Genomic DNA, 54,829 nt, shown 5'->3' on the forward strand with positions numbered 1-54,829 from the left:
GAAGACAAAGGCTTCAAATTTGGACCACATGCATAGTTTTGTGTTCCGAAATGAAATTTGACCTTGATTTTGACCTAGTGACCTACTTTCACATTTTTCAAGCTGCAGCCTTCAAATTTGGACCATATGTATAGTTTTGTGTACTGAAATGAACTTTGACTTTGAGATTGACCTAGTGACCTACTTTCACATTTCTTAAGCTACAGCCTTCAAATTTGGACCACATGCATAGTTTTGTGTTCTGAATTGAAATTTTACCTTGATTTTTACCTAGTACCTACTTTCACATTTCTCAAGCTACAGCCTTCAAATCTGAAGCACCTGCATAGTTTTGTGTACCGAAATGAACTTTTACCTTGAAATTGATCTAGTGACCTACTTTCACATTTATCAAGCTACAGCTTCCAAATTTGGACCTCATGCATGGACCACATGCACAGTTTTGTGTACAAAAATGAACTTTGACCTTAATTTTGACCTTGAGCTAGTTTTGAAATTTGGAACATTCAAAAATGGCTCAATGGTGGGCGCCAAGATCACTCTGTGATCTCTTGTCTAAAAAAATCTTCTTGAAAACCACTGTGCAGAATTACACCAAACTTAACAGGATTGATCCTTGGGTGGTCCCCTTTCAAAATTATTCAAAGAATTGAATTCCATGCAGAACTCAGGTTGCAACTTTAAAAATCTTCTTGTCCGTAACCGCAAGGCGTAGAGCCTTGATATTTGGCTTGTGACATAACTTTTGGTCCTCTATCAAGATTGAACAAATTGTGCCCCTGGGGTGAAAAGAGGCCCCGTCCCGGGGGTCACAAGTTTTACATAGACATATAGGAAAAAACTAAAAACATCTTGTCTAAAACCACAAGACCTAGGCCTTTGATATTTTGTATGTAGCATTGCCTTGTGGTCCTCTACCAAAATTGTTCAAATTATGCCCCTGGAGTAAAAAGAGGCCCTGCCCGGGGGTGGGTGGGGGCGCAGGGGAGTAGGTCTCAAGTTTTATTTAGACTTATATAGAAAAAAAACTTTAAAAATCTTCTTGCCTGGAACTGCAAGGCCTAGGCTTTTGATATTTGTTATGTTGCCCTTCCTGGTGTTTCTCTACCAAAATTGTTCAAATTATGTCCCTGGGGTGAAAAGAGGCCCTGCCCTGGGGGTACCAAGTTTAACATACTTATATAGGGAAAAAAATAAAGATCTTCTTGTCTGAAAGTCTAAGGCCTAGGCCTTTGATATTTGGTATGTAGCATTGCCTGGTGGATCTCTAACAAGTTTGTTCAAATTATGCCCCTGGGGTGAAAAGAGGCCCCGCCCTGGGGGTCACTTGTTATAATTATGAGTTATATAGGAAAAAATACTTAAAAATTATCAGATCATTTTTCCTAGACTGTTTAATTATAATTACCTGATGACCCCAAGCGATTAGGGATCACTTGACTGTGACCTTGACCTACTGACCTACTTTCTTGTTTTTTAGTGTTACAACCTTGAAATTTGGATGACATGACATTGTACAGTTTTGCACACCGATCTTAAAACTGACTTTCAGTTACCATGAATGTGACCTACTGATCTACTTTCTTAATATTTTAGCATCAGTTTGTTATTTGAAACATGTGGCTGATATTACTCAGGTGAGCGATCCAGGGTCATCATGACCCTCTTGTTGTTTTTTTTTGGTGACAAAAAGGTCATTTTAATGCCATTAGGTAACTAAAAATATGGTTATAGTTATAATAAAAAATAGATTTTTTTTTCAGTTTGATCATCAAAAAGCTGGTATTTTGGGTCACTGTTACTAAAAATAGAAAAATGGTTTATGGTTGGGGGCACCTATTGTCAGCAACCTTTATGTTTAAATAGGTTTTATCAAAGAATCATAAATTACATAGGGAAATGACACATTAACTTTTCTTACACCTGTACTTCTGAATGGCATGATTGGATGCAGTCAAATATGTATAATACAATATGACCATTTATAGCTATTGTGACCGGTCATTGTCTGGCATCTGGTGGTGTCCGTCGTGCATCGTCCATTAACATTTTCCTTGTTAACATTTAGAGGCCACATTTGGGACCCAAACTTCATAAAACTTGCTCAGAATGTTTGTCTTGATGATCTCTAGGTCAGGTTCATAACTGGGTCATGTGGGGTCAAAAACTAGGTCAGTAGGCCAGATCAAAGCAAAATCTTGTTAACACTCAAGAGTCCAAAGTTTAACTCATGAGAATTACTCAGAATGTTTAAGTCACTCTTGATGACATCTAGGTCAGGTTCGAATCTGGGTAAATGTGGGGTCTAAAACTAGATCACTCGATCAAATCAATGGAAAAGCTTGTTTTAACACTCAAGAGGCCACAGTTGTGACCCAATCTTTATGAAACTTAGTCAGAATGTTTGTCTTGTTGATCTCTAGATCGAGTTTGAAACTGGGTCATATGGGGTCTAAGACAAGGTCAGTAGGCCAGATCAAAGGAAAATCTTGTTAACACTCTTAGAGTCCACAGTTTAAGTTTGAAACTCATGAGAATTGGTCAGAATGTTTGTCTTGATGACCTAGGGCACATTGAATCTGGGTCATATGGGGTCAAATCAAAGGAAAAGCTTGTTAACATTCTAGAGGCCACAGCTTTAACCCAGTCTTTAGGAAACTTAGTCAGAATGTTTGTATAGATGATCTCTAGGTCAAGATTGAAACTGGGTCATGTGGTATAAAAAACTAGGTCAGTAGGCCAGATCAATGGAAAATCTTGTTAACACTTCACAGTTTGTTCGAAACTCGTGATAATTGGTTAGAATTAGGAATGGCAACGAATGACATTTTTGGTATTTGAATATTCCGTCAACCTTTCGAACGAATATCCGGTCATGAACTGATCAACAACTAGGGTTAAAAACTAGGTCAGTAGGCCAGATCAAAGGAAAACCTTGTTAACACTCAAGAGTCCACAGTTTAAGTTTGAAACTCATGACAATTTGTCAGAATGTTTGTCTTGATGACCTCTATGTCAAGTTCCAATCTGGGTCATGTGGGGTCAAAAACTAGGTCACTCAGTCAAATTAAAGGAAAAATCTTGTTAACACTCTAGAGGCCACAGTTTGACCCAATCTTTATGAAACTTGGTCAGAATGTTTGTTTTGATGATCTCTAGGTCAAGTTTGAAACAGGGTCATGTGGGGTCAAAAACTAGATCAGTAGGCCAGATCAACAACTCTGGTGAGCGATATTGGGTCATCATGGCCCTCTTGTTTTAAAGAACCTGTTGGCGTGATGCAAAGTTTGAAAACCTGGTTTTCATGGAATTTCCACGTTTCGTCTTTAAATTTTTATTCCTCTGGTCTAAAACTTTATATGTATATTGCCCCACATTGCAGAGCTCCTGTTATCAATGAATATCATCTCATAATTTTACCATAATGAAAATTCTTGCATAATAAAGTGAACAGATAAATGAAATTGGAATTATGATTTTGTTTGAAACTCAAGTGGCCATGTCTATTCAAGAATTGAGTTCATCATTTGAAAATGGTTTTCTTGTTAAGTATTTAAGTCATATTTCAATCCCACCTATGTTCAGAATCCCTTAGTGTCTGTCACCGATGTCTATTAGATGTTGTAGTTACAACATCTGTTAGACATTGGATTGAGGGTGCTAACTTATATTCAACGTTGGTTCAGCATTGTTTGCCTGCTGGGATGTTGGTACAGATTTCATTGTTGCTTGCCACTATTTTTTTGTAGCATTTAATGTTTTTGTTGTCAAAATATTTGATATTTTATTTCAGGCTCAAATTGATGTTGAGGGTGTTGGTAGAATCCAGCTTTACCTGTTTTTTTGAGGATGTTGACACTCTTTATCGGAACATCCATACATGAATTAGATGCCAGTGAAAACCATTGAAACAGTATCATTTGACTTCATGAAGCGTCCATCAACAGCTTGCCACACAGATCGACTTTGAGGAGTCCATCAGCAGCTTCACTTAATTTGACTTTATAAGGCATCCATCAGCAGCTTGACACACTTAATTAGACTTTATGAAGTGCCCATCAACAGCTTGCCATACTTAGTTTGACTTTATGAGGCATCCATCAACAGCTTGCAAGACTTATTTTGACTTTATGAGGTGTCCATCAACAGCTGGCAACACACTTGTTTTTGGTGATAACACAGAATCCCAAAGCCGAGAAATTTAAGCATGATGTACAGCTGGAAAAATATTACATTTCTCATCTTCATTCATCTTCATTTTGATCATGTTTATATCAAGTGGATGGAAAAGATTTTTCAAAAGTTTCTTTTTAGCTCACCCTGGGGCCACTTAATTTTATACACACATCTCTGAAAGAGCGGGGCGTATAATGTGAATACCCATGGCGGGCAGTCGGCGTCCAAATCATGTCTGCTCTCTAAGTCGAACAGTTCTCATCCGATCTTCACCAAACTTGCTGACAATGTTTGTGGGCATAATATCTCAGCCAGGTTCGATAACCACCAAAATAGCCCCAGGCACTCTTGGATTATGGCCCTTGAATTACTTAAAAAAACTGGGCATTTAGCCTTGTCCGCTCTCTAAATCAAACAGTTTTCATCAGATCTTCACCAAACTTGCTGACAATGTTTGTGGGCATAATATCTCGGCCAGGTTTGCTAACCACCCAAATCGCTGCATGCAATCTTAGATTATGGCCCTTGAATTACTTGAAAAACTGCAAATTCAGCCTTGTCCGATCTCGAAGTCGAACAGTTTTCATCCGATCTTCACCAAACTTGCTGACAATATTTGTGGGCATAATATCTCGGCCAGGTTCGATAACCACCCAAATCTCCCCAGGCTCTCTTGGATTATAGCCCTTGAATTAGGCCAAGTTCAATGATGGGCATATTTTGTGACAGTCTGGCATTCTTGTTATATGGGATTGATAGGAAAAAATATTTCAAAAATTATCTTATATTTCCTAGATCGCCTGATGATCCCAAGTAATTAAGGGTCACTTGACTGTGACCTTGACCTATTGACCTACTATTTCTTGTTGTTGTTTTTTTTTAGATAAAGCCTTGAAATTTGGATGACATACACAGTTTTGCACACCGATTTTAAAACTGACTTTCTGTGACCATGAATGTGACCTACTGACATACAGTCTAACCAGCCAGGGGAAACAGACATTTTGGCTGCTTAAGCCAGGTGACTGCTGACCGGAGGGGCAGCCAGTATATATATATACTTCAGACTCCTGACCAGTGTTCAATCATGACTTTAGGCCCATTTCTTTTTCGTTTTACTCTGGTCATTTTACCAGGATACATTGACGTGCGTTTATCTTCGCAATACGAATGGTCTTAACAGTCAACAACTCCGGCATGTGTTTTACAACAAAAATTGTCATAGACAATTTTCGAACTTCAAAACAAGTTTGTTTACGATTTTCACCATATTAGTAAAGGGAAACTACTCTCTGCGCTTACTTTCTCCGCTAAAATCTAAGATTGCCTTTACGTTCCGTAACATATCAAGTGATTTAAATTTCTTTCAAACAAAATTATTTTCACATACATTTTATAGTATTTTGATTAAAGAAATATAAAAAAAAATCACAAATATTATGATACTAATTAAAGATCGAGTATTATCTTTAACCGAGACCAAACTGAACAACAAAATTGACATGAGGTGACACACTAATTGCCGATAATTACTGGCCATTTGATTGTAACAAAAAGACGATCACACCTTTGGTTATCAGTTTGAATTGAAAAGCTCATTGTACAAAATTGTGAAGTCACACAAAACTTAGAAATCATGTGTTTCTCCAAATCGCGTATCTTCTGCGATTCTCGCCTAAAAATTGTTTTGGAAGAAACATGGCTGCTGAAAGGGGTCAAATACGGCAGTCTGGAGGCAATTCCGGTGGTCGCTGACCACGAATGGGAGGTGACTGCTGAATAAAATTGTGAGAGGAAAATCCGTCGGGGGCATCACAAAGTGACCGCTGATCGGAGGTGACCATTAGTACAGGTTAGACTGTACTTTCTTAATATTTTAGCGTCAGTTTGACATTTGAAACATAATCACAAAACTGGGAAAAGATTTCAATGCTTACTTATATTTGACTTTCTTACGTGATCTCTTACACTTGTATATGTAGATCATATCAATCGGGTGAGCGATCCAGGGTCATCATGACCCTCTTGTTTTGCAGATGTTGGTCGGTCGGTATGTACACCTATCAGTTTCTCGAGAACGCTTGGGCCTAGGAACATGAAAGTTAATAGGGAGATTGGTCATGACCAGCAGATGATCCCTATTGATGTTGAGGTCAGTAGATCAAAGGTCAAGGTCACAGTGACCCAGAACAGTTGAACGGTTTTCGAATGATAACTCAAGAACGCTTCGGCCTAGGATATGAAAGTCGATAGGGAGGTTGGTCATGACCAGCAGATGACCCATATTGATTTTGAAGTCAGTAGGTCAAAGGTCAAGGTCACAGTGACCCAGAACAGTAAACCGTTTCCAGATGGTAACTTGAGAACACTTAGTCCTAGGATCACAAAACTTGATAGGGATGTTGATCATGACAGCAGATGACCCCTATTGATTTTGAGGTCAGTAGGTCAAAGGTCAAGGTCACAATGACTCCGAACAGTTAAACGGTTTCCGGTGGATGATAACTCAAGAACGCTTGGGCCGAGGATCATGAAGTTTGATAGGGAAGTTTGTCATGACCAGCAGATGACCCCTATTGATTTTGAGGTCAGTAGGTCAAAGGTCAACGTCACATTTGATACAGGGGTCACTTATGACTGGTAAATGACCCATAATTATTGATTTGAGGTCAGTACGTCAAATGTCCAGTGCACAGTGACCAAAAAATTACTGTTCCTTGTGTAGTTACTGAATGCATCAGGGTGGGGGGGGGGGGGCATTTCATGTTCTATGAGCTCTTGTTTATATAGACTTATATAGGGAAAATTTTTGAAAATCTTCTTGTCCAAAACCACAGGGCCTAGGGCTTTGATACTTGGTATGAAGCATCATCTAGTGGTCCTCTACTAAGATTGTTCAAATCATGACCCTTTGGTTAATATATGCCACACCCATGTTTTACATTGACTTAGATATGAAAAATCTTGTTGTCCAGAACCATAAGGCCCAGACCTTAGATATTTGGTATTTAGTCTTATCTAGTGGTCAACTATCAATTTTGTTAAAACCATGACCCTGGGGTCAAAATTGACTGTGACCCAGTGTCAGCAGTTTTTATACTGGCTTATATAGGTAAAAACATTTAAAACCTTTTTCTGAAACCAATAAGGCCCAGAGGCATAGTGACAGCTCTGTTTATATCGATTATTCAGAAATATTTCTATTTTACATATATCTTACAAAAGAAACAGTTTTCAATTATATTAAGTACAAAGATTAACCAAAGATTGCAGTTGTTAAGCGTTATTTATTCTTACCTTTCATTTTATTTGTTACTGTACCGAAAGTTTAACCGTTCCTTATTTAAATAGACTTACATATTTTCTTTTTTATAAGCTGTTATTTATTATTTGATGTGCAATTTTGTGTTGTTTTATATATATAGTGTTTTGTTTGTTGCATTTTTATCTCACCTGAGCACAAAGTGTTTAGGGTGAGTTATTGAGATCGTTCACCATCCGGCGTCCGTCCGTCCACACTTTTCTTCAAACAACATCTCTGAAACCATTGGGTGCAAGTTGATGAAACTTGGACTAGATGTTCCTTGGGTGGGGTCAGGTGAAAAATAGGAGGTCGCAAGTTTATATCATGATAAAGACTCACGGAAGTTTTCATCAATTTATATCAAATACTTTTTGAGCTGGGCATGTCACAAGGTGAAAATATGCATTTTTAGCTCACCTGAGCACGAAGTGCTCAAATGTGAGCTTTAGTGATCGCCCTGTGTCCGTCGTCGTCCGTCCGTCCATCTGTCGTCAACAATTTGACTGTTAACACTCTAGAGGTCACATTTTTGGCCCAATCTTAATGAAACTTGGTCAGAATGTTACCCTCAGTAAAATCTTGGACGAGTTCGATATTGGGTCATCTGGGATCAAAAACTACGTCACCAGGTCAAATCAAAGGAAAAGCTTGTTAACACTCTAGAGGTCACATTTTTGGCCCATTCTAAATGAAACTTGGTCAGAATGTTACCCTCAATAAAATCTTGGACGATTTCGATATTGGGTCATCTGGGGTTAAAAACTAGGTCACCAGGTCAAATCAAAGGAAAAGCTTGTTAACACTGTAGAGGCCGCATTTATGACTGTATCTTCATGAAACTTGGCCAGAATGTTAATATTGATGATCTTAAGGTCCAGTTTGAATCTGGGTCATGTAGGATCAAAAACTAGGTCACCAGGTCAAATCAAAGGAAAAGCTAGTTTACACTGTATAGGCCACATTTATGACCATATCTTAATGAAACTTGGTGAGAATGTTGATGATCTATAGCTCAAGTTTAAATCTGGGTTAGGTGGGGTCAAAAACTAGGTCACCAGGTCAAATCAAAGGAAAAGCTTGTTAACACTCTAGAGGCCATATTTATGACTGTATCTTCATGAAACTTAGTCAGAATGTTAAACTTGATGATCTATAGGACAGGTTCGAATCTGGGTCATGCCGGGTCAAAAACTAGGTCACCAGGTCAAATCAAAGGAAAAGCTAGTTAACACTTAAGAGGCCACATTTATGACCATATCTTAATGAAACTTGGTCAGAATGTTAATCTTGATGATCTTTAGGTCAAGTTTAAATCTAGGTCAGGTGGGGTTAGAAACTAGGTCACTAGGTCATATCAAAGGAAAAGCTTGTTAACACTCTAGAGGCCACATTTATGATGTGACTTCATGAAACTTAGGCAGAATGTTAAACTTGATGATCTTTAGGTCAAGTTCGAATCTGGGTCATGTCGGGTCAGAAACTAGGTCACGGGGTCAAATCAAAGGAATAGCTAGTTAAAACTTTAGAGGTCACATTTATGACCATATCTTAATGAAACTTGGTCAGAATGTTAATCTTGATGATCTCAAGGTCAATAGGTCAGGTGAGCGATACAGGGCCTTCATGGCCCTCTTGTTTACTATTTCAGGGGCCATAACTCTGGAAATAGGGGGCAGAACCAGATGAAAATAGGAGGTGCGCAAGTTCATTTCATGATTAAGACTCTTGCAAAATTTCATCAATAGCTAGGCGCGTCTCAAGGTGAAAATGTGCAGTTTTGACTATTTCAGGGGCCATAACTCTGGAAACAGGGGGCGGAGCCAGATGAAAAATAGAAGGTGTACAAGTTTATATAATAATTAAGACTTGTGCAAGGTTTCATCAGTTTATATCAAATAATTTATGAGGTAGGCGCGTCACAAACATTTCGGATGCACAGACAAGACCAAATCTATATGCCCCCTCCACTCAGTGTTGGGGGCACAAAAATGTACATGTTGATATATTGTTATATCACATCATTCCCTCCTACCCCCCCCCCCGCCCCCCCCACACACACACACACTTCCACCTCAACACACAGAGTACCTGCCTGTATTTATTTACTGTAAATCACTTTATATTCACGTGATCTTTATTTCACAAATTCCAATTCCTGAAGTCGTGGTTACATTAATGTCCATTCTTCCGTACCATACCGAATTTATGCACGCTAAAGATTCGTTAAATACATGGTCCATAACGGTCATTTCGTATTAGTAATCGGTTATTTTATTCACACAAATTGCTTTTGTTCGTATCTTATGGAAGGGAATTTACACAGATTTATGAATCTTCGATGCACCTGATTCGCAAAAAATAGCGAAAATTAAAACGCCACGAATAATACCGGATTTACAGTAGTAGAAACTTTTAACTGTTCAAGCAGGCAACTAAACTCAGGTGAGTGATATAGGGCCATCATGGCCCTCGTGTTTATAAATGCACTGTTTAATCCCACCCTTGTGCAATATTTATTATACAGTCAGAGATGGAGATTACCTTTTTTATATACATATATAGTATGGAGAAATATTACCAGACTTTTATGTCAGATTATTTCAAAAATATGAGAGCTTATCAAAAATTACTTTATTAATAAACAAAATAAAGTCATTGTTAACTCTGTTATTTCCCCTATTGGTGAATAAAGTTTTACAGTTTTGTTCAGAAGTGTTATTTTTAGCTCACCTGAACTTAAGGTTCTGATTGAGCTATAAGTATAGGTGGATAGTCCAGTGTCTGTCCTCCATCTTCCATCATCCACAATTTACATAAACATACTGTTCTTCTGAAACTATTTGTAAAAATTACACCAGACTTGATCTGTAGCATCCTAGCAAAGTCCTCTATAAAGTTATTTTAGATAGGAGCGCTTGTTTCCTTTTAATGGCAACTAGGGCTAAACATAGAAAAATTTGTAAAAAAACTTCTCTGATGGATTTTTGTCGAAATTGATTTGTAGTGTCATTGTAAGGTCTTCTTTGAATTATGTTCAAATGAGGGTGCTTGGCCCCTTTAACCTTTATCCTGCTGGCGGCAAGTGATTCAGCCTTTGCGACCAGTGCAGACCAAGATCAGTCTGCACATCTGTGCAGTCTGATCTCTGCACTGTTCGCTATTCAGTCAGTAAATTTTCAGTGAACATCATGACTTCAAACATGGCAAGTCGTTAGGTGGCAATGAGGTGATGTGCAGAGCACATGAACCAGGCGTGCGTTTCATAAAGAATCTTATACCTGTTTTACTCCTATGTGCAAAACTTGGTGAAAACTGCGTTTCAAGAAAAATCTTAATGCACACTGTCAGTGGCGTAGCTTCTATAAGGCACTGCAGGCCCGGGCCTGCAGATTATCCGAGAAAGTGAAAAAATAAAAATGCCAAATATGCAATAAAAATCGAAGGGTAAGGGGGTTAGGCTGTAGGAGGTAATGAATCAGTCACTAACGGGAGCGTACCTGGATGGTTTTGAACTGTACGCTAGATCTGAGCAGCATAGTTACGAACGAAGCAGCGATGCTGCGAGTATGATGTAGGTGAGGGAGGGGATCTCCATCTCCCAGAAAATTGAGATTTAGTGAATGTTTTAGGTAAGAGATGTGTTCTCTTGCTATATTCCAGCGTTAATCTATTTTGTTTGTCACATTTGTACTACATATTACGGAGGTAATCATTTAACATCAAAGATTAGCACCCCGCTCATGCTTAATGGCAGGGATCGTGACATTGTCTAAAAGCAAAAACTGCAACTCGAGCAGCCCAGGATATTTTGAGAAATACAACCATTTTTCATATACTTTATTTACAATGAAGAGTTCTAATTAACTTGACCATGAAATTGTGTATCGCTCTAGCATGGCTGAGGCTTAGAACGTCGAAGAATCAGAGTTCTTTGAATTGCTCTACACAATATACTCCCTGTTTTCGTACATTAGACATCAATAGTAACAGTAGATATATGGTTATGTTTCAAAATATTTGTGTCACTGAAACACTGTGTCATTCTATGATATATTTTATTGTACAACTGCCAAGACCCGCTCACGCCAAAGGGGCCTAACACTATGGCAGTTTGGGTAACTGCATCTAACTGCTACACACGTGAAAGCATCGAATATTCGAACCGTGTGCAAAGCTGTCACTATGATTATTTATTTATTTATTTATTATTCATTTAATATCCTCCACAATGTCAAGATTACATAGTTACCTAGCACATTAAAGGTATACTAGGTTTTTTTTTGTTTTTATCGTAATTGAAATCTTCGTCATGAATTAATGCATTGCGTCTGCATCCGCATTTTGGTAAGTTTTTGATACCTCGCACTTTAAAGGTATACTAGGGTGTTTTTTTTACTTTTGTTGTAATCGTATTTGAAATCTTTGTCAGTGTTTAATTTAATGCATTGCGTCTGCATCAACATTTTGTCAAGTTTTTGATTAATGTATCTATGCACACATTGCAAACGTTTCAAGTTTTCTCACGGGAAACTTAACATTTTTTAGTCATTAAACGTCTAATTTTGGCAAATGCAAATTTAAACTGTGCAAATTGCTAAAAGTACTTCTGTATTCAGATCTGGATATAGATTGATAGATGTTATTGCAACCATTAATAAAGTCTTCGATATCACGTAAGCAGTCACGTTTTTCTTACTCGAGATAACGGAAGACTATCATTTTTATTCTCGCACTGCTCTGTTTTATTGCATCTTATTGATACTTGAATAGCAGTCAGGCGGGTGATCCTTTGTGCAAGCAGATTCCGACATGCCCAAATTGAGTATACCGAGGTTTAATGGGCAAAGTGATATGTAGGTATGTTTGTAGAGAAACGAGCGCTCGGTAGTTGCCGTAGACAGAATCTCGCTTTTGACTGAGTATCGCAACTAGGGGTTTGTGGCAAAATGTTTCGCCTGAAGTGGTGGTCTAAATCTAAAACATCCAAACATCCAGTTAATATACATGTACCGGTATGCTGAGATTTAGTGTCAATTAAATATAAATCGTTGGCTAAACTTTTTGTAATAGCAGCAAATATTTATACTGTGTTTAGCTATACATGCATTACGTGTTACTTTAAACCTAGGGCATATAGTACTGTTAATACAGATAAACCTGTTACTTTATGTTTACCTCAACTATATGTAGTAACAGTTCATATTTTCAAATATGAAAGTCTTTAGCTTGTATCCGGTTGTATCTCTGTATGTTCGAAACCTCGCACGAGGTGTCTATTTTTTAATTTTTCATTGTGAGGAAACCATCAGGTTGGCTTTCTGAACAATTTATGACTTTATCCAGGTATCAGTTCATACATCAGGTTGGCTTTCTGAACAGTTTATGGCTTTATCCAGGTATCAGTTCATACATCAGGTTGGCTTTCTGAACAGTTTATGGCTTTATCCAGGTATCAGTTCATACATCAGGTTGGCTTTCTGAACAGTTTATGACTTTATCCAGGTATCAGTTCATACATCAGGTTGGCTTTCTGAACAATTTATGACTTTATCCAGGTATCAGTTCATACATCAGGTTGGCTTTCTGAACAGTTTATGGCTTTATCCAGGTATCAGTTCATACATCAGGTTGGCTTTCTGAACAATTTATGGCTTTATCCAGGCATCAGTTCATGGCCTAAAGTTATGTCCGAAGGAGACATCCGGGGTCTTCCTCCCAACATTAAACACTGTTAAAAGCTTGACAGTTCTTTTGAGACATAAACACTTACTTGTAAAAATTACAGTTGATGATTTTATACTAAACCTCTGAAACTGTTTAGGGTTTACCTACATAATTGTTTTCCATGGCATTAAAACACTTTCTTTACTTTCATTTTTTGCTTGTTTCTACTTAAGTTTGTCACTTAGGCAGACAGAATTTTTAGTTCTTGTGAGACATATCTATGCGAAATGTCTTCTACATATATAGAAAACTTCAACTAAACGGATGCACAATATACACATATGTAATTAAGATCATATGACATTACGAATTCATTTAAAATATACGAAACTTAAAACGATTCACAATATATGTTCGACATCAAATGATATGTCCGTACTCCCTATATAAGGTTTGTTCACTTTTACGCTATAGATCACAATAATCCAGATGCCACTGATCATATGAACTGCAAACTGCAAAGAAGATAAGTATGATATACAGAAATGAAGCAGTATCAGTATGCCCAGCTTTGTAAGCAATGTGTAATTTAGAAAGAAGAAAAATACACATTTATCGTTCGAAGGTGTTGCCACCGGCCGTTCCTGTGCGGTTCCAACTGTGTTCCTTTATATGTTCGTTATGTTCTCGCTGACAGTTTGTGTCGAATTGAATTGTACGCACAGGCGTATAGGCATATGCCCAGATGCGCCTGCCCAATATTGAACATGTAATTAGAGTGTATTTATTAGATATTTCCATGATTAAAAAGATAAAACAGATACCAGTAGTTTTAATTATTTTCTTGCTCGTATACCACCGCCCCGCCAATTATCGCCCCACAATTTTATTAATGTTGGCAAATAGACGGTACTTGCGCCGAAAAAAGGGGTTGCGAATGTCATGATCAAATTACGCGGACGGGATTCGAACCCGCGACCTCCGGGTTAGGAGTCCGACGGTACTTACAGGGTTTTTTTACCAAGAGGGGAAGGGGCCAAGGCCTGTTATTTGAGGGGTGAGGGGAGGGGGAACAGCTAGGTATTTGAGCAAAGGGGAATAAAAACCTGATGCAAAGTCAATTTTTGTGGAAAACTGCATGATTTAAAAGAAATTTACTGAGGGGAAGGGGCCTTCAGCGGTCCCTATTATGAAGGGGAAAAAACCCTGATTTAATTCTACCCCTACACCTCGGTGCCTCTCAATAATCCGTGAATCTAATGCATTTTGAAAACATAAACTGTTTCAAGTTTATTAAAGTTTGAAAGTATTGTTTTTGATTAAAGAAGTCTAGACTGTGCTGTAAAATCTGTTTCATAGTACAAAATGCATATCTTGAAGTGCGTATACAGCTTATTTTTCAGTTGAATAATTATTGAAATGTGCATCTGTTTAATAAATAATGATTTACTACATTTTATCGGTGAATAAATATAATCAGAACTTCGGATTCTTAGTAATTAAATCAGGAGTGCGTAGCATGAGTGATTTAATTATTCGCATCATTTTATCCATCAACAAAATACAAGAACATATTTTTTATCAGTCACACTGTGAGTGATATAGGTTTGCTATTTCTTTTATTAGCATTCAGCAAAAAATAAACAGAATTTGTTTGCTGTAAATGGATATGGAATATCACATCGAGAACTGATACAATAACTCGCGCTACCTGCTCATGAAAATATTTAATTGCATCAACTGTCAATGTGATATATTCCATATCCACTCAAAACAAACAAATTCTGTTTATTTTGTTTTGCTGAATGCTAATAAAAGAAATAGAAAACCTATATCATTCACAGTGTGACTGATATGGAACTGATAATACTGATGTTGGGTCAGTTATACTTAGTTATGATAACGTAGTCATAAACTGAACTTTGATCGTTTTTTGTGTGTTTTTATTGAATTAAACTCCCCCGCTTAGCATTGGTTTTATTCCTCCAGAATGGCTCAGAATGCACCATAGACACTCTTAGTTTTTCCAAATTTTCGTGGGGAGGATACCCCAATACCCCACTACCAAAGTCGCTTCTTCGGCGCATCGGGCCTGCAATTTATAAAATGCAAACTACGCCCCTGACTGTATGAAATTAAGACTAAAATTAGGACTATTCCTAGGCACCGTTCCTAGGGGTGCCTCAGTGCACCCCTAACTTTTGTCTTGGACAAAAACTACGTGCAAAAATAAAATGGCGGCGCCCATGTATCTTGCGCTTTTCAGTGATTTTCCGCTATGTATTTAAAATTACGAAAAAGTTAGCCCAACTGATACGTGATTTTGTAATACACCTTCCAATACTGTGAATTTATTGGTGACGCAATATAAGCTACATCGTCCAATCATAGACTGTTTTACAATGGGTCGGAGATAGTGTTGTTATCGACAGCGTCAAACAAAATGTACCTATACCAGTAGATCTATTCAGTTTCAACGCTGGACATTTAACAAATTACATCTTCAGGTATGTTTCGTCTACACTACAGTTACTTGTTTTATTTGATTATTGCATAATTTATTCCTTGTTATCGGGGCTCAAAATTAATCACTCTCCACCCACCCAGAAATGCACCAGCGACCAGCAGGGGCGGATTCAGTGAGTTACTGTAAGTGGGGTGCGGAGTTTTAGTTGGATTCGGGTGCATATCACCTTCGAAAATTATTGGCAAATATACCTCAAGTGACAGAGTGTGACATGTGTTTGAACATGAATATAGATACTGTATGGATAGCTTTAAATATTCACACAAAATAAAATGATTTGACTAAGGTAATTTATGTCTACTCCAACCAGTTTAGTAATTTTAATTACTGTTTATGATAGACCCTTTACATCAATACATGGGGATAGGAGTTGAGGAGCAGTAAAATGCCGAATTTGTAATTTTTTGAAAAGGCTAGAAAATATAGTTCAATAAATACAGCGGTCTTCCATTTATGGCATGAAGGGGGCAATTGGCCGGATATGCCTCCGTGGTCCACTCGAATGTAGTCCATATCAATATATAGTGCAATTTTCCCGCCTAGTAAAGGCCCTTTTCATGCCAGATATAAGCTTTATTGATGCTTGATTGTAAAAAGGAATGTCCGCAGATGATTTTAAGCTACGTTATATGCTTCAAAAGTTGATTTGAAGCTGCCTTGTAAAATGAAAGTGAAAGTAGGTATTTCCTGATGTCTACCTACGCAATATTAGCGTTTCCATCACGTGTCTCAGTCACGTGACCATGGTTTCACTGCATTATGGTCGACCCCATATTTTTTGGGTATATTTTGATTGCCTAAAGACAGACCTTCAAGACAAGGGTAGTCTCGCAGGAAGTGAAAGGCTAGAAGTCTTGATAAAAATATGTTATAAGTTGTTAATTTTATATAGAAAATAGTAGCGGATGCATTTAATACCTTCATACCTAAAAATGAAAAATTCGCACTTCGTGAAAATTGCTTGAACCGATGTAAAACTGGTACTTTCTGGTCAGAATTGAGCAATAAGCACCATTTTAAGACAAACATGGCATATCATTTGCATATTTTGGGCAAATTTGAGATTTTTTCGGAAAGTAGGCAAAATCCTGTTTTTAAGGTGATTCCCCACATTTCTGTTTTGCATCAGCGACACCATTTTAGGTAAGAATGACAGAAATCGATTTTTTTTTCTTGTACTTCTAGCTGTTTCTTGCAAACGAATTATAGAAATAAGAAAAGTAAGGCCGTATGATACTATATTTAATGAAAAATTGGCATTATCTATGCCCCTGACACGTTTTTTTGCAGGTGTGGACTGTCTGTCTGAATGTGGCATAATTCCGACAGTAGCCATTCTTTCAAACTGAAAGTTGGCAAAATTGTTGACAATTGACTTACGTACAGTAATTGACTGCAACAGAACGATTTTGAAAACTTTGGTATTTCTTATCACAAAGTGCATCAGCGGCTCATATTATGTATCCAGAATCTTGTCATATCGCTGACACCTTGGTAACAGGGTATGGTACAAAATCTATAAACCGCAATGTCCAAAAACATGTAATTTATTCTTTTTTTTAGTTTAAAGCGACATGCCTCCAGATTTGGCTAAAAAATAATCTTTCTTTCAAATTGAAGCTTTAGTCATATTATGAACATTAGAATAAGAATTTTTGTTTCTAAAATATTTTAAAAATTCTAGATCAAGAAAAAAGGATGACCGCGCCAGGAATCGAACCCTGACCCGCTGCAGCAATAAAGACATTTTCCCATCGTCCTAACCAATAGTGCTATAGCTGAAGTAGTGAATAATGATTTCAAAATACAGATATTTATAATTGAGACAGTTTACCCGGAGTAAAAGTGTGACAAACGCTTTTCAATTTTCATCGTAAAAAGTAGTAAAAACTATGGAATCCTGTTCGTGCCACTTAAATTGTCGCCTGGCCAACACGCGACAACGCGATAATTATCGCGTTGTCGCCTTGTCCGAAAACATACTTACATGCGAGATTTAACAATCCTCGCGAGGTTAAGAGCGCGACAATTATCGTCTTAATTGTCGCTTGTCTTTTTTAAACCTCGCATCGTGAAATTGAAATTCAATATACATAGTTACGAGAATTTGTAAAGTAAAACCTCGCACTGTCGCCCGGTGATAGGGATAATTTCTTACTATATCACTGTTGGTGATTTTTTTGCTACACCGTTGACAAAGGGAAACAACGGAATCCGATTAGTGTTCCATTGAATGCCGACGAAATATTGTCAAAAAACGAGTATGAAAACAATTTTCTAAACGCCGTCGGAAAAAATTAACTTTGCATTTTTTGCTTAAAATATTAGCCGTAAAATAAGGAAAAATGCTTATGAAATATTTATTTTACGTAAATAACTGCAACTAAAACTTTTTGTAGAAAATGACACTATTTGAAAGTTGTTGGATTTAACGTAGCACCGACACATGATAGGTCATATGGCGACTTTCCAGCTTTAATGGTGGAGGAAGACCCCAGGTGCCCCTCCGTGCATTATTTCATCACGAGCGGGCACCTGGGTAGAACCACCGACCTTCCGTAAGCCAGCTGGATGGCTTCCTTACATGAAGAATTCAACGCCCCGAGTGAGGCTCGGACCCACATCGATGAGGGGCAAGCGATTGGAAGTCATCGACCTTAACCACTCGGCCACGGAGGATGTGTTAAAAAAGAAAATATCTGTTCGTCCGTCTGTACGTAATTTAGGATATAAGCTGTATTTCCGTACGGAAAAATCCGTGTTTTTCAATAACTTCAATTAATTCTAGAATGTCCAAACACAAGATATTTTTATGAAATAACTTCTATAAATAAAATGTAAATATTATCTAAACAGACATGTAATTTGAATATTTTTACAAACTACGGTTTCGTCGTGGGACAGTCTCAAACTGTACCATTTTTCGTGAAACTATGCGTACTTCTTCATATATTAAATATAGAGGTTGGCCTTGTCAGAGGAGTCATATCTTCCTGAATAGTGTTCAGGATTGGTTGACCTGGGTCGTAGATCGTAGATCAACCATTAGAAATGCGTTCAGAATTGGTTGACCTTGGTCGTAACTCGTAGATCAACCATTAGAAAAGTGTTTAAAATTGGTTGACCTGGGTCGTAGCTCGTAGATCAACCATTAAAAATGAGTTCAGAATTGGTTGACTTGGGTCGTAGCTCGAAGATCAACCATCAGAAATGCGTTCAGAATTGGTTGACCTGGGTCGTAGATCGTAGATCAACCATTAGAAATCCGTTCAAAATTGGTTGACCTGGGTCGTAGCTCGTAGGTCAACCATTAAAAAATTGTTTAGGATTGGTTGACCTGGGTCGTAGCTGGTAGATCAACCATTAAAAATCAGTTCAGAATTGGTTGACATGGGTCGTAGATCGTAGATCAACTATTAGAAATGCGTTCAGAATTGGTTGACCTGGGTCGTAGATCGTAGATCAACCATTAGAAAAGTGTTTAGAATTGGTCGACCTAGGTCGTAGCGCGTAGATCAACCATTAGAAAAGTGTTTAGAATTGGTCGACCTGGGCCGTAGATCGTAGATCAACCATTAGAAAAGTGTTTAGAATTGGTTGAACTGGGACGTATATCGTTGATCAACCATTAGAAATGAGTTCAGAATTGGTCGACCTAGGTCGTAGCCCGTAGATCAACCATTAGAAAAGTGTTCAAGATTGGTTGACCTGGGTCGTAACTCGTAGTTCAACCATTACAAAAGTGTTTAGAATTGGTTGTCCTGGGTCGTAGATCGTAGATAAACCATTAGAAATGCGTTCAGAATTGGTTGACCTGGGTCGTAGATCGTAGTTCAACCATTAGAAATGCATTCAGAATTGGTTGACCTGGGTCGTAGCTCGTAGATCAACCATTAGAAAAGTGTTTAGAATTGGTTGACCTGGGTCATAGCTGGTAGATCAACCATTAAAAATGAGTTTAGAATTGGCCGACCTTGGTTGTAGATCGTAGATCAACCATTAAAAATGAGTTCAGAATTGGTCGACCTGGATCGTAGATCGTAGATCAACCATTAGAAAAGTGTTTAGAATTGGTCGACCTGGGTCTTAGATCGTAGATCAACCATTAGAAAAGCGTTTAGAATTGGTTGACCTGGGTCGTAGATCGTAAATCAACCATTAAAATGAGTTTAGAATTGGTCGACCTTGGTCGTAGATCGTAGATCAACCATTAAAAATGAGTTCAGAATTAACCATTAGAAAAGGGTTCAGTATTGGTTGACCTGGGTCGTAGCTCGTAGATCAACCATTAGAAACGTTTTTAGAATTGGTTGACCTGGGTCGTAGCACGTAGATCAACCAGTAGAAATGAGTTCAGATTTGGTTGACCTAGGTCGTAGATCAACCATTAGAAAAGTGTTTAGAATTGGTTGACCTGGGTCGTAGCTCGTAAATCGGACAATTACAATAACCAGACAAGTAAAAATATTCTTCTAATAGCTACCTTCTAGGAATGTAGGTGTGGTGAAAAAAAATTGTTTACAAGTGATATTGTGAAGTTAAATTAACAAGAAATTTACATAAAACTAAAGTTGTCTACATAATGCTTATGATTTGACTATTTTTATTTGTCTTTTCACAAAACGATGAATCTATACATCATGTATAACAAATAGCCTATTTTACGTTCTAAAATATAAATCTTTCTAATCCGAAAACCCCTCTAATCCGAACTTTTTTTGGGTCCGAGCATGATCGGATTAGACAGGTTCCACTGTATACGGTTTCCAGCGTATCGGGGTAAATTGTTATTAAAAAATCTTGATGGCCGTGTTTCTGCAGATATGTCTCAGTGAAGAAATATATTTCTCACAACGTTTCTGTTCATACTTTTCTTTTCTGGGTAAACTAAGCTAACCTTACCTAGTGACCTTATTTGTGATCTGAGGTCAGTGTACTCAGTTCATTAACTTTTCCTAGCATCGCCAAAAAGACACCCTATAGAATCTTAACTTCTTTAAAATTCGAACTGCAAAATGCAAAATGGAAATATCTCGTGGTTTTAATTCAAATTACAAGCGCAGAAATGAGTGTCATGTTAAATTTTAAGGCCTGGAATCATTTTCTCGGAAAGCTAATCGCTGTATATATTTCTTGAACCGCAAAATAAAATGCGATCTTGACACGTTTCTGGGGTGGTCAACATATGTTAACAGAGAGATTCAAGAGAGCACGATTCTGGCATTCTGATTTTTGCATAAAGCAAGCATACCTTCAGTGAATAGTCGAAGTACATATTTGAAAATTGCATCACCGTAGAGGTTAGAGGTGTCTATTATATTAAATGAAGAAAAAAAAACAGAAAAAAATGAATTAAATGGACACCAGGAAACTAAATTAATCACCGTAAAAAGAGCAACATCACAACTATTTAGAACTTGGCTAAAACATGATTTTCGACGCCATTTGCGTAAAAAAGTGTGCATTTGATCTTTTCAATAACTGTATATCGAAAGCTAATCAACTTTTGCTATTATTTGAATAATTATGTTTTCAAGGATGCACATTGTTTTTTGAACACATTCTTTACCTATAAGTGGTAGATATATCACACCATCATCATTAGAAGTCAGTCATGTTGTGAATTTATATTCTGAAGGTACAAGCAAAACTTCTATGACGAGTGCGTCTGTCCGTCAATCATAAATTCGTATATGGAGCATAGCTTAATAAACATCGAATGGATTGACTTCAATCTTGGCATATAGGTAGGAAGCGATAAGACTATATATGTGCAGAGCGCATGCACCAGGTCGGTAAGACAAATGTCACAAAAAAGGTCAGATCTGTTATATTTTGTGTTTAGAGCATAAATTCAAAACCGATCAAAATATCGACTTCAAACTCGGCATATGAATAGCAGGCGATAAGATGATGTATTGAACCCATGAAAATGATTTGTAGGTCAAAGTTCAATGTCACAAACTTAGTTCAAATGGCAAAGCTGTCCTTTGTATTTTGTTTCCAGATCACAACTTCAAAACTATTCAATGTATCGACTTTAAACTTTGGATATATATGGGTAATAATAAGACAATTTGCGCAGTGCGACAATCCACACCACTCTCCTCACATATACATTATTAGTCCCTCCCCCATACAAACAAACAAATACACCACTCACCGCCGCCGCGCAAACACCATAGCCCACACCAACTGCCACCCATGGGACTCACACACTTCAAAAAGTATGTCCTTTGTATTTTGCGCCCAGAGAAAAACTTATAGTGTAGGTGGGTTTTGATTAGACGAAGAATTAAACATTGCAACAATTCACGAAACCCTCAACATAAAACTTAACCTCCCCACCCTGAACAGTTACTTCATTTCTTCAGGGTGCCTTAGTCTTCCATCACCGCCGTCGTACAAAACATCCCAACCCCAACCAACCGACATATAACACACTCTGCCACCCGCTCCTTTAACAAAACATATAAAGAAATAACATATCATTTCGTTCTGTGACGTATGTAACGCAATAACATCATTGTTTTATCATAATTTAACCACATAGCATCAAAGCGGAGCCAGGTTTATTAGGAAGAAGAAAGAGTTAGCCCGAATGACCAGCTTCAGAAGCCAACTTTTCGGTAACGTGAATGTATTTCTACACAGTGATGAATTTGAGAACATTCGCCGGAAGTTAGCACTGCGTCTTTAGCGGCGAGGAAGTAGTTTCTCTACAGTGAAGGGAAAACGTAATTCGACCGCTCAAGTTATATATGGCACGCTGATACGGTAAAAACGTGGTCGCCATGACTTATTTTCTCTAAATGCCTTGTCAAAACAATTAAACGCAAACGATATTTCAGGAAAACTGTGGACGCTATGATTTGTGAAAAGTGATGGCCGCAGATGTCGTGACTTGCTAGAACATTTGTGTGTAGTAATATTTGTCTGAACGGTGAAACTCAAGTGTTCGATGTAGAACCATCATGACCAATTTGTTTTCAGAAAATAATTATCTCGAACGCTCGACATTGCATCTTATTCACATTGGATAACCGGCTATCCTGAAGCCCGCTGGACAAAAAAACCTCGCTGGAAATTTAACCCAGCTGTAAATCGTAGGCAAAGTTTTTCATTTATTTTTATTGAAACGAAGTCAATTCCTGCAAATCAACTTGACAGTTTTGTCAGGGAATGAACATGACTTACGTTTACAATTTCTGGGCCAAAAACGATAGTTATGTTTTTAGATATTCGCTAACAATTTCTTCAGTTTGAAAAATCGAGTAAAAATCCGAAGTTTTGCGCAAATTGTTTTGTTTGTGTATGTGTTACCAATGATATAAGTATTTGTGAGGCCCAATCACGAATGACCACCTCAAATGTCAGTATCACAAAAATCTTTAACACAGAACTATATTTAAGTATTTTGTGTCGGACTGGCAATTTCTACATGCATAGACTAAATTTCAAATATATTCATGCTTTTCCATTGGTTTATATCTTTTCCGGCGTATGACTATTATTCCTCGAGAGATTTTGAAATACATGTATGTTACACAAATGTTTACTACAGCCAAATGATCTTAGACATGCAAGAGTCATCACCCTTGCTTGAACATTAAGGTCGCACTTTCAGGTCCGGTCTCTAAAGTGTTTATTTTTTATACAAAAAGACGTTATGTATGTGAAACAATGCACACAAAGCGTTGTACAAAATAACAGTGTAAGATGTTGTTGGCAGAAAGAGCAAATGGGTAAACTGCACAAAAGGGGAGTAACTCTTGTGACATAAATTCTGGGATCCGGGATCGTAAACAAGCAAGGAAGAGTTCCGATCTACCTTGTTATATGTTGATTAAAGCTACATGTGGCTGGCATGTTAAGAAATAACTGAATTGATAAATGAATACTATTCTTTAAAACAGTCATGTGAGATTTTGCAAAGTTCTGCTTATTTAGATTTGAAACGATCGTTTACAACCGTTTGCCTGTATATATCAACAACTTGCAGTTTTAGACCATGAATAAACTGGTATTTGTTGAAAAGGTATCTATGAATAAAACAAAATAGCAGATTAACATAAGGAGCAATTAAATAATTATGTATGAGCAAATAAGATTATACACGTATCTAGCACTGCACTAAGAACACTTTTCAAAACAAGAACGGGCATTACCAATCCATTTTGAACACTGAAACAAAATGTTAGATATTGCTACAGTGTAAAAAAAAAAAAAAGAAAAAACTTCTTGGATCACTATAGCACAGTTACAACTGTGATTTAAAATAACGAAATTTCAGTAACGTGTCTGAAACATACTATAAAAGTCTTTACTATATAGTACTACGGTCAAATGCATGCATCAAGTGATCATATCAAACATTTTGAAACGAAGAATTAAAACGCTATACAATATAGGGCAGTTTTTTTTGGCTAGAATAGCACAAACACATCGTAAATGGAAAAAAAATACGGAAACCCCATTTTTAAACGAAGTTTAACTATATCTTTATTATTAGTTAAGAAAAATTATATGTGTAGTTGCCATACGTGATTCTTCAAGGGGAAGTGGTGGATGGCTCTCCGATCCCCACACCCTATAACGTGATAGCGCGACACCACCAGATAACATGACACCAGATCGGATAACGTGACACTCTGCGGAGTTTGTTGTCGATTAAAAGTAAGTATTTTCAATTTTTTCTTTACACAATGTGAATTGATAAAAAGCAGACTCTTGCCAGGTTTCGAGGATAGAAAGAGGCATCTAAAGGAATGTTTTCTGAATTAAAAAGACCACCAAATAATCATACAGACGGCTAATCCACGGTCAGATTTTCATTGTTTTGGATATTGAACCGAGGATTTTTTCTCATTTCTGAAGCAACAAGCTTGGCATTACCCTCAATAGAAAGCCAAACATTCTCTCTCTTTGTCTGCCAAATATCCCGGCGAAATCTCCATTAATTTCGAAAACACGAGGTGTTAAAGTCAGATGGGTAGACCAAAAATGTTCTGTCTGACACCACATAATTCCCAGGGAAGGTTCTTACTGACACCAACTTTTGAAGATTAGATGTTCTGTCTGACACCAGCATTTGATCATACTTTTTTTTGCCTTTATTTCGCTCGGTTTGCAGTATTTTATCGAATTTACGCATGTTTTCGGGTATAACGGGTCGTTAAATTCATTTTTCTAATAAGGGTTAAGGTTATAGTGTAGAAATTCACCGTAATTCGTTCGAAAATGTGCCTTCGTGGTGTTGTTGAAAGTAGTATACATAAAAAATACTTACTTTTTTATTTTTGGCACTTTTGCGTGTAAAATGGGGGCTTATTTCATTCGCAGAATGTATTTTCAGTAAAATAATACGCGTTTCAGGTTAAATATCGCGTGTATATGGCAAATGATGAGAGAAAACGAAAGATGGGTCGTTTACTGCGCGACGGCGTCAACACCGCGATTCGAGAAAGGGTCAGTGGCTTCAATCTGGCGGCGTTCCACCACAAATCTGTCTACACACCACCTTTTCTTTTCATAGTTTGACGGCTAATTATTTGTAGTTTACTATATATATATGGGTTTCTATGGGTTGAAGTTCTAGAAAGTATAGTACATGGATCTAAACTATGGCGAATTTACATTAGAACCCTGGTATAAAACCTTTACAGTTCAAGACGACATTCAGCACGATTTTAGGTGTCATGACAATAAATGTGTAGAGAAAGTAAAATCCATAATGATTTAACGGTTGTGCACCTCGGAGTGGGTATAGGAGGAGTCATATTTTGATAGGATTGTCAGAGTCAATATTCAACAAGCTCTGAAAGACCTATTCATATATTGTTGACCTATTCATATTCTGTCAATGTTTTAGTATATAGATATATATGATATATGAGCACCATGAGAAAACCAACATAGTGACTTTGCGACCAGCATGGATCCAGACCAGCCTGCGCATCCGCGCAGTCTTGTCAGGATCCATGCTGTTCGCTAACAGTTTCTCTAATTGCAATAGGCTTTGAAAGCGAACAACATGGATCCTGACAAGACTGCGCGGATGCGCATGCTGGTCTGGATCCATGCTGGTCGCAAAGCCACTTATAACGTTTGTTTTCTCATGGCGCGGCTCATATAGAAGTAGAACATATATTTTAAGGGGGTCTCAGGCGTCATTTTGATTCATTGTGCTGTTGGTGGAATCCAGACATTTGAATTGAAAAGACTGGCTGGCAGATATGTTGATATTTACAGTAATGGAGACCCATTATTAAAAATATCTTATAGTCCAAAGGTCGTGTACAGAAAATGTAAAGACATTCTCTCCTCCAGAACTTACTCTTTGGTACGCTTTCATAAAATCGAAAATGAATGTACTATCGTAATGCATACATGCCCTTGATACATTAAAACAACTTGCTTGAATTGAAGCTGGCAATATTCATATAGACACCTTAGTTAAAATGTTAAGTTATTGCCAATTTTCAATATTACAAATCATCTGCAGGCCCGTCGGAAGTATTGTAAAGTTGCGAGTGCTAATTATATAGCGGTCGATAGTTATAGCGGTTAATTCAACCGTTTTCGTATAATTTCTGTATATATCTATATATTCCACACATTAATAGCAATTAATATTTCAGGTTAATGGAAGAATAATGGACAACAGACGGAAGTACAGGTGTTATTACTGTTATGAAAGCTTTGATGTATTCAAAGTTACAATAGATCATTTAGTGCAAAATCACCCATCATACTGTATCAGATATCGAGAAATTGAACTGAATCCTGAAAATGGTTGAAATTAAAAGGTTTTATACCAGTATAAATTGAAACCACTGACCCTTTCTTGAATCGCGTTGTTTACGGTGTCGCGCAGTAAACGACCCATCTTTCGTTTTCTCTCATCATTTGCCATATACACGCGATATTTAACCTGAAACGCGTCTTATTTTACTGAAAATACATTCTGCGAATGAAATAAGCCCCCATTTTACACGCAAAAGTGCCAAAAATAAAAAAAAGTAAGTATTTTTTTATGTATACTACTTTCAACAACACCACGAAGGCACATTTTCGACCGAATTACGGTGAATTTCTACACTATAACCTAAACTCTTATTAGAAAAATGAATTTAACGACCCGTTACACCCGAAAACATGCGTAAATTCGATAAAATACTGCAAACCGAGCGAAATAAAGGCAAAAAAAGTATGATCAAATGCTGGTGTCAGACAGAACATCTAATCTTCAAAAGTTGGTGTCAGTAAGAACCTTCCCTGGGAATTATGTGGTGTCAGACAGAACATTTTTGGTCTACCCATCCGACTTTAACACCACGTATTTTCGAAAGTAATGGAGATTTCGCCGGGATATTTGGCAGACAAAGAGAGAGAATGTTTGGCTTTCTATTGAGGGTAATGCCAAGCTTGTTGCTTCAGAAATGAGAAAAAATCCTCGGTTCAATATCCAAAACAATGAAAATCTGGCCGTGGATTAGCCATCTGTATGATTATTTGGTGGTCTTTTTAATTCAGAAAACATTCCTTTAGATGCCTCTTTCTATCCTCGAAACCTGGTAAGAGTCTGCTTTTCATTGATTCACCTTGTGTAAAGAAAAAATTGAAAATACTTACTTCTAATCGACAACAAACTCCGCAGAGTGTCGCGTTATCCGATCTGGTGTCATGTTATCTGGTGGTGTCGCGCTATCACGTTATAGGGTGTGATCCCACTCTCCACAATTTAAAAAAAAAAAGAACAGGCATTTGAGATTCATTAAAGATACTGAATTCTTCAAACGAAATTCAAAGGACTGACGAACAGAAGCAATCATTTGCTCTTGTAAAACCCGAGGTGAAATTACTTTCTGTAGTAGCCCGGAGGCACCTGTAATAGTTTTCCTCCACCATCAAAAGCTGGCAAAGTGGCAATATGTACTGTATTGTTTCGGTGTAACTGCAAAAAAAAAACTATATGGTTGGCTTTCGCATGGCTGTATGGCATGAACGCGTTTATTAGGTTAAAATTAAGCCCGGGACTGAAGGAATATAGTCATAAAGCCTCTTGAAATGAAAGTGCCGTTTTATAAAATAATTACGTTTCCGTCAAATCACTGCCAGTAATACTTTTTACATACAAAAGTATTCAGAATCATTGGAGTTAATTAATGGATATCCTATAAATGTTAGCATCCGAGTTCAGCGACAGCACTAGCGGCCGTTTTCGACAGTCCTTTTTTTCGACCATGCTTATTAAACAGCTTATATATTTTTTCAGGAATACGTAGAATCCGGAGACTTCACACATGTGTTCCGGAAGGACACATCCGTTAAACTAGACGATAAAAGTTTTCACATGTTGTTCATAAACAAAACAAATTGCGCAAAACTTTGGATTTTTGCTCGATTTTTCAAACCGAAGAAATTGTTAGTGAATGTCTAAAAACAAAACGATCGTTTTGGGCCAAGATATTGTAAATGTAAGCCATGTTCATTCCTTGACAAAACTGACAAGTTGATTTCAAGAATTGGCTTCGTCTTATTAGAAATAAATGAAAAACTTTACCTACCAGTTTACAGCTGGGTTACATTTCCAGTGGGGTTTTTTGTCCAGCGGGCGTCAGGATAGCCGGTTATCCAGTGTGTTATTTCTGGCGCTCAAAATCTTATCTCCAGTGCACATCTTATTTCGATCGCATGACAATTTGTAGAGTTCTCGAGATAACTTAATCTAAAAATATGTGTCCTAAACATACTACCATATAAAAAGACATGCAATGTATTTTTCAACTTATACTGAGGGTTTCGTTTTCGTTCAGAACCCATCTTCATCTACATACGAGATGTTGCAAGACACGAGACATTAATGTCCTATTACCTGAACAGGACTCCGTGATTAAGACCTCGAATAATTCAAGTTCTGTCGCGCATACCGTGTCGAGGCTCAAACTGTAAATATCCAATCAATAACGTTTGTATAGCGGGGCAAACAGAACAGTATACACGCAATTTGCCTAACGTAATTCTAGAATGGAAGCGTCTTTTGTGTCTTGCATTATCCCCCCACCCCCCCATCCCCCACCCCTCTCCAGTAACATTTTGAAAGTCTTATGGAGAGATATCTAGTGGCAACTATAAATCTATAAATAAGCTTGCAAACAAGAAAACAGAGTAACCGACAACCATATTATCAGTGTTGAAATAATCTAGAATGCACAATATTCAGCCCTGTAGCGACCACTCCCCCCGCCCTGCAACTGCCCAAACCCTCTCCTGCAGAAATTTGCAACAGTTCCTAAAAATAAGGTAAACACTTCATTGAATAAACATAGTACAATAAAGTAAAGTGAAATAAAGAAATTCATAACTTAAACTCTTTTAATTACACGATTTTCCTTGAATTATCGAATTATTAGTACGAGATACGGTATATGTGGTATTTTGACATTGAAAACTATCAAATGTAAAAAAAAGAACTAAAACGTTCTTATGGTCGTCGGTTTCACAAAGCTAACCTATACATATTCTAAATAATTATGATTTGAAACATAGATAACAGCCGTGCAGTCTGATCTAAATCCAAAAGTTTTTTATACATCTCTGATGTGCCAGTGACTTCAATAAGTAGACAAGATAATGTATAGTCTGCTAGGCCGCTAGCCTGCTAGGCTGCTATATCTCTCGGTAGCAAAATTGCCAGTGTGTTAGGATCTAAAATGGATTTATGACTTGATGAACGTTTATTCTGCATTAAAATCGGATATGATTACTCATTTAAGGACAGGTTGGCTTGTGCAAAGCTATGCGAAAAACAGCCGTGCAGTCTGATATTAATACATGAGTTTGCTTATACATCTCAGAAGCGACAGTGAATTCAATAAGTGGACAAGATAATATATAGGCTGCTAGTTTTCTCGGTTGCAAAATTGCTAGAGTGCTAGGATTTAAAATGGAATGATGTCTTGATGCGAACGATTACTCATTTAAGGATAATAGGCTGCTAGGCCGCTAGGCTGCTAGGATGCTAACTTCATGCTGCTAGGTCACACACATTGGTGACAGGAAATAAAGAATGGATGTCCGGTAAAGGAAATATTCGAAAAAAATGGGCTTATTTTGATTAATATTTCATCTGACGAGAAGCAAACAGCCCCCTTTACACATAAATGTACTTAATATTATAGCTAAATAACATACATTTTTAGGTTAAAGGTGGAAGAATAAACCCTTGAGGTCACAGGAGATGAAATATGGAAATCAAGTACAGCATAAACAATAAAACATCAGCTTTAGACCTAATTTAACAAGTTAAGACCCTGGTTCGAGCCTCTGTGTCATCACATATACCCTTACTACATATGGTCTGGCTTGTACGGGTCCTGGCTATTGTTCAAAAACACATTAGGGTATATTGGATACCATCTGGGGTCAGGACATGCAATATAATATTATGGAGGAATGTTGGAGTCAAAACAGCAATATTTTTATCAATATTGGACGGTTTTCATCCCGGTTGGATGTCCTGTGACCCGGCATATAACACTTTGTTATACCATAAGATAGGTATATGTCCTTGTTATCGAATGATGTCAAGTTTGAGTATTTGACATACCCATAAGCAATTCTCTCGTCTCCCCCGGTCGGGCCAGCTTAGGCTTGGTCTGCACACTACCGCATATATCAAGTTTAGTCATTTTCTAGAACCTGTTTTGAGCGCTGATGGCATCGTATGGACTTGTAAGCAGCTTAGATACAAACCAACATATTTACGTATGGAATAGGTAGGTACCCGGGATGTACAGACTCGAACCCGCCCCAACCCCTACGGCTATCCGAGGTACTCAAACATGGCATCAATTGATAGCCAGGACTTTTTCGAAAACCTTTCCAACGTGGTCAAAATAAGCAGATTTTCAAAGCTCGAACACTACCTGGTGACCTTCTACAACTTGCCCTGAACCCTCGGGCTAAACTAGGTACCTGAACTGGGTCTCAATCTGTAGCTAGGACCTATACCTACCGACGAGAGAATTGCTCCAATGCTGTCGTTTGACTCAATGGAAATTTTATTTTCGTTTTCAGGACTGCCTTTACTGCTCTGAAAAGTTCATATTTTGAGAATATTACTGAACTTTGACCTATGACCTTGACCCCAGCCGACCGGGCTCGAACCCGACTTGACCTGTTTTTTTTTCGAGGTACTGTCATGTTCTTTGCAAAAAGATATCATTTATTAAAATCAGACATCAAGTTATGAAGATATAGCTTCTCCGACAAGGCCCTACCCTCTATTTAGTATATGGAGTATGCATATTTGCACGAAAAATGGTACAATTTTAGACGGTCCTCCGACGAAACCGTCCTCGATGAAAATATACAAATCACATATCTGTTTAGACAATGTTAAGATTTAATTTATAAAATATAATTCATTAAAATATCTTATGTTTGGAACATTATACAATTATTTGAAGTTAATGAAAACCGCGAACTTTACATACGGAAAAGTACGGAAATGCAGCTTTTATCCTAAATTACGTACATGCGGACGAACAGACGTTGTCTCTTTTGTCACAAACTTTCAGATATCATAGTAGCGATATAGTTTGTTACGGGAAAAATAAGTCTCTGAAAATATATATGCTAAAAATGTCGAAAAACCGTTTTAAATTAAGTGTATTTTTAAAATCGTATGAAATAAAGAACAGTCGGATTTAGCGGTGTTCAGCCAGCAGAGACTGTCATTAGAAATTTGTTTCGGTGTATTAATAAATAATATCCAGGAAGAATTACATCGATCAATTTGTCTGGAAATTTAATCCCAAGCGACAGTGCGACAATGCGAGGTTTTACTAATTCTCGCAACTATGTCTGTTGGATTTCAATTTCACGACGCGAGAATTAAGAAAGACAAGCGACAATTAAGACGATAATTATCGCCCTCTTAATCTCGCGAGGATTGTTAAATGTCGCATGTACATATGTTTTTGGACAGGGCGACAACGCGATAATTATCGCGTTGTCGCGTGTTGGCGAGGCAACAATTTAAGTGGCACGAACAGGATTCCGTCAAAAACAGCAAATTCTCATGTGTTTCCGTAACATAAAGTTTGTCGGTAATTAAGTTTTAAAGCTTTCTTAAGAAATATAGCATTTATTTCAAGGTATCTAAAAAAACTGTTTTGTTGTCCAACGATCTGAAGGCATGTCGATTTAATCATAAACATCGGACATTTCAGATAAAGAAGGCAGCCGGCAAGAAATGGCTGTCCACACTCTGGACAAGAAATGAGCATGCATTGATGGAATTTTATTTACTATGTAGTACCCAGGTATATTATGTCAATTCGAACAAAATTGCATTCTTGATTTATAAATTCATCTGGAACCCAGACACACTATTTCGCAACTGTTCTGCATGAACATAGTATTTCAAGGGCTAAAATCAGAATGTGAAAAAGTTATGAAAATTTATTTCTAACATGTAGTAATATTTCTTAAAGAATCTTACTGAAGGGCTTGCTTGACAATGAAGTCAAGTGTTGCTCTCATTCCTTTAGGCCTAGGGCAATAGTTTTCAATGTTACATGACTCCTTAAATATAAATTGCTAGTCCATAGTACGATAGTTTGTGCTATTTAACCACCAGTCTATATTATTCAACATGTTAACGAAGATAATAAGTCCAAAATTTAGAAATAAAGCTAAAAATAGATTTTTTGTCATGCCTACTGCTTGTAGAATCATTTCTGAAATAAATCTGAATTCATTTAGATATGTGGTAATAGGTCATATTTCACTATTAAATTCAGGTGTCAGTAGTCATTCTGTTGGAGATGAAACCCTTTCATCCAGTTTTCAACCAATCAGATTACAGAATTTGTAATTTTATCCACAGTATTTTCCATTGGTTTTGCTTTTGGTCTCTAACCAGACTGTACTAAAAAACATAAAATTTGTTCATCTTTTAGCTTAATCATAAACTTTGAATATTCCAGATTAAGAAGACAGGGCAAGAAATGGCTGTCCACACTCTGGACAAAAAGTGCATGCTTTGATGGAACATCATTTAGTTCCCAGGTACAATATGTCACTTTGAACAAAATGCATTCTTATTTATAAATTCATCTCAAACCCCACACACACTATTTCGCAACTCTTCTGAACATTATTTCAACTTCTAAAACCAGAGCGTGAACTAGTTATGAAAATTTATTTCTGACGCATGTAGTAATATTTCTTAAAGAAACTAACTTAATGGCTTGCTGGACAATGACTTCAAAAGTGTTCAGGCAGCTTTAGGCCTAAGGGCAATAGTTTTCATTGTTACATGACTCCTTAAATATAAATTGCTACTACAAAACTGTAACTGGTCTTTACTATTCAACATGTGTACTAGGCTGATAAGTCCAAAATTTAGAAATAAAACTGAATATTATATACCCTTCTCAAATGCTCTCATTTGGTTGGTCGAAATGAGTGCAAACGCGGGTCCGCAAAAAGTGATTTTGACCTGCAAAAGTTATGATGACTTGTGATATCATTTTTTCTTATATGTTTGAAATATGACCATGTTTAAAGCATGGACAGTGCATTTTTGCATCTTTAAAAAAAAAAAACACTGACAAAAGTTGCTCAATTTCATTTACTTTCACATTTCAGGGGGAAAGATCAAAGAGTTGGTTATTGGGAAGTCGAAAAAAAACCAGGTGTTTCAGTGGCATCAAACAGGATTGTCTGCCGGTAATGTACAAGTCTAACAAGAAAGCGTGGATAACGGAAGAAATTTTTGAAAAATTGCTACACTGGTTTGACAGACAAATGAAAGGCAGGAAAATGCTTCTTTTTGCGGACAATGCACCATCCTATCCTCAGGTTAATCTCAAAAATGTCAATGTTAAGTTCTTACCACCAAATACAACATCATTTTGCCAACCAATGGACCAAGGAATAATCCAGGCAATGAAACTTAAGTACAGGAAGAAACAACTACAGTACGTGATCAGCCAAATGGAACTTAAGCAGGGAAAAAGTGGATTTGATCTGTTGAAAGAATAAGTGTGCTGGACGCAATTTACTGGGTTGCGCGTGCATTGAAAGAAGTTGAAGTTAGCAGTATCGTTAAGTGTTTCGCGAAATGTGGATTTCAGATAGACAGCAGTGTTGAAAGTAAAAGTGAATGCACAGTGTTGAACGATTCAGAGAGTGATGAAGAGGAGGATGATAACTATCCAATAGCTCTTCACAAAATGGTTCAACAGTTGTTCGATTGTGATTTCATAGAATTGTTGAATATCGATAAAGAGTTCAAATCATGTGATTAGGAAATGAAGGACTGGGACAGGCCTACTACCGAATTGCTTTCGGAAATGAGGGAACGGGTCAGTGATGAAACATCTGACTGTGAAGACGATCAGCTCCAAGAACGAGAATAACGCGTGTTCCACAAGTGAGTGCTTGGAAATGATTTAAAAACTTAAAAAGTATGCAGTATTCCATGGAAATTAAAGTCTGCTAGGAACATTTGTTGATGTCGAGGACATTGTCACAAGCCAAAAACTTGTAGGGAACACTGAGCAGAGTAAGATCTGTGACTTCTTTGCCAAATGCTGAACATTTTGGGTTATTCCACATGTGCAGGTCTTAAATTTGTGTCACATAGAAAAGAGAACATAGGTCTAGGAGAGGTTCTACACAGGAAGAGCGAACTGTTAAAACTGATTTTAAACGTTTGATAATTTCATTTTTTCAGTTTGTATTGCTGTACTGTTCTTGATAAATGTTTATGTAAATTGAAATTTCTGAGAAATATTTTTTTACATTTAATAACAAATTTATACGTTTATATCTTCTTATAAATCATGTATCCATGATGATTTATGCCCTGTGGTTCAAATATCCTTAATTTCCGTTAGACTGTCATAATCATATAGGTTTTGAAAGCAAACAGCATGGATCCTGACCATATTGCTTGGATGCACACACTGGTCTGGATCCATGCTGGTCGCAAACGCACTATGTTGGTTTTCTCGTGGCGCAGCTAATATTAAGGAATGTTCTCCCGGACTATACGTGGGTATCGTCAAAACAGCGATCGGTTATGACTTAGCAGCGATGACGTAACTTTTGTGCCCTTCCTTTTGCTGTTCATACGAAATGAACATAATTTTCAATGGAAAAGAATAGGGCGAATGTAAATATTGTGACTTGGCTGTAATGTATACTCATGATTCTTTTTATATTAAATTTATTTCTGCAATCTCTCAGCATATCGCTTGGAACAAATTCATTGATTTCGTCGTACATAGATTAGATTATAAATATATTTAACGTCAGTGCCTCCACCTAGTACCGTCAACCCTTCCACTATCTATAACAGTGGCAGGGGATATAGCTGTCTGCCTTGTTCACAATACCAATGATGAGCTGACATGAGAAGATGGGCTGCTTTAAAGATAAATTTTTCATTTTTATCAGCTGATTTGCCATAGTGCTTGAGTAATACTTCAGTCTGTTAAGACAATAGCAAATATCAATGTATTTTCGATGTTTGAGAGGTGATAATTATCAACAAAACAAGTCTCCAACGACAGTCCTAGTCATTTTGTCTGAAAACATTCGAGGAATCCAGTTATCTTGTATAAAAATATTTGATCTTTTAGTAAGAAGATAGATCCGGTGGACTTCAAGCATGCTCCTGAGTAGATATACTGTAACCGTTATATTTCTGGGGTTACGGAAGCCACTGGGATAAAACCTGCAGAATCCAAGGAACAAGTCTGTCATGTAACTGCATAAATGTGACTTTATTTTATACAAAACAACAAGAATACAAAGTATAACAGTATTCAGTGAACTAGTATATGAAAAATATGAATGCTAAATGAAAGGTATTTATTTGTCATAAATTACCAATAAACATGTGGCACACATGTAAAATGCTGAATATATTATGAGCAAACAAGAAGTATGATACTTATAAAATATAGATATACTGTCTAATAAACAATTAATCTATCATTACAATATTCTTTCAAAATGATTAGTAAGAAATTCATTATACTCGAACTACCTTTTTTTTCGCGCAGATTACCCTAATATAACTTCAATTATAAATAAATGAATATTCAAAATACAGTGTCTGGAAAGAAATGACTGAATGTATGTGAATAAGAAATTATAGTCACAAAATACACGTAATACATTTCTTTATAGCAATTGAATATTGCAATTATCATTACATTACAACAAATCATTCAAACACCTAATAAAACTTAACCGCAATATACAAGATACTAAAGTAAATAAAAATGATAATAATTTTCTCAAAAAATATAACAAAATATCTTACCTGCAGAATCCAAGGAACAAGTCTGTCATGCAACTGCATAAATGTGACTTGTCCTTCAGTTCTGGGATTCTGCTTATATAGGCAAGATGCCGATGGGCAGATGTTGTTGTTTTAATAATGTATTTCTAGGTGGCAATAGAAATCTAGTTAGACAGTGGAAGTTATGTCACCATTAGTACAATTTTGTGTAATAGTATCATTGTTCCTAACAGTTTGATAAATTCTATTATCTATTAATAAGAGAAAATGTACAGTATCAATAAATGTCAGCTAGAACAATCAACAATATTAACTATTTCCAATAGTTAAGTTATCACTTGTTATTAGAAAAATTAACCTCACTATTGTAACCTGTCCAGGCAACATCTGGTATATTGATATTCATTAGTGTCCTCTTATCAACAACAAAAACTGTTACTACAATACTTCCAATTGTATTGCAGTAATATATTTGATTATTTACACAAATCTATTGGCTTCTAGATGTTCAAGTTATAAATTCACATTTTATACACTACTGTAAAAGCACATATTTCCGCTGGGTTAAAATTTCGCGAATTTGAATTTCGGGATACGTTGGTAGTTACCGTGCCCTCGTCCTACCGAGCTCGGGCACTTACCAATCCCTCAGAACTCAGCAGATGTTATAACACGTATTATCCTTACAAAGGAAAGGGCGGGAGGTGGGGGGAGAGAATAAAATCTTTAAGTTGTCGGCTCTTTTTTTTTTAATCTTGCAACACTTTTAAAAACTGATACTTCTACTTCGTATATGACGGTTTATGTGAAGTCTGACTGTGAACATCGAATGCGGACTGTCCAGGGAGCATTTCAAAACACATTTATTTATTTATTGGTTTGTTTTGGTAAGCGCCGTTTCTTACATTATTTCTGTTATGTAACGGCAGGCAGTTGGCCTAACAAGTATTCCTGGATTGTTTACCGGTACAAGTTCTGTTCTCAGCAAATAATTGTTGCTGTTTTTTTGTGGAAAATGTTAAAATGCAACGAGCAAACTATCTTCAAGTTGCTTTAACACAGTGACAAGTCACACCCATTAACTGTGCATACTGAAATTAGACTGATCGGAGACAATGTAATTACAGTTTGGTGATCATCTGAAGTTCACTTAAAGCTAGTGTAGAGATTTTTAAACTATCAAAATGTGTACACCTAGTGGATGAAACTGGTAGAAGCCGTGCATTTTATTTTCAGTGACTACAATGTTGTGCTTAAAGTGCGCAATCCTAAACAAATGATCCTCTTTTTTTTTACATTATTTTCTTGACAGTCTCTTATATATTAAAGTGCTCATCAATCTATAATCATGCTTGAGAGATATTTCAAAAACGATTTTTCTCCCTTGCTGAGAAAATAAAATGGGGAAGTTAATGTTAACTTACAACAAAGAAACATAATTATACTGCAAGGGCGTAGCCAGAGGGGGGAAGGGAGGAGTGCGACGGGTGCGATCGCACTCGGATCCCTTTTCGGCAAAGCTTCCATTTTTCATTATATCAAAATATCCTTGAATGTCCATTCTTTTTTTATCGGCTCGCTGCGCTCGCCAACTTGCTTATATTTACTATTATTGCAGCTGTAACCTTTACATACAGTCTGATGATGATTCTTTATATTATAGAATATGATTTTTAGAAAGGTCAGAGTATTACTTTTATGCAAAACTGATTATGTATAACTATTTACCTTTTCACAATTATAGCGGAATGAAACGTATAAAAATGACAGTTTACATTTACATTAAGTTTCTAAAAAATGATGTAAAATAAATAATGTAAACTTTGTAACTGAATACTATGAAATTTGTTAAAGGTGTTATGTGAAATTTTTTAACGGTGTTATGTGAACTTTAGTGTAAAAATCAAGGATCATATGTTAATGAAAAATTGTTTAGCGGCAGGACCCGTACCTAGGTTGCTACTCATTTTATTCAAAAATGATTTTAAGAGTAATAACATAAATGTGACCTTCTGACCTACTTTCTTAATATTTTAGCATCAGTTTGACATTTGAAACATGTTCACACAACTTGGAAAAGATTTCAATGCATACTTACATTTAACTTTCTTACCTGATCTCTTACACTTGTCTATGTAGCTCACATTACTCAGGTGAGCGATCCAGGGTCATCATGACCTTCTTGTTTGTTTAAAGTTTTTGATAAAGTCAAATATCTCTGTTACTATCAAAGTTTTTGACTCTCTACAAATCTGATTTGAATTTTGACAGAGTTATGCCCCTTTATAACTTAGAAATGTTTGGTTAAAGTTTTATAAAGTTTTTACTGGCAAATCTCTAAATCAGAGTCAAGCACTGAAGAAAGTCAAGTGTGCTGTCTTAGGGATAGCTCTTGTTTTTTATGAAAGTACATGAGTGTATAATTTGAAATCCTTGGTTCATTGATCAAGGAAGGATAACTGAAAATTTTCAGGTTAATATCTGAAATTGATTATGAGCAGAATTCAAGCTAATAGTATTACATGAGTTAGTATTTTTGTTAACATACCATAACTTAATCGTTCAAGAGATCACAGTGATCTTGGCGCCCACCATTTAGCCATTTTGAACGGGATTTAGCAGAAGATCAAAGGTAGGAGGGCGCATTTAAGGGCAGCGTGGCAGTTAAAAAGGACAGGGCGGGGCGCCCCCCTGGTCGCTCTAGAAATAACACTATGAATGTTCCAAATTTCAAGACTAGCTCGAGGTCAAAATCAAGGTCAAGGTTCATTTTGGTACACAAAACTGTGCATGTGGTCCAAATTTGAAAGCTGTAGCTACAAAAATGTGAAAGTAGGTCACTTAGTCTATCTCAATGTCAAAGTTCATTTCGGTACACAAAACTATGCATGTGGTCCAAATTTGAAGGCTGTAGCTTGAGAAATGTGAAAGTAGGTCACTAGGTCAAAACCAAGGTCAAAATTAATTTCGGTACACAAAACTATGCATGTGGTCCAAATTTGAAGCCTGTACCTTCAAAAATGTGGAAGTAGGTCCCTAGGTCATTGTCAAGGTCAGAAAAAGTATTTTGGTATACAAACCTATGCATGTGGTCCACATTTGAAGCCTGTAGCTATAGAAATGTGAAAGTATGTCACTAGGTCAATCTCAAGGTCAAAGTTCATTTCGGTACACAAAACTATGCATGTGGTCCATATCTGAAGGCTTTCAGCTTGAGAAATGTGAAAGTAGGTCACTAGATCAAAATCAATGTCAAATTTAATTTCGGAACACAAAACTATGCATGTGGTCCAAATTTGAAGCCTTTATCTTCAAAAATGTGAAAGTAGGTCACTAGGTCAATGCCAAGGTCAAAGTTTATTTCAGTACACAAACCTGTGCATGTAGTCCAAATTTGAAGGTTGTAGCTACAGAAATGTAAAAGTAGGTCACTAGGTCAAAATCAAGGTCAACTCCTGTCAAAGTTCATCTAGCCACTCAAAACTATACATGTAGTTCAAATTTGAATGTTAGAAGATTTTTAAAGTTTTTCCCTATATAAGTCTATATAAACCATGTGACCCCCGGGGCAGAGCCATATTTGACCCTAGGGGGATAATTTGAACAAACTTGGTAGAGAACCACTAGATGATGCTACATTACAAATATCAAAGCCCTAGGCTTTGTGGTTTTGGACAAGAAGATTTTCAAAGTTTTTCCCTATATATGTCTATGTAAACCATGTGACCCCCAGGGCGGGACCATATTTGGACCTAGGGGAATAATTTGAACAATCTTAGTAGAGGACCACTAGATGATGCTACATACCAAATATCAAAGCCCTGGACGAAGATTTTCCCTATATAAATCTATGTAAATTATAAAAATAAACAAAGGGCCATAACTCACTCATTATAATGCAGTAATTCGGTCAAAAATGTGCTTCCGTGGTATAGTCGAAAGAAGTCCCTTATAAATAGATCCTAATTTTTCAATTTTTCGCGCATTTGCGCGTAAATCGGGGGCCAAATGGGCATTATTTCACTCGTGGAATGAATTTTACATAAAATAGGACACTTTTCATGCTAATATTCGCATGTTTTCGAGTTGTTGACTTGAAAACGAAAGTTGGGTGTTTATTCTGCGGACCGCTTTCTGAAATGAGGCAATATGAGGGAACCTGACTTCAGCTGACTATCATTTCGCTGCATACTATTCAACACCCCTTTTTCTTTTCGTTTTCTTAAAGCAAATGTATGGATATCTTGTGGAAAATAGGTCTACGACGGAGTGAACATCTAGAAACTGTAACAAAATTGTTCTGAAGTAGCTGAATTTAATATGAAACAAAGAACAATTTCTTTTATCGGTATATAGCCTTGAACCAGTCTGATTTTCAGGGGGACTCAACTAGGGTACCAATACATGATTCTGACAAAGTTTGGTCAAAATCCCCCCTGTAATTTCTGAGGAGATGCGATAATGAGAAATTGTTAATGGATGGAAGGACGATGGACCATGGATGCAGAATGATTTGGATAATGATCTATTACAAGTGTCCTCTCTATCCCCTTATATTATAGTACTGGATGTAAGAAAAATGTGAGCTTTCTTAAAATGTTAGAGGGAAAGGAGAAAGACCACAAAAAGTTGTGTATTCAACACTTGTGCCGACTTTTTTTTTTACGGACACACACACAAAAAATGTATATAATTATATCCAAAGCTCTTATATAGGCTGGATGACTACTTGACACATAGGCTATGCTCATGAACATCTGGCTTCATCATGCATGTCCAGTAAATAACTGACCCTGTGGCTTATCATAATCGGGGCATATAGAGGGCACTTGCAATATAGTGACCTAAATAATTACAAGTGTCCTCTCTATCCCCTAATATTACAGTACTGGATGTAAGAAAATTGTGAATTTCCTTTATAATGACGGTGTAACTTTATCCTATATATAACACAACATTCCCTTGACCTTTACCAGTTTAGTAAGCTTTTCCTGGTTTTCACATGTTGATTGTACACATGTATGTAATAAACTTGATTCGTTCTAGAAGTTAACATCAATTGGCTAACTAGACTATTGGCTCTACTACAATAAATGTAACAAGAGCGTCGCCAAGCGGGGCAATATACGCCCGAAGGGTTACACCAGAGGATGGGAGCAAAATTTAAAGAACTTGACTGTTGAAGCCCAAAGGACAGGAACAACAAAAAGAAGTAATTCCAAAAAAAATTCTAAGTCCACAAAAAAACTCTTACCAGGTAAAGTTATGTCAAAATACATTTAAAAATTGGATGTACCATCCATGTTGTACCACAGAAAAGTGGTCTCGGTTTTTCCCTACGGCCAATAATAAAAAAGTTTCAAAATAAGCTATTTATAGTAACAAAAAAGGGAAGTAATACAAAAAAAAATTATTGTAAGAGAACAAAAAAGGGATCTGCCAAATAAAAACAAGAGCACTGCAATGCAGAGCAATATACACAACGCAAAGTCATATATGACCTTTGACCCCTAAGTGTGACCTTGACCTTGAAGCGAGTCATCCAAAACATGCACTCTGCACATCGCCTCAGTGCGGTGAAGATTTGTGCCAAGTTTCTTTGAAATCCTTCAAGCAGTTCAAGAGTTACAGAGCGGACACAGCAAAGTCATATATGACCTTTCACTCCTAAGTGTGACCTTGACCTTGAAGCTAGTCATCCGAAACAAGCGCTCTGCACGTCGCCTCAGTGTGGTGAACATTTGTGCCAAGTTTCTTTGAAATCCTTCAATCATTTCAAGAGTTACAGGGCGGACACGAAACACATTCATGTGACCTTTGACCCCTAAGTGTGACCTTGACCTTGAAGCTAGTCATCCAAAACAAGCGCTCTGCACGTCGTCTCCGTGTGGTGAACATTTATGTCAAGTTTCTTTGAAATCCTTCAAGGGGTTCAAGAGTTACAGAGCGGACACGAAATTGCTATCGGACGGACGGACGCACGGACGGAAGTTCTAACGAAACGAAACGGTATTTATGTGACACCCCCATTGTTCTCTCTATTGTTCTAAATGTCACATAAAAAGAAAAAGGTCACATAAACAGAACGGAATGAATGACATCAAAGAGAAAGTACCGTTATGCAGTCACTTAACCATCATTTCGCGGGCACGGACGGACGGACAGACGGACACCGGCGTTATAACATAATACGTCCCTTTGGGCGTATAAAAATACATTATATTAGCGTTCTTTATCGTACATATCCACACGTACACATTTTGAATTACCGCCACTATTTCATTTCCAAATAACTAAAATATTCTTTTCTGAAAGTGAAATTTACAAACAAGCTCATAGCTCATGTGTACCATTACCCATGAAATTTGTTACTGTGAAATTAGTTCGAACCTTCCTCTCTATGCAAACAGCTCTCTCCCCCCCCCCCCCCCCCCCTGTGTTATGTCATTAGGCTTTCATTTACGTGACCTTTGTTTTGTTTATGCAAATAGCTGTGAATGTATTTATATCTGGAAATTTCAAGCAAATCTTTACAAAAAGACTGTAATGCTATTAAAACTGCCTTAAGCTCTAGGTGGTTCTTGTTTATATCCCATTAACCAATTTAGTACAGTGCTCCACCCCTCTATTGAAGATGCTGTGAAAAGTGCTATGTTGTAATTATTTGTAATCACAGGTTTCTCATTACTTATCCACCATTTGATATCCTCTCTGTATATGTTGGTCAACATATTCTTGAATCACAGTTCCCATTATTGACCTACAGCATATCATTTCATAAGATCTCTAAGCCCTTGTAAAATACTGTAGCACAGGGCACTGCAAGGGAACAAGCAACACACTATCCTAATCTCGAATAGATAAAGACACCTTATCCAGAATCGATTGGCAAAAAGATATGATTTTCTTGCGCTTTTCATTTGATAACGCTACTGTCATTTAAAAATAAAACAGCCTAGAACGACTTTTCCTAAGCCATCAAATAAGTTCACAGTCTTTTTGCACATTTTGAAGACACTCTATAATTGTGGCCTTGGAGAAGATTCATCAATGAAACCAGTATTCAAATAGCCCAATGCTTCCCGAAGTGTGAAAAAGCACTTTTCAAGAGTAAAGTGTAATATTGTGGACCTAAACAGCAAATGTTTCCCCAGAAAAGAAATAATAAAAAAAAAAAAATGAAAAAAAATAAAAATATTTTCCTGCATTGTTCATTGTTCCGCCACATTTGCGCTTAAATAAGCATCTTTAAGACTGCAGCTTGGGAAGTATGAAAATGGTTTCATCAGTAAAATAGCAATTTTGAGCATTTCCATCTTAAAATGTTTCGAATCAATACGTTCATTTAATCTTTTTAAGGTTTTATATCAATCCAACTAAACCGTCTATTTTTGCCTGATAAACACATTTGAATATCTGAAAATCCGGAGATTTTTTTTTTTAAATACATGACCATGTGCATCATTTCGCCAAGATTCCGTGATACTTTTTCCTGTCAAATATGATCTCCTAGCACAAAAATATGATCACGTGCATCCTTGCACAAGAAATTTTTAACTGAAAAACATCATTTTTCAAACGTGACCACATGTACAACTCTCAATCATTAGTTCAGAAAGTTTATCATTTATTTCTTTTTTATTTTTAAAACTTTCATCTTGTGCGCCATTGCACAAAAAAATATGCTATTGAAAATTTATTCCTTTAATACTTGCGTTCGCGTGTTTCCATGCTGACAAAACATGCCACGGGATTTAATTGGTTTATTTTATCCTTTGCGCTCATAACATAATTCATATTTTTTGTTCTTTTTGGCATCTTAGCACAGAAACTATAACAACACATAAGCACTGTCAACAGTTTTGAGTCTTCAACAAAACAATTAAATACAAATGTCCCTTCACCACTTTTACTTAAATATCCTTCAATGCAACTGCAACACCGTCTTGCAGGCAAAATTCAATTAAATACATATATCACCTCAGACTGACAATAACATTATACACCACCCGTTACAAGTGCCACAACACAAATAAACTTCATGGTTTTGATTGTCACATAGCATTCTTTATATTTCATTGTTTTTTGTTTTTTTTTTGCTTTTTCTTCTTTTATTTTTTTAAAATCAAAAACCTTACTCTCAGTACAAAAAAATACCATTTATCCGTGCCAGTAGCACTAGCAACGTTCGTCACTCAAAACCTAATTCTAGTAACATACTCTGTTAACATTTCAACAATTTCTACTAGCTGCAGTGTACGTTCAGACTATTATCTAACGTATAGCAAACCATTTCTCAATCTATGTAAATTTTAGTAACAAAATAATGGCTACCCTTCCAGTAAATATAACAGAAATTATGAGGGAACAAGAGATCACAGAGTGATCTTGGCACCCACCATTGAGCCATTTTTGAATGTTCCAAATTTCAAGACTAGCTCAAGGTCAGAGTCAAGGTCAAATTTCATTTTAGTACACAACACTGTGCATGTGGTCCATGCATGTGGTCCAAATTTGAAAGCTGTAGCTTGAGAAATGGGAAAGTAGGTCACTAGATTAATTTCAAGGTCAAAGTTCATTTTGGTATACAAAATTATGCATGTGCTTCAAATTTGGAGGCTGTAGCTTGAGAAATGTGAAAGTAGGTACTAGGTAAAAATCAATGTCAAATTTCAATTCAAAACACAAAAATATGCAGGTGGTCCAAATTTGAAGCCTGTAGCTTCAGAAATGTGAAAGTAGGTCACAAGGTCAATCTCAAGATCAAAGTTCATTTTAGTACACAAAACTATGCATGTGGTCCAAATTCGAAGGCTGTAGCTTGAGAAAAGTTAAAGTAGGTCCATAGGTCAAAATCAAGGTCAAATTTCATTTCTGAACACAAAACTATGCATGTGGTCCAAATTTGAAGCCTGTTTCTTCAAAAATGTGAAAGTAGGTCACTAGGTCAATGTCAAGGTCAAAGTTCTTTTCAGTGCATAAAACTATGCTTGTGGTCCAAATCTGAAGGCTGTAGCTTGAGAAATGTGAAAGTAGGTCACTAGGTCAAAATCAAGATCAAATTTCATTTTAGAACACAAAACTATAGATGCATGTGGTCCAAATTTGAAGCCTGTACCTTCAAAAATGTGAAAGTAGTTCACTAGGTCAAAATCAAGGTCAAAGTTTTTTTCGGCGCACAAACTATGCATGTGGTCCAAATTTGAAGGCTGTAGCTACAGAAATGTGAAAGTAGGTCACTAGGTCAAAATCCAAGTCAACTCATGTCAAGGTTCATCTTGTCACTCAAAACTATACATGTGGTCCAAATTTGAATGTTGTAGGTTATTGACAAGAAGATTTTAAAAGCTTTTCCCTATATAAGTCTATATGAACCATGTGACCTCCGGGGCAGAGCCATATTTGACCCTAGGGGGATAATTTGAACAAACTTGGTAGAGAACCACTAGATGATGCTACATTACACATATCAAAGCCCCATGCTTTGTGGTTTGGACAAGAAGATTTTCAAAGTTTTTCTATATAAATCTATGTAAACCATGTGACCCCCAGGGCGGGGCCATATTTGACCCTAGGTGAATAATTTGAACAATCTTAGTAGAAGACCACTAGATGGTGTCACATACAAAATATCAAAGCCCTATATAAGGCCCTGTGATTTTGGACAAGAGGTTTTTCAAAGTTTTTCCCTATATAAGTCTATATAAACCATGTGACCCCCAGGGCGGGGTCATATTTGACCCCAGGGAAATAATTTGAATCATCTTGGTAGAGGAACACTAGATAATGCTACATACCAAGTATCAAAGCCCTAGGCTCTGTGGTTTTGGACAAGAAGATTTTCAAAGTTTTTCCCTATAAAAATCTTTGTAAATTATAAAAAACAAACAAAGAGCCATAACTCACTCAAAAATTGTTGAACCAGTCTGATTTTCAGGGGGACACAACTAGGCTACTAATACATCATTCTGACAAAATTTGATCAAAATCCCCCAAGTAGTTTCTGAGGATATGCGATATAACGAGAAATTGGTAAGGTTACGAAGTATGCCTTGAGAAACAAAAATCAAACAACATCAAATCATAGAAAGAAAGAGTTGTTTGACATGAAAATTGAACAGCATGTAAAACATGTATATTACTTTACGAAACAAGTGTCATTATACTGATATAAACATTGAATTCCGGAAAAGGACTGCCTAAAAGGGCTCCACTTCCGGACAGTTAAACGCCTTTAAAAACTCACCATTTTCAAAGAACAGTTTCACATGTACGTTTTGATGCATTTGCAATAGCATGCGAGTGGTGAAATCTCGCATAACAAAGTTGAACACAGTTTTCAGCAATTGTTTATCTTTATTTCTTTACAAATGGTATTCATTTTCAAAGGGAGACAACTTTTTCCGAATATTTTAAGTACAAACGGCATTCATTTTCAAAGGGAGACAACTTTTTCCGATTATTTAAGTAATCGTCGAGAAAAAGTTGTCTCCCTCTGAAAATGAATGCCATTTGTAAAGAAATACAGATAAACAATTGCTGAAAACTGTTTTCCACCTTGTTATGTGAAATTTCACCACTCGCACGCTATTGCGAATGCATCAAAACGAACATGTGTAACAATTTTTTTAAAATGGTGAGTTTTTAAAGGCGTTTGACTGTCCGGAAGTGGGGCCCCTATAGGCAGTCATTTTCTATAATTCAATGTTTATATCAGTATACTGACACTTGTTTCGTAAAGTAATATACATGTTTTACAAGCTGTTCAATTTTCATGTCAAACAACTCTTGAATCTTTCTTATAATGATTTGATGTTGTTTGATTTTTTTTTCTCAAGGCCTACTTCTTAACCTTAACGGACGGACGGAAGGACGACGGACCACGGACGCAGAGTGATTCGAATAGCCCACCATCTGATGATGGTGGGCTAAAAATCTCAAGTTGACAGTTTATCATGGTAACAAAAACCTTTTTAATATATTCATCTACCAGTCATATGTGCTTGTTCATGAAATTGAATATACATGTATATAATATACATTTATAACTTACATTCTCAACAACCTGTGATTATTATTTCAAGTTAAACCTCATGGACACTGCAAATCACAATATGTGCATTTCACTTTTACTATTTTCGAGTTATTTAAACATTTTATGCATGAGACGTACTACTTTCAAAAAAAACAACTGAAAACCCCAACATAACAATTAAGTTCTGACAAATAAAGAAATATTTGATATCAGGCCTCTGGCCAATCACTTTACTCTCATATATTACAATTTTTAATCACTAACCTTTAGCGTTTCATATTAATCTGGTTCCAATAATGAAGAAAATAAACATACCTATGACCATACATGTCAAGTTTCCCGGATCGTCCGGGAGTCTCACGGATTTTTTGTCCATTTCCCGGACATACGGAAATCAATTATTTCTCCCGGAAATCCAAAATTCCAAGCTAATGGTTTCCTATATCAAACTTAATCCCAAATAACACATTGGCCCGCCCGCTTAGCTCAGTAGGTAAGAGCGTTGGTCTACGGACCTCTGGGTCGCGAGTTCGATCCTCGGGCGGGGCGTATGTTCTCCGTGACTATTTGATAAACGACATTGTGTCTGAAATCATTAGTCCTCCACCTCTGATAATTCATGTGGGGAAGTTGGCAGTTACTTGCGGAGAACAGGTTTGTACTGGTACAGAATCCAGGAACACTGGTTAGGTTAACTGCCCGCCGTTACATGACTGAAATACTGTTGAAAAACGGCGTTAAACCCAAAACAAACAAACAAACAAAAATAACACATTGTGCCTGACGTAATTTATCACTCTACTGGTATTATTGATAAGAGTTTAACAAGGTCACGCACTGATGACATTCTGCAAACAGGTGTGTACTGTGCTATTTTTAGATTGTGTTAATTGGCGAGTGCTGATACTGACATAATATGATGATAAGACAGGAACTTGTTTATTGAAGATGAGATATTTTGAGGATACATTTGAGTAGATTAAAGAGCCGACCTTTATCGGACTGATGGTAATCATTACCACTGATGGCTAGAGACAGGTTATAACATTCTTTCAACAGCTATGATTTTCAATTTCATTTTGATGAGTAAAAAGTATTTTTCAGTATAGATTCAAAAGGGCAAAGAGCTATAAAAATATTTTATACTTCTTTGAAAAGGGTGAAATAGATTTTTTTCCAATCAATGTTAGCTTCTGTTCATTTGCAAAAAATCTAAGAATGTAAAAAAAAACTGCAGATTATACACATTAAAGAAACTCGCCAGTATAAAATTTCATCCAAATTGGCAAATTCCAATTCCTCTGCTCAAACCATACTGTAATAACTGAATAAAGTTACTATAAATCTATATATAATTTTTTGTTTACATTGCAGAATTTCTAAAATGAACTTTTCCAATCTTTCATTTTGGACAGTACCGGTAACTGTTAAAAGCTAAGGGTGCTTACAAAAAAGATACTGATATATGGCAAACAGTGCAGATCATGATCAGACTGCATGGACAATTTACACTCGTTGCAAAGGCAGAATCAATCGTATTCAACAGGATTAAGACTAAAATGTTTTAAAATGCAACTTAAGCACCTAAAAACATTGATCAGATCTTATCTGTTATACAGTTTTATAGAATCGACCAAAAATTTCCTTAAAAAATGCTCGTCGAAAATATCTCCTGGATTTTCATCAAATATCCTGGATTTTCAACTGAAATCTCCTGGAAAATTGTCCACGGAACTTGACATGTATGCCTATGACATACTGTGAGGGTCGAAAATGCCGATTTAGTATGGCCCTGGTTGAGAATTAGCTTAAAGCTATATCATTTAGTACGACCCAGGGTCACACAAGTTCAATTAGTATGATACTAAATCGAATAAGTACGACCCTGAATTAAGATAAATCTATTTAGCTTTAAGACAATTCGAATTGGTATGACCCTGGGTCGGACATATTCCAAATAGCTTTAAGACAATACCGAATTAGTATGACCCTCAATTACAGCAGCCATCTTTAGTACGACCCAGGGTCGGACATATTCCAATTAGTATGACCCTGGGTTGTACTTAATTGAATTACCTTAAAGACATATTATTTAGCTTTAAGACAATTGAATTAGTATGACCCTAGGATCATACTAAATACCAGAATGCACCAAATTCACTGACCAATGAAATCAGGTGTTACATTTTTTGTACATAATCATCTTTATCTAGAGGCCACTATAGGTCAGTTGAAATAAAATTTTGAAATCTTGAAAACAGTTATCATAAAATGTCGCTTTCAAGTTTCCTTGATTGTGTGAGGGATATAGTAAATGGTGTACTTTTAATATGCATACACAAAACAGTGTAAATGATAAACTGATTGAGTATTCGCTTATGAGCTTTTAAAACATTATTGGGCATATGTACCAGGTTCCAAGCTTATCAGATGGCCAGTGCCATAAATACACATTATCTGATTCTTAATGGGACATCATGCTGAGAAGACAACAAGCCTGAATTTTCCAAATCAAACTTGATTCTCCAGCTGTAGATCCTTGTCCTAGAATGAGGAACATTAGCTTGTTACTTCCCTTGAAAAGATGTATGATAAAGCGCAAAGATAACCAAATATTACATTGGTCCCTTTCAGTTGGATTCCTCTGACTTTTTCGTTATAACCTTTATCCAAGATGTTGCGGTTGGTCAAAATAAATATGCTTTTTATGAGTAGGTTTCTAAATAAAATGATTAATCCAACCTAAATTTAACAGAGGGCCACTAAAAGAAAACCTGTCCTTAATCATTTTCCAATCCAATGAAATTCAGTATAGATATTGCTTTTGAAAATTACAAAGAAGTCAACGATAAAAACCGAGGAAGGACCAATCTACTTCTTGGACATAATCAGGGGAAGTAACTGACTAATGTTCCCCATTGGATGGCAAAATACTTTTAAGCCAGTATCTGCAGAGAATGTATATATAGCCATGTACCTGATCACTGCAACAATCACTATAAAGATTATTATCATTGGGAAAAATGTTACATAAGCAAGATCAAATAAATAGCATGAAATACAAATACAATAAAAATATAAATAATAATAACATAACGTTTGTTATAACACACTGAAAAGAAAAAAATGCATTATTTACTTCTTTAATATCTTTTGATCAAATTGTTCTAGAAACATAGTGGTAATACTCATCTTTCATTCTTTGTGAAATTTAAATGAAGAAAAAAACTTCATTTCATCATTTTTGTCAATTTGAAGTCTGGTTTTATATTTGTTATTCATTGATAAAACATAATATGTTGATGTGCTTATAGTGAATTTGTTGTAAAACAACACACATGGCAGTAACAACATTCGTATACATTATGCTATTAAACTAATGTATCCAAAAACAAAATTTATTATTAACACAAAAGTTTCGAAAATTTTTATTGATCTGGATTTTAATGAAACATATCAAAAGCAACACAAGACATAAATAGGAGGTGTCAGGCAAACATTTCATTTGATATTCCACAGTTTCCATTGAATATCGAGGCCAGATTTGTCAATTTCAGAACTGGATAAACAGAAAGTTACATTGCACCAGGGCCCAGTTGTTCGAAACTTTAACAGACTGTTAAACTAATCGCCTGTTAAATTTTGATTCAAAATACTAGTCTTGGTGGGAAACACTAGTGTGATGTTTTAATTTTACTGTAAAGACGTTTTAGTGTTCATAATCCTTAAGTCATACATTTGTTTTTCAAAGTTTTCTAAAATGTTGAAATATTACTTTAAAAGTTAATTGACTGTTAGCTTAATCAACTGTTAAAGATTCGAACAACTGGGCCCTGATGCTTTTGCTAAACATTTCCATTATACAATGATTTTACAAAGTATAATGTAACAGTGCTAGATATGTTTCATGATTCAATTAAAAAATATTTCATTGGTAAATAACTTTCTTGGTTGAATGAATTACCACAAGAAAAAACTGATGATTTCTAAATGATGCAAAATTAACGTAAATAAATATGATCCATTTGAAATGACAGACAGGTTAGAAAATTAAGTTACTACTGAAATATCATGACATCGTTTATACATCGTCGCGTGTTCTTTTAAAAAGTGGGTTATTGCGTTGTTTTTGTAGGGGCTTCTGCACAAACAAAACTAGAATCCTGTCAATAGCATACGAATGTCCCCAGTCAAATATCGCAACACCGCAAAATGTCACAAGCACTGTTAATTGTGACAAAATCATCTGCCGCTGTATGTCGCACCTTTAATTAATGTTACATGTCGCAAGAACTTGCCCATCATTATTTGTAGCAACACCACAAAGCAGATAACGAAAGAAATAACTAAGGTATGTTCAGGGGTCATAACAACATGAGATGAGATAAAGTGTGCATGTGCATGCCCAAGTATGCACTGTGTGGAATATTGAAAGGGTTTAGAAATTACATTCTGTTCTGAACTGCATGTTTGTTTTTCAATGTAATTGATTTGATATTTAAAGGTTGGGGCCTCGACGCGATACTCGCCACGGTACTTTGAATTGTTTTAGATCTAAACTACACTACAACATTTTATCTTGAGCACCAATATCTTATCTCAAACGCACGGGATCATATTTCGAAATCACGATGTCTTATTTCGGTCACACAAAATCTTATTTCGACAGCTCGAAATAATTTAATTTAAAAATCATAACAGATTTGCCGATAACTTTCATACACGATACTAATTTCAAAAAAGACAACTGACCTGTCAAAACACGAAGGCTTCACTAGCCCAGCCCAGTCCAGTCTGATTCATTTAAGTAAAAGCTGCAACAAGATATACTTTTGTAATATGGAAATGTTTGATAAATGCGACATGAAATGGCCTTGCCACCGAAAGATCGAACCCTGATATGTTGAAAGACAGCCAATCATAAATTGATGGACATGCGAGTAATACGAAATTCCACCGACTTTGATAACGCTTGTTCATGTAAAGGCGTGCAGAACAGAACAGAACATCTCTTTTATTCTCTCAAACATGTACAGAACATGCAATATGAGGTATTTACAACAATAATACATGTAAACGAGGCTGCAGTACAAAATCACATTTATACATTTATATGTGGTTTTCATTTATAAAACAAGAGCTGTCTCCATAGGATGACACATGCCCCCGATGGCACTTTGAATGAATAGTTATGGCCGATGTTAGAGTTTAGGACCTTTGACCTACGGACCTGGGTCTTGCGCGTGACACGTCGTCTTACTGTGTCACACATTCATGCGTAGTTATTTTAAAATACATGCATGAATGACAAAGATATGGACCGGACACGCCCATCAATGCACTATCATGAAATATGACCTTTAACGTCTAAGTGTGACATTGACCTTTGAGCTACAGACCTGGGTCTTGCGCGTGACACGTCGTCTTACTGTGGTACACATTCACGCCCAATAATTTTAAAATCCATGCATGAATGACAAAGATATGGACCGGACACGCCCATCAATGCACTATCATGAAATATGACCTTTAACGTCTAAGTGTGACCTTGACCTTTGAGCTACGGACCTGGGTCTTGCGCGCAACACGTCGTCGTCTTACTGTGGTACACATTCATGCCAAGTTATTTGAAAATCCATCCTTGGATGACAAAGATATGGACCTGACACGCCCATCAATGCACTATCATGAAAAATGACCTTTAACGTCTAAGTGTGACCTTGACCTTTGAGCTACGGACCTGGGTCTTGCGCCGGACACGTCGTCTTACTGTGGTACACATTCATGCCAAGTTATTTGAAAATCCATCCATGGATGACAAAGATATGGACCGGACACGAAAATTGCGGACAGACCGACAGACGGTTCAAAAACTATATGCCTCCCTTCGGGGGCATAAAAGTCGAACATTTTAATAACATAATGTTTTAAATAATATAGGATATGGCAAAAATGAATATATTTAGCTACATTCTTATATTCCGTAATATTATTATGACAAACTTTCTGAAATTCTGAGATATTCTTGGCACAAATAAGTTTTTCCAATTAAAACATGTTTGGTCGTCTATAATAAACCGGTTTAATATATTGTCTTCTTTCATTTGTAAATTGATCACATTCGAAAAGGTAGTGAAATTCGTCCCCGATTTTGTTTTTACATGAGTTACATAATCTTTCATTTAATGGTGTTCTTGTCCAGTTTTCCGTTTCTATTGGTAACCTATGATTTCTTGTTCTAAATTTAATCAAGTTATATAGTGAAGAGTTTTGTAAGTTTGATAAGTACAGTTCGATTCCAAATGATCTTTTGAATACACGGTAAAACGTACTGTTACTAGAGTTATCTACCTGAGAATACCAATTATTCAAAAATAAATCATTTAGTTTTTGTTTTACTGCTAATTTTAACCACTTTTCATTTGAAAAAGTATGTTCATTCTATATATTTATGAAACCACATTTTATCAAAATTGATTTAACATTATAAAGCCATGGGAATTTTACCATAAGAAGCCCAAAAGGTAGATTTTTGGAGGATTGAAAAATATTTTTAAATACAAAATACGACAATTTCTTCAGTGTATCATCTTCAGTGGTACATATTTTCGACCAAAATGAGATCATTCTTTCTTCAATATCTAGTGATAATGGCTTACAGCCTGTTTCACCATAAATAAAATAACTTGCGGTAGACCGTTTTAATTTCAGTATATATTTTAAAAATTTTAGTTGAACCCTTTCTATTATCTCTGTACTTCCAAATCCCCAAATTTCAGATCCATACAGAAAAATCGGTTTGATCGTTTTGTTAGAGATCTATTTGTAAATCTATTGGGAGGTTTAGATGGTTAGAGTTTCTTATTAGGCTGTGCATTGCCCTAGTTGCTTGATTTGCAATGTATTTTTTACAATTAAAGAAAGACTCACTTCTACTGAAATAGATACCAAGATATTTATACTCCTTTACTACTTCTATTATTTCATTTTTATAAGTGAAGTTATAATTCAGTTGTCTACCTTTTGAAAAAACTACAATTTTAGTTTTTGTGGTATTTACCTTAAGTTTCCATGTATCGCAAAATTGTTCATAGGTATTTAATGCTTCTGCACAAGGGCTACTTCAACCTGTTCGTATTATTAATTATACGCCCGCAGTCAATTAACCTACCATCGTTCCTGTGTTTTGTACCGTGCAGTAGTAGAAAACGAATGAATACCTATTAACTGACCATGGGTTCTATTTCTTTGTTTGAATTTTACAGTCAAGGTCATAGTAACTCATCATCATCATCACCACCGACAATATTCCTTAACTCTCCCTTTCCATCCCTACACATTTACTCGCCAGCCCCCTCCCCGCTTAATTTTTTTACTATTTGTGTCTTAGATTCCTGTATCATCATTCACTCACTTCCTTACCCCTACCCCGTCATAGAGTGTTATTACTAGATGTCTAGCAAAGGCCAAATTGAAAAGTCTGGCATTCAGTCAAACACTTGTAAAATATTCCAAGTTTCACATAAAACATAGCATTGCTTGAATCTGACTCTATTTTAATTATTACCTTTTCATCCAATCAGCCTATGCCTCATTGAATCTAACGGGTTTCCTGCATTTTTTCAACCTATCCAAAGTCGTGTCTCAATAACAACATCTGACCTATCTACGGAAGTGTTGCTTATCTTGCAATGGAAGGCCCGTGCGCCATGCTGATGTCAATTACCAATGTACCTTATGAAGAATATTTCGAAAATGAGTGACATATATCACAACGAAAGGCCGATGCACCAT

The 54,829-nt window shown here is 36.4% G+C and overlaps 2 long non-coding RNA genes across 2 annotated transcripts; both read left to right on the forward strand.

Annotated features, from left to right (window-relative positions):
- Positions 1–3,799: 3,799 nt before the first annotated feature.
- Positions 3,800–10,183, forward strand: LOC128558820 (uncharacterized). Its single transcript, XR_008371946.1, has 2 exons — positions 3,800–6,437; positions 6,631–10,183. It is a non-coding gene; the product is annotated as an uncharacterized LOC128558820 (long non-coding RNA).
- Positions 10,184–15,382: 5,199 nt separating this feature from the next.
- LOC123536286 (uncharacterized) lies at positions 15,383–34,515 on the forward strand. The gene is made up of 4 exons (XR_006683295.2): positions 15,383–15,651; positions 31,910–32,002; positions 32,669–32,750; positions 33,333–34,515. It is a non-coding gene; the product is annotated as an uncharacterized LOC123536286 (long non-coding RNA).
- The last annotated feature ends 20,314 nt before the right edge of the window (positions 34,516–54,829 follow it).

The sequence above is a fragment of the Mercenaria mercenaria genome, chromosome 1 (assembly GCF_021730395.1).
Source record: "Mercenaria mercenaria strain notata chromosome 1, MADL_Memer_1, whole genome shotgun sequence".
Classification (NCBI taxonomy): domain Eukaryota; kingdom Metazoa; phylum Mollusca; class Bivalvia; order Venerida; family Veneridae; genus Mercenaria; species Mercenaria mercenaria.